A 72,089-nucleotide genomic window follows, 5' to 3' on the forward strand; every position below is an offset into this window, starting at 1 on the left:
TTAAACATCGGATATTACGCTCATATTTCTTCCTGAACGTTTTTTTCTATGTTTAGGGGGTGAAATAAGGAAGGGTAAACTCCCCATTTCTGGGTTTTACCATTCGATCAAGAGCCAAGCGTTTACCGACACAGTTCATTGTCACGGCAAGTCAGGAGCAGAGAACTGAATATTGCCAGTGTGATAAGAGCTACGGCGCCTCGCTATATTCACATTCAGAGGGGAAAACGTGAGAGAGAGAGAGAGAGAAACCGTGAGAAAGAAAACATTTTAGCTCAAATATTCTCCTGTTACTGTTCAACACCTCACCAGAAACGTTGAAAGTTTGGATGTAGATGAAATTATGATGACAGGCCTATTATACAAACACTTGTTCGCTACACGCGTTCACAAAGTGTACTTTAAAAGTACTTTACCATTTGTGTGTGGTAGCTAGCTTGCAGAGAAAAGATGATAGACTAAAAAACTAAAGTTTTATTCCAAAACGATTGTCAAGATACAGGGAGGGAAAAAGTGCAGAAACATGGGATAATAAAAAACTCTAGAGCATTTGGGATGGGATTAGATTCAGAGTCCTATAACCATTACAACATCCACCAGCAACAAACGCGTTGTTATGGTCCTTTCACCGCAAGAAGTCCGTTCAGGGTGTGGCAGAAGTTGGAATTCCCCCGAGTGCGACGTTGCCAGTTTGACCACCAATTATCGGATTATCACTCTCTCCCTACCTACCCCCATTCCACCTGTTTCTCTCCCTCTCTCTCTCTCTCTCTCTCTCTCTCTATGTATATATATATATATATATATATATATATATATATATATATATATATATATATGTATATATATATATATATATATATATATATATATATATATATATATATATATATATATATATATATATATATATGGGAGTTGTGGGACCTTCCATCCTGGGTGGGGGCTAGACAGGGAGTGACCCTGGGTCTCTCGCCGACCACGGCGTGGCACATGGGAAAAAAGCGCTGCTGCGTGTCATAGAATTCATTCAAATCGTTGTGATAATTCTAAAAATTGATACTCAGTGTACTATATAACTTCATTTACTATATACAGAATATAAAAAAACAATTTCAAATAGCACATAGATGGGAAATAAGAGAGAGAGAGAGGCATGTACTATGGTTGATTTGGCAGCATCGCTAGAGGTGATTCACCAGGTGGGCCCCACCCTGAACGGACTTCTTGCGGTGAAAGGACCATAGTACTGCATGGAATGTATCAATAGGTAAAAAACTCTGTATCTCCTCCCATCCCAAATGCATTCTTGTTTCTGTGTTTTCTTCATCTCTTCTTTCTGCATTTCTTCCATCCATTCATATTGATAATCTTATATTTTCTCTCTTTCTTGTGACCATAAATACATATTGATTGACTTTTCGTTGTCAAATTGGAGAAAGAAACACCGATGTGGGACTTAGTGTGTATTGACGTTTCGCCTCATGGCTTCCTCGGAATACAATTGCTGAATATACACCACATTTCCTGTATATATAACAGGAGGCAGTGGGGGTGTTAGGGGGGTAAGATATTGGCAAGGGTGGTGGGGGGGGGGCAGGTGGGTAAGGAAGGCGAGGTCAAGGGGAAAGGGATTACGGATCACGACACAAGTACGGAGAGAAACAAGGGACAGGTGAAGTGGGAAGTCCTTAGGGAGAGGGAAGTTATGTTGGGTAAGGAAATAGTCACACGGGGAAAGGGATTGCCGATCCCAGCACAGGTGTGTGTGTGTGTGTGTGTGTGTGTGTGTGTGTGTGTGTGTGTGTGTGTGTGTGTGTGTGTGTGTGTGTGTGTGTGTGTGTGTGTATGTGTGTGTGTGTGTATGTGTGTGTGTGTGTGTGTATGTATGTGTGTGTGTGTGTGTGTATGTATGTGTGACTAGTGTCCAAGTGTGTGTGTGTGTCTGTGTGTGTGTGTGTGTGTGTGTGTGTGTGTGTGTGTGTATGTGCGTGTGTGTGTGTGTGTGTGTGTATGTGCGCGTGTGTGTGTGTGTGTGTGTGGTGTGTGTGTGTGTGTGTGTGTGTGTGTGTGTGTGTGTGTGTGTGTGTGTGTGTGTGTGTGTGTGTGTGTGTGTGTGTGTGTGTGTGTGTGTGTGTGTGTGTGTGAGTGCACACACAAGTGTTGTATATATGGGCAAGAAGCTGGGTGAAGACAGGGGATGGGGATGGATAGGAAGGAAGGGGGGGGCGATGTTTTGAGTTTAGGGGTGGTGGTGTGGTTGTGCCTTCTGCTATATATACAGGAAATGTGGTGTGTATCAGCAGTTGTATTCTGAGGAAGCCATGAGGCGACACGTCAATACACACTAAGTCCCACATCGGTGTTTCTTTCTCTATAAATACATCAACCGAGAAACCACTTGGGGATAATAGGTTTAGTCAATTTTGTCTTTTTGTCCGTTTGCAAGATTATGGAATAATAATGAATGAAATAGCATCAAACTTGACACAGTGACTGAGGATCAACAAAGTCACAAGTATTAATTTGATGGACAATTTCATAAGTCGTAGGACAATACCGAATCCTCACATTTTTTTTTTCTGATTTTGTCAATACTTGTTCAAATGGTTGAGGGACAGAAATGGGTAAAGTTATTTAATTTTCATAATAGTCAGTCGGAGGTAAAGGTAACAGGACACTGACAATGTTTTGTATTGTACACAGATAGTTTTGATTCGATTTGGATGAAACTTTGGGGAAGCGTTTGTGGTTAGCCGTGGATGAATTTACTCAACCTCCAGAACAAGAGGTAAATGGTCAAGGTTATAGGGTAAGGTAAGCTTTAGCACTTCTTGACCCGACTGAAACCAAACTTGGTTGATAGGTTAAGGGTCAGGTGAGGATGAAGCAGGCTGATCTGGAGAATAATCGGTCGAAAATCAAAGGCTCAGAGAAAGGTCGATGGTTTGGCCTTGAGGCCCTTACACAGCCAGTGCACACTTGTGTCCGTGCAAATGACTAAGCATGGTGACGAATCACTCTATAAACAATTGATCAGAGTAGGGGAAGGTTTTCAGTTGGTCGGAACTACATGAAGACTTTATTTTTTATTTTTTTACTTTAGTACCGACTGCATTATATGGGGCTGAAACATGGCATATGGGTGTAGCAGAGAGGAAACGTTTGAATGTAATGGAGATGAGGTGTCTGAGGAGTATGTGTGGAGTGACGCGTATGGATCGAGTGCGGAATGATGAAGTGCGAAGGAGAACTGGAGTTGTTCGGGAGATGGCTGGTAGAGTTGAGCAGAGGGTGCTGCGATGGTTTGGGCATATGGAGAGAATGGATAATGAGCGATTGGTGAAAAAGATAACTAGATCTGATGTGAGAGGTGTAAGACTGAGAGGAAGACCACGAATAGGATGGATGGACAGTGTGAAGAGAGCGCTGGATGCGATAGGGATGTCTGTTGAGCAAGGAAGAGTGGCTGTGCGTGACAGAAATAAATGGAGAGAAATTGTGAATGAATAAGTGATGACGCAGCCCTGAGGGGATATTCTCCCGCATTTGGTCTGATCAGCTATTTCAGGTCAGGTGCGGGTAAGGGGGTGAGTCTGTTATGATGTGGCAGGGGTAAACCAGCTCTGCTGTCGGGCCCTGCTGCGGATGTCACTGATTGCATTGCGCAGTTGACCCTCGTGCAGTGTGGTGCGGTGAGGATCTGTCCGTTGTCCCCTTTGGGGCTAAGATGCGAATGAATGTGTTTGAATGGATGAGTAAATGGGGAGTGTGTCGTCCTGTCTCGGCTACCTCCCTTTCCTTGGGGGAAGCAGTCTAGGTATATAGATATAGATAGACTTTAGTCCAAAAACACAGTTACCCTCTGTCTGTGAGGACATGCCTTTGAATCGATCCTTTGGCGGTGGTGTTGAAGCTTCCAGTGCAGAAGTATGACAAATGTGGAAGGGAGTGAGTCGTGGAAGAGTGTAATGCTAGTTTGAAACGGAGCATAGTAGACAACTTTTCTGATGCAATGAGGCTCTTTATTTATGTTCTTCTTTCCCTACCGGTCAAACAGGTTGCAGGCTATAGGTTTGCGCGGTTCCGTCAGTACGTCAGTACATCAGTACGTTCGTCCTCAATTTCGTGTTCGCTTTGTAACTTCCACAAGCGTGGACAGATTTTGATAGAATTTCACGCAACTGTTCCCAACACCATGACGGTGTGTTGTGCGGAACAACCGGCCATCTACTCCCAAGGTCAGTTACATATGTATGGTTATCAGGTAGGGGACTTTGTATTGCATGGCAATACTTGGTTCACTTGTTCTCTCTCTCTCTCTCTCTCTCTCTCTCTCTCTCTCTCTCTCTCTCTCTCTCTCTCTCTCTCTCTCTCTCTCTCGTTACTTTTTTCAATATGTTCCTACTGGTATTGCATTCATCCTACAGTCCACCTATTATTACCCTTATCCCTTCAGCTTCGGTTTTGTCAAATGTGTTGGGTGTTTCTCGGGCACACTATGACCATATTTTCACCTCGTCGTCCTGCATTTATTCCAGCAGTCAGAGGCAACACATGCAATTAACAACGCGCGAACTGTTAATGCCCGGAAAAACTTATTGTTCCCCCAGGTTTTTGCGTAATCAAACGTTGCATGATTTGTGCGTGTACAGGGAAGAAAAATTGTATAATTCATATGTGTGCTGGGAGGAAAAAAAATGAAATGAATGTTATTAGACTAGCCCGCCTACATTTAGCACGAGGATCCCCGTCGTAACTCCCCGACTGATGATAAGGTCAAAGGATTTATGAGGAGGTTTTATTGTCGCCATTGTGGAGTGGTGTTCCTTGATGACAGCAGCAGAATGAGCCTGTATTTATACCACACCCGTGATTAACTGCTAAAATTACCAACTGCAGAGCCTACAGCACACACACACACACACACACACACACACACACACACACACACACACACACACACACACACACACACACACACACACACACACACACTCAGGACGTTACCACCCACTGTCTGCATTGCATTATATTCCATTACGTCTAGCATTGCCGAAGACTCCGGAGAAAGGAAAAGGTTATTGTAGTGAGGATAATCTGTTTGTATTTCCACTCGTATATCTCACAGCCCTTCCTCTTATTGCCCCATAAGAAGCATACGGACCAGAAAGCTAGGCTATTTAGTCCTGATATTTAAGGTAAGGGTAACAGGTACTCGACCCTTAGGAGAATTATGTGAGCAGTGAACCCCAGGCCCCAGCCCTGCTCTGAGAATGAACCCTGATAGACCATATCAGGTTAAAAGTATTAAGCTACTAAAACACCAAGGGCGTATATGTTGGTTATAGGGTTAGCAGCCAACATTTTAAGTAATTTTCTAGAGAAAATTATAGGAGATCACTGGCCAAGTCGGCAGGAGACAGGCCATCATTACATCGACCAAGTGAGTGATGGACGTCTCCAGGGACCGTAAATTAACAAATACGAGTAGTTCAGAAAACTCGTGCCCCCACCTCCCTCCCCCCCTTTAACCTTTAGTTTTGTGATTCCTAACCTCAGGTTGCTACCCCAAATGTGATTGCCTGGCTGTTGGCGGTGGGTAGGCAAGAGTCTCCAGTAATTGCCCTCATACTTTCTATTATAACCATTCCATACAGAGAAGTCTGTTTTGCCGAAACCAAGTGTACTCCAGGTCACCTTATACTTTACAACTGTCATATATCCACTAGTTTTTCAATGACTAAATCGGGTACAGTATTTATAGCGGTGCTTAGGAAAGGTATCTGTGACTAAAATCGTATTTGGTTTCAGTGTCATAACTTACCTCAAATGGAGACGAATGATTACGTAACCTGGAAATTATGATATGAATGTTAGGCAAGAGCACTCAGAGACCTCACTCCTCTACCAATGTTTTCAAGTTCAAGGTCAAAATTGAACCAGCTCTGACCGTAACTCCTTGCAAATTATTATGGTTATATATCAAGACTATAGGAAAAGCTTTCGACAAGAACACTTGTAGATTTAGTCCCATGTCCCTGTTTCATTCGCGATGTATAATTTTGTGTTTTCATGTTGTTAATACCTTAGCCTTGATCTATGGTCTCTTTCAGTCAACAAATTTTCAAGTTATTCCTCTGGTCGTCGCTAAGTATTATTTTATACTTGGCTTAATTCCAATAAATAGTCTTTTTTTTTTTTTAATCTTTTTTTTTGTGTGTTGAGCTACGCTTTTTGCTCAAAATATAATCACTTGCCCCTCCGATGGTCCTAAGCCATTATTTCAAATCTGGTGCAATTCCGTCCAACAGTGTTTCCATAATGTTACTACTTGAACTCGATTTATTTATACTTCATGTAACACTTTCCTTGAGATAGTGCAGCATGGGTATGATACTGTACTTACTTCAAAATCTGTAATCAGCAGCTATAGAAAAAGAAATCTTTCTGCCAAATGATGGGAAACTGTCTTACTTAACCATTTTTTATGTGTGTTCAATTAAGGATTGTTATTCTAGCTAAATCAGGACGAATTTATTGAACAGAGAAGTTCAGACGTTATCGAAGGGTTAACTTATCCCTTACCTTACCGTGAAGTCTTTCCTAAGTTAATTGTCTAGCAGTAGCCAGGGAGAAAACTTCAAAATGAAGGGGTTCATGACTAAATTATTGACTGTCTTTAATAAAAACTAACTCTCTTGACCCATTGATAACTAGCTGGGGTACCCGGCGTTGCCTGGGTATAATCCTATGATAGTGTATACCAGCAATGCCTGGAACCCTGGATGGCAAATACCTCGGTGGGAGAAGACCGCCGGGGTCCTATTTTAACCAATGAACCTATGCTCTTCCTTGAACCCATTTCCGCTGGGGTATATATTTCTTTTGGACCTATTCCCGTCATGGTCCTATTTTCCCACTACCCACCCAGCAACCAACCCTGCCTACCCACCACATCCGGCCTGCCCATCCACCAATCTGTCCACCAATCCGACTCGTTGTGGCTAATAATAATACGGCTGTATTAAAAAGATACGGCGATTGGCAACCATGTTTCCAGCATGTTCACCTGATTATTTCTAATAAGTTTAATCTTCGCCAACAGAGGCGTCACTTTACTAACTATAATGTGCTGTACACATCTAAATTCGTCGAGAAATTAACACCTGTTAGAGCTGTTTAGAGAGGCCTCTATGCATAACCCTCGATTTCCATAGAGGACAGACTGAGAGACTGACAGATAAACTTCCTCTTTTAAATACGGTATATACGAATTAGTTAATTTGAACCGCCTTCATTAGTTCTAATTATATGATTCATCAGTTAATCTGAATTATGTTCTCTGTGCCCAACCTTCATATTTACTCGTGAGTGTCTGCTCGCCCTGAATGCGCTGCTCGCCTGGCATGCTCTGCTCCGACGTTCCGAAAATCGTTGTTAGAGGCATCGAAAAATGTGTAGTACCGATTTACATCAACAGAAGAACACACACGCAAAAGAAAAAAATAAAATAAAATGAAATAAAAAATAAAAATAACTTTTTTGCGTTTTAGCAACGTTTCACAAATCCCAGCAACTAATGTACATATCTAAATTCGCCGTAAAACGTTAGATTTGTTAAAACTGTTTAGAGAGATCTATATGAAGCTCCCTCTATATCTAAAGAGCACAAAAAGACAGGCATTCTCATATATATATATATATATATATATATATATATATATATATATATATATATATATATATGTATATATATATGTATATATTCATCCAATCCTACGTTGCCCCATGAGGAGCGTAGCAGCTCGGGGCTAGGCAAGTTGGTCCTGACATTTACGATGAGAGTGACCAGCCTCACTCATCCCTGAGTGGCATTGCATGAGCAATAAACCCCAAACATCCCTTGGATATAAACCTTCACCGGCTCAATCCGACTGGAGTGCAATAATTACCCACTAAACCACCAGGCGCCAAAATTTGGCTATATGGTTACCACTCAGCGTAGTAAATGGTTTCCTAGTGTACAGAAAATAAATTGGCTTGTCACTCAGTGTACAGTCACCCACAAGCAGGAGGAGGAGGAAAGAATGAGGGAAAGAAAGACAGAAGAGGGAGTGTAAAGTCAACCGTAGGCAGAAGGATGAGGAAAGAATGAAGGAAAGACAGAAGAGGATGGAAGGAAAGAAGGATGGAGGAGAGGAAAGGGCAGACACCCGAGAGCAGCACTACATCGAGTGAGTGGATGGTGAGTGCCCCCACCTACCAATATATATATATATATATATATATATATATATATATATATATATATATAGATAGATAGATAGATAGATAGATAGATAGATAGATATATATATATATATATATATATATATATATATATATATATATATATATATATATATATATATATATATATATATAGAAGGATAAAGTAACGTTAATCAGAAGAAGGTAAAAGCTTGCCCTAGAACTAAAATGTTAAATCGGATGTTCATACTGAGTGGAAGGAGACTTTCCTTACGCGCACTGTCGAATTTTACTGCATGGAGCTGGGTATCACAAATTTTAAAGCAACTACCTCTCGTGAATGAAATCAGTTTTTACATGAAGAACAAGATCCATGGAAATACTGTCCACTTTTCTACTATGTCCACTTCCAAAAACAAATCTAGGTTAGGTCAAGGAATGATTCTTTACTTTGCATATCTCAACCCTGATTGGACGAACTGGATGCTTAAGTGGTGAGATAGAGGTGGGATCGGTAAAAGAAAGGACTGTCTTTTCTTTCCTTATTCTTTCTTTTTCAAAACTACTCTTCGACACTGCGATGAAGAACAGTATTTCAAGTTTGTTCCTGCTGCCTTCAGACAGCTACATTTAGATTAGGAGAGACTTCTCCAGCAGGAAGACTGATATACAAACTTCATATACTCGTTTATGTCAAGAAGTTTTCTTAAGCTCAGTAAAGCCTTATGGAGTGAGGGAAAAATATTACTGCGCGTCCTCGGATGGAAGAGGTTAACCTGAAATGAGGAGAGAAAGGGGGGATGTGGAGCGTGTGAGAGAGGTTGTAACGACACAGCTGTGGATATCCGTGGAATAATATTGACAATACTGTACCCTAACTTGAACTATCAAATTGTTTCGTTATTGTTATGGACTTTAACTTGGTATTATGGCCAAACATGTCCCATGTTCATCAACGCACCTCACCATTGCCAGCTATGACAAACTGTATTATGAAACTGGCGAGATTAATCAATATATTATCTAGTGTACAAGGACGAATTTATGTTATGCTTACTGTCGCTGGAAGATATCATTAATTTTATAAGTCTCTTCAAACTGAAAACTTCATATAAGTATTTTGTTGATGACGATGAATATGGCAGAAATAAAAATTAAACATATAAAACTCTTGATGAAGGCGTTGTAACTACAAGAGGAGGAAAGCTGATTAGAAACGATGAGAGGCTAGAGAACTTTTGTAGTTTGGAATGTTGTTCTGGAAAACAGTAATTGCAAAAAGGTTTAGTGTAGACAGATGGAAGCTTCCCAACGTTTAACTGCTTCCTTACAGTTTCACGTTGCCGTAGAGGAATCAGATACTATATTTCTACACTACAATCATCCGTTTAGTGACATGAGTAGTGAAATTCATGGATGGCTTCAGGAAAAAATAATATCTTTTATATTTCTAACATTTTTAGATTAACTTAATGATGCAGTAAAACGCGAAAATCATCAATGTTCTCATAATACGTAACTACGTTACAACAGTGTACAGTATATTATTCTGTGGGCTTTTTCAGCGGGAATTTTTACTTAGTGAAAAAATTACAAAGATCACTCACAAGGGATGAGGATATGGCACACCTAATACATGACTTGCCTCATATCTCTGATTGTGGCAAGTGTAATATCTTTACTGGATCAAAAATTCGTTTTTTTCATCGTCAGATTCGTCAGAGTCTTCTGCAGGAGTGTCCTATAATAATTAACAAAGTCCAACTCAATCCTCCATCATCTTTGAACATACTTTGGGTTTCATTCTCTCGAGATTTATCTTGGAAAGATCGTGTTGCCTCTCTTGTTAAATCTACTTCTAAGAGATTAGGTGTGCTATGTCGACTCCGTGCCTTCTTAATCCCTGCACAGTCGTTGACTTCATACACGGATTTTATTTGGCCCTGTGTAGAGTACAGCTCTCTTGTGTGAGGAGGCTCCCCACATACAGCTCTTCTCAACAAGGTGGAGTCAGAGTCTTTTCGTCTCATTAGCTCTCATTCTCTCACAGACTCCCTTCAACCTCTGTCTCTTCGCCGCACTGTTGCATCTTTATCTCTTTTCTATTGCTAGTTCAATGGTCACTGCTCCTCTGAACTGTCTGCTTGCATCCCTTCACTACTACGGCGGGCGCATAGCGACCACCTGGCAGCAAATTCTCATCCATTTTCTGTCCAGCTTTCTAGTGCAAGAGTTAACCGTTACTCCCAGCCCTTCATGTATGCAACAGGTCAGTTAGAGAACTGTCTTCCTCTGTCTGTATTTTCTACTACCTATGGCCTCCAGCCTTTTAAAAACAGTGTGTCCAGGCATCTCGAAAAGAACGAATCTTGAATTTGGCTTTTTTTGTCTTGTTTTTATTTTTCCTTGGAGGACAAAATCTTGCAGTTTTCTAGCCTTTGGTTCCTGTTCCTTGCTTAAAAAAGAGTACAACACCAACGACTACTAAATGGTATTGAACAACCATTTAAATTTGCCCTGTGACCATGATCTTCAATCTGATTCACGGAACAATCGAATTACTTTCGTCCTTGTCTCGCCCTTAACCCATCCACCAAGTAACTGGTCCAGATTAGATCAAAGCAAAGTGGACATGGTCCTGTAACATTGACATCTGACGTTTCCCTGTGACCTTGACCTACGCCTAATTATTCTCAAAATCGAATTTCGTCATCCTTCTCGTACCTGTTATCCTTACGTACCTTGAAACCTTCTCCAAAGAGTGGTCTGAAGAGAATAAAAACTGTTGAAGTTGAACTTACCCTGTGACCTTTACCTTTGACCTACTGTTCTTAAAAAATATAGGTCATCCCTTTGGATGATCCCCAACCTTTACACCAAGTTCGGTTCACATCAGATTGAAACTGTTTTAGTAGTTTTGTTCACACACAGACACAAGGGGCAAATGCTGACCTTGCCCTGTGTCTTTGACCTTTGATTGTTCTCAAACTGGAGGCACAACAATCTTGCCTTACTCTCGGTCTGTCGCAGAATTTGGTCGAAGTTGGATAAAAACTATATAAACTGACTATGCTAGGTCAATTTTGCCTAGTTCTGTACCGTTGACCACTGACATGTTTTATTGAAAACAGTAGATGAACGCTTTGACTAACCGTCAACCTTTCAATCATGTTTGGATGAAAACTGTTTGAGTTATTTATTTGCACACACACACACACACACACACACACACACACACACACACACACACACACACACACACACACACACACACACACACACACACACACACACAGAGTCGAGTATAACATAGTTCCCATTCTAGCTTCGCTGTCACGGGTGTAATATGCAGCAGGAGAATAATTATCCACTACACGTCTGCCAGAATAAGCACGGTCTTACAGTATTCCATACCTTATAATCTAACACACGTCTGAATGACTTGCAGTATATGAATTTATTCCAGTCTCTCACTGTGTTCGCCAGTATGTGTGCTGGTGAAAGCAGCTTATTGCGTGATGTACGTGATGTACACAGAAAGAACGCATCTCATTATCCGCTTATGAGGCAAGCGTACTAATACCATCAGTATAATACTGTCGAAGCTTGTGGCGCGTGGAAATAATTGTCAGATATACACCCACGTCCCTAGCGATCACCACAGTAGCTCTCACCACCGCTCCGAGCTAATGCCTTTACAGATGTAGTTCAGGGGTATTATATCATGGCTATTATGAGAGAATGTAATATCAGTGTCACCTATAAGGCCCTGGTGTATTAATCCAGATTTATTATGAGAGAATGTTGGATGTTTTTCCTAAGGATCGTAAGTATAATAAAAGAATGATCGATGTTCTATGTGAAACGTATAAATGTAATAATTCAACACTAGTATAAGAAAATTATGGATTTTTGTATAAAGTATTAATGTAACATCTTTGTGTTTATGATACAATAAGAGGATGATGATTTTTTTTTTCTAATAGGGCCTACTTAATGATATTATCTACATTTATCAAATGTATTAAACAAGAGGACGATGGATGGTCAGCTACACTTGCTCATGTGTATGTATGTGTTCTGTAAGTCAAGTTTACCATATCAAGGTTATTACAATAGGGGAAAGGATGTTTCCTGTAAAGTTTAAGAGTGTTAGATATATCAGAAGTACTGGAAAACGCTAATAGTTTTTTTTTGTTTATTGTTTCTTTTAGTTCGTATACTTCATATCAACATCCTGACCCTATCTGCAGCTTCCCATTGTTGCATGAGGCCGGTAGATCGAGAAATATTAACAAGAAATAGAAAAGTAGTAGACATGTATCACACGAAAGAATAAATTCTACTTGAAACAAAAGCCTTTCTCCACGACAGGATTTGTGTTATGTCACTAGCAGGGGTACCAGGTGTTGCCCTATGATCATGCATACCGGCATTGCCTGGGACCCTGGATGGCTACACCCCCTGTGGGAGAAGATCCCTGGGGTCCCAATTTACCAAATGAACCTATGTTCCATCATGGATCCATTTTCCCAGGGATACAATGCCCATGGACTTATTCCCACCATGGACTTATTTTCCCATTACCCACCCACCCACAACCCTGCCCATTCACCCCACCCACCCTGCCCGCCCCACCAATCCGTCCACCTGTCTGACCCGCTGTAGCTAATAATGACATGGTTGTTGATGTAAAAAAAAAAAACTCTACGATAACGGGCAACAATGTTTCCGCCATGTTGACCTAATTAACTCTAAATAGCTCTGAACACGACCATCAGGGGCACCACTTTAGCAACTGCACTGTACACATCTAAATTCGTTGTAAAAAGTTACACCTATATGCATCTCCTTTGCTTTCCAAAAAGGACAGAAAGGCAAACTTTCTATGTTATACTTAACGAATATGACAAAATGTGTTTAAAACATAAAATCGGTCCAGCCCTTCCGGGCTGCGTGCGCGACCACATCCTTCCCTACCTTCTCCGCGTGAAAACATAAAGGATAACCTCACCAAAGGACACTATGCTACTCACTTTTTACTTATTACCCTACATGCTCACTGGAAGGTAGAAATTTAATACACTTCTAACCCATCCACTGCAGTATGACTCGGCAACATTGGTAAGATGACTGAGTTTCCGTGGACAGAACTCGTGCAGCAGAGAGAGAGAGAGAGAGAGAGAGAGAGAGAGACTGAACTGAAGAATTGATTGTGGGAAATTGTAAATTTTAATGAAGCTAAGCCTAATCCCCAGCACTACGATCAAGAAGAAAAATTAGATTTTGTTTATCGGTTGGCCAAGGGTAATTAATGTCAACGATCCAGTATTACCAAACCCCAGTCTTCCCCCAGAAGGCTACTCGCAGCAAGAGTATGGCATTAACGTCCCCCATTACCCTGCTGGGGGAAATAAAGAGGACAAAAACCGAATGTAGCAGCCTGACTCGCACTACAATTGCCTCCTGGGAACCTTACAACAACTACCTACACAACCACCTCAGTCAAAATTAGCACAGAAGCCACAAATACTGCAACATTCGCGATAACCACTTCAACCACAATCACCAAAATTACCAAAATTACGACCCTAACCACACCTACCACAATACAAACCTGCCAATAACAACCACAACCATGACAGTTACCATAACAGCCACAATATCGACCCTAGCCGCTGCTACCACAATCTGAACTACCACAGTATCTCCACTTGCGGCAGTAATCACCTCAGATATAACTACCATAAAAACAACACCTGCATAAACTATTAGAATAACAGTTTCAACCACCACTACCACAGTAATAACAACCATAACTAGAAAGCACTCTGAAAGCGATTTCCTCCATCAATGCCATTCCCTTAAAAAAGGAGCCGTATCCTGAGCCGGATCCACCCCCAAATGTAATCAATTCTTCCTTGGTCCATGCCCCACCTTTCCACAACTGTTTGTTGAAATTCACCGAGAACGTTTGGGGATATTTGTGCGGGATACTCCGGATCTGGATCCGGCCCAAAATCTAATAATTTCTTCCATGGCCCATGGCCCACCCTTCCACAAAACTTCATCAATATTCGTTCATAACTTTTTTTTTTACTAATCCTGCTAACGGACAGGCAGACAAACCAACAAACCAACGCGGGCTAAAACATAACCTCTTTGGTGGAGGTAAAAATCACATCCACAACCAAAGGGGCACTCAGTGGAGCGCATCTCTCTGACAAGGGCAACGTAATTTCCAAACCACTTTTCACAGTGGGTTACGTTTTCTCATCATTGATTAGGGTTTCGCAAAAAAAAAGTGTTTTTCGGATCCAGAATCTGTAATTCGATCCGGATCGGTCCCAAAAGTTAAACGATTGTTCCCTGGGACGTGGGCTATGTACCCACTAAGTTTGGTTCATATCTCTTGTTTAGTTTTTGAGTAACCCTGATAAAAGACAAACAAACTAGCAAACATCGTTCCCAAAAGTTAATAATTGTTCCCTGGTACATGGGCTATCCATCCACCATATTTAGTCCAAATCTCTCTTTAGTTTTTGAGTAATCCTGCTAACAGGCAAACACACACACGGGTGAAAACATACTCTCCTTGTCGGGGGGAATAAACACCTGACATACAATTACCAAAGTAATGACACTACCATAATTACAACATCGACCACCATTCCCAACCCAGGCACAATGTCTATCTCAACCACAACAACCACAGTAACCACAACTGTCTTAATAACGATTAACGACATCTGTCAGAAAAACCATAACATCCTCCTCAACCACAGCCAACACACAATAACCACCTTATCTACAAGAACTGCTATATCTACATCAACCACAACCACCACAATATCTGTAACTAATAATAACCAAATCATTCACAAGTATCATATCAACCACTACTACCACAACTACCATTTGCTTTAGTGTTCTACAACTTGAATCTTCCAAATTCTCCACGCTGCCCTTACGGCTGTATTGTCAGTTTCTGACTAAATATGTCAGTGCTGTATACATATCCTCTGACTCTTATGTCTGTCAAAAATTCCTTGACTATTTAACTTATAAAGTGCAACACATTCCCTCCATTTCTACTTTCTCAGAAAACGTCACTCTAGGCAAGTTAAATAATCACCACCACCTTTGGCTCTCCTCTCCTTTCACGGAAACACTAGGTGAACAAGTCTGCATCGTCTGTTTCCTATAGGGTCTAGAGACTCTTGTACTGCACCTTACTGATATCGATAACCATCGTGGAGAGAGCCCTAACGTTTTTTCTCATTCTTACATCTCATAATTCATCTCACTTTGTCAATCTTTTTTTCTTCTATGGGCTCCTCAAACCATACTCTTATTTTCGTAACGTATCTTAATGTTCCAATAAGGTATGTAAACCCTCCTTAAAAGTGGAATCTATCTTTTTCTGCTATGGGCTCCTCATACCACACTCTTATTTTCTTAAGATATCCTGTCACTCCTGTAAGGCATGTAAACCCTCCTGAGACGTGGAGTCTGTAGCTTTACCACGCTTCAGGCACAATTTATTTTACTTTCGTGGAGTGATTATTGCATCCGTGGCCGAGAATCATCCAGTTCCCATGCATTACGTTGGTAATTGCTTTGGGCAGGAAAGCCTGAATTCCTCATATTCTTCGCCTAACACTGAACATCTCTGGTTTAATATGATTGTTTTAATCCTGTCTACAGCATGGTGACTTTAAAAGGTACTGGCACCATGTGACATCTGAATTACATGTCTTAATATCAAGCCTCCCTGAAATCGTGAGAAAGTTGTTTTGTGAGTTGTTATAAAAATTTATAATCTTCTTTCAGTCTTACTGGCATCTTGTTAAAATACCTCTCCTGTAACGTTACTTCTCCCTGTTTTCAGTTGTCGTGGATCTGTTGCTGTTTCTTCCTCTGACATAATTATAAGAACTTTTCGTCAGACCTTTTCCTCGTATTCTACTCTGAATGAATTCGTTGTTGATTATCTTTACCTACCTCTGAGTTCCTTATGTCTATAATCAGTGTCTCTTAAAAAAAAAAAAAAAAAAAAAAAAAAGTACTTTCCTCCCTTTCTGGCATCAGCACGAACAAGACATATGTACTGTCCTAATGGGATCCTTACTGTTTTTCTAAAAACTGTACTTCCATGTTGCACCCTACATGGGCAAACACTTTTTCGCTTTTCCACCAACTTTTCTCTCATTCATTCCATCCCAAGGAAGGGTGACCCTTCTCAAGCCTATAACTGTCGCCCTATTGCTTTAATCTCTCGCATTCATAAGTATTTGAGTCAGTTCCCAAAAAGAAGAGTCTGAAACACCCTTCCACTTGTAACATTGTTTCTGAATAACAGAGTTGCACCATTGGTGATCTTACATTTCTTTTAGGTTCTTGGTCGCCTTTTCTTAGAGACCTTGGTGAAGTCCTTGACATTGCAATTGTCTTACCAAAGGCTTTGGATCAAGTCTGGTGCACTTCTTATTTCCAAACTCTCCTCGTTATTGTTTCTGTCCTTCTACCTGTGTTTTCATCTCTAGCTTCCTTCCTTCCCCCTCTGTAACTGCTGTTGTGGACGGTATTCTTTGAAAGATAATAATAGTGATGTTTCTCAGGGTACTGGCCTATCATTAGTTCACTTCCATTTTGGGAAGACGGTGGCTCAGTCGGTTGAGAGGTGGCCTGCAGTCCTACCGGACCCATGTTTAAATCCCGCTGGGGCAGGGAACAGTTTAAGGATTTGAATTTCATTAAAATCAGACTTTACTGATCTACCACAAGACCCGCCGACATGTCGTAATACTACCCTCGCTAATACCAGTACACCAGTCCTGTGTCAGACAGCCCTAGCATGTATTCAATATGGACGGTGGGTGTTAGCGCCGAAGTGGTGACATATAGAGGTGTATGGTATGCAGGAGGACTACTGGGCCTTGGAAGCAGGCTGTGAAGCCTATGCCCAGAGTCGGTCACATAAAAAAAATATATATATATTAATTACTGATGTGTCCTGCACATCTAGCTCAACTAACTCATTTACTTGATGACTCCATCCTTCAGTTATCCACTCATGTCTCAGTGTTCATCAGAGTAATTACATCAACAATTACGGATGAGACTTTGGTACACTTATTTTTATTATTTGCTAATATGTTTCAAATTAGGGTAAAAGAAATTTCGTTATTTTTAATGTGTACAAACTCCATTTCTCCATTTTTAAACCCCCGAAACTCCCACAAGAATATCTCATAACAGACAGTAGTAAATAGATTGGCCCTTGATGATCTCTCAAGATCCCAGGTGTTTAACTTTTTTCTGGGATATCATAGAAAGTTCACTTTACTTCCCTGCAGAATCTGCATCTCAGAGATTTGCTGTGTTAAACAGACCTCGTACTTTCATTGCCCATGTGCCAGTACATGTAGAGTGCTACTGTCACGTGAGAGGACACTCATCACATACAGCTCTTCTGAACTGGTTGATAGCAGTGCGTTTTGGTCTCATCATCTCCTCTTACTGACTCCCTTCATCCTCGCTTTCTTCATTGCAAGTGCTCTATCTATTCCTCAGCTATCGCTGTTTCAGCAGTAACACCCATCAGGCAACGCACTCTCATCAATTTTCTTTCCAGCTCTACAGTGAAAGAATTGAATGATAATCTTAATTCGTCATGAAACATATGGTCACTTCTTCTTAATATGTATTTTGCTATGCTTATCATACTTCATTTTCATGAGCGCAGTATGGCCAGCCACCTAGAAATTAACCCAATAAATCCTGTGACGTATTATTTATTTCGTTATTGTAATCTCTAGACCATTGTACTCAGTACAGAAGAGACATTTTTAAATAACGGGGTTAGATATATTCATTATTAACTTCAGCACTCCAAACACGCTCTAGTAAGCTTATCAATATCGCTTGTTTGCGTCAAACATGAACTAATAAATTACGTCATCGAACAGAGGGAAGTAACAGATCGTGGTGGGCCTTTTTTTCCTCAGTTATTCCTGGGATGAGATTCTCTGTTCAAGGGTTCCAGCCTCTGGCTAATTATTATTATATATATTTTTTGCATTATAAAAAACTATTGCATGACCACCCGTAGCCACACTTCCTGCCCTCAACCACAACTACAACAGCACCAACCACAACCATAATAACTGCCGCGGCTACAACTGCAACGAAAGCCACCTTACCCAGAAATGCCACAGCAACCACAACTAGCATAACAATAGCAAACAAACATTACTATCAAAATAACATAACTATCGAAACAGGCAAAACTCTCATAGTTATTACAACTACCAGAACAACCACAATAACGACAGCTTTCACGATCAGCACGTTAACCAACATTACCACACAAACCACCACTACCTATAACCACGTAATCCAGAAATACCATAATAACCGTATCTACTTAATAATTACCTAAACCAGATAGGCAAAACACACACGGCAAAACACACACACACACACACACACACACACACACACACACACACACACACACACACACACACACACACACACACACACACACACACACACACACACACACACACACCACTAATCTCAATCATAACTATGAAAACAGCCACAACTACCACAATATCTTCAAATACCACAAAAACCACAACCCCCACAATAAACAAAAGTATCACAATACGCACAATAAACAAAATATCACAACAGTCACAAATACAAAAATAACAACAATTACCCCAATGACCAATTCAACCACAACTACAACAGTAAAAATAACCTCAGCCTTGAGTTTTTACCCTCTCCGCCTCTCTCTCTCTCTCTCTCTCTCTCTCTCTCTCTCTCTCTCTCTCTCTCTCTCTCTCTCTCGTTATACTTACATACATACATAAACGCATATATATATATATATATATATATATATGTATATATATATATATATTGATAAATATATATAGATATATAGATCTATATATATATCTATATATATATATTTATATATATTTATTTATATATATAGAGAAATATATATATATATATATATATATATATGTGTGTGTGTGTGTGTGTGTGTGTGTGTGTCAGCAGCAGCAGCAGCCGCCATTTGAGTGTCCACTGCAGGACCGGCCTATCCCAACCGAAGTGGGGACGATACAGCCAATATATCTCTACCAAGTGGCTTAGGCTGTCTGGTAGAGATTGTATGTAGAGTGAGAAGTGCTTGTAAGTGTGACTGTAGTGTTGGAGTGGCTAGGATGTGTGTGTAGTCTGTGAACCAAGTGTAAGCCGACTGGGTGCAAGCATACTTTATAGTATGCGACACTGGTTCAGCCACAGTACCCCTTATGTCCGCCAAAGCAGTACATGGCCAGCAGAAAGCTCCCAAAGTTTATTACCCTTGCGGGCCCCTAATCCTCGTTCTCCCATGTACGAGAACGCACACTCTACCACAGAGGCTAATAAAATAGATAGATAGATGGATAGATAGATAGATAGGTAGATAGATAGATAGATAGATAGTCATCATCATCAGCCATTGCAAGTCTGCTGCTGAACAAGGCCTCCTCTACCCTTCTCCACGAAATCCTTGACTAAGCCAATCTCTGCCACTTTTTGCATCCAAGCTCCTCTATGGTCTCATCTCTTCACCTCCTGTCAGACCTTTCTCTGCTACCCTTACAGTCTCTTGGGGTCCAGTCAGTCAGCCTCTTTTTCAGTCGGTTATCCCATTATTCTTGTTATATATCCTGCCCATCTCCATTTCTGTTCTTTTACAAGCTCTATAATGTCTTTGACTTTAGTCTGCTCTTATAACCAAGTTGATCTCTGCCTGTCCATCAAAGATATTACCAACACTGACCTTTCCATTGCTCTTAGAGTACGGATAAATTTGTTTTCCATTGATTTGATCAGTTTCCAGGTCTCACAACCGTTCTTCAAACTGGGATTATATATTTTCGTTATATAATTGTCATTTCATACATATTGGCATGCTACTTTTCATGATGTCTCTTTGTTTATCGAAAGCTTTCCTGCCAATTGTAATGCATCTTTTATTTCGCAATCATGGTCTTCCGTTAGTACAAGTATTTGGCCAAAGTAATTGTACTCGTCGACTTCTTCGCTTATTCTTATATATATATATATATAGAGATAGATAGATAGATAGATAGATATAGTGTGTGTGTGTGTGTGTGTGTGTGTGTGTGTGTGTGTGTGTGTGTGTGTGTGTGTGTGAATCAGGTAATATAAGTGACAAGGTTTCAATAAGTTCACTCTTTAAATTCTCCATTTCAGTGGTGGCTTAAATTCCTAATCGAACAGAAGCTTCCTGTTATATTTCTCTGTCAACAGGTGATTCCCTTTGATTATAGTGCGTAAAGGAGGAGTGCGACAGATATGCACAATATGTGAAGCAAATGCAGCGGAATACAAGGCGAACTTTTGGCCTCGACTGTGTTACCCAAAGAACCAAGCAAACCACAACTACTATAATACCCACCGTCAGCCTCGATAACCGCAGATATAACCTGAACCACAGCTGCCACACGCACCAACCACAACCACAACCAAAACTTTCATCACATTCCCACAGTGGAAGTTGTAGTCGCCGTCCACGTTAATACATGCACGAGGACCTACATTAAAATATACTGTCCAGGAATACAGGCAATAATGACTGGCCGTGTGGGTGTATCGTGCGTGATGAAAGTACGTTTGTTTTACTACTTGCAGAATGGGGTGAACACTGTGTGTGTGTGTATGTGTGTGTGTGTGTGTGTGTGTGTGTGTGTGTGTGTGTGTGTGTGTGTGTGTGTGTGTGTGTGACAGGAAGAGGGCCCTTGATTTGAAAGTTGCGGGTTTAATAGTAGTAGTAGTAGTAGTAGTAATAATAATAATAATAATAGTAATAATAATAATAATGCTAACAAAATAGTAATGTTAATAATATTAATTATTATTACAGTTATTATTATTATTATTATTATTATTATTTATTTATTATTATTATTATTATTATTATTATTATTATTATTATTATTATTATTATTATTATTATCATTATTATTATTATTTTCTTTGCTCTGTTTTTCTCAGCAGCCAGTGACTGAATATGCCTCCAAATCCTTAAACTAAGAGGGAGGGTCGACAGACTGACCCTGGCTGCTCATGAGATGCCCCGACACACTACCAAGCTTGAGTGAGTTGTAGGCACAAAGAGACAGGTCGCTTTATGTTTACCCCGCTGAGTCTTGACCTTGGATTTGGGGCTGAGTGCTCTATTAAACCGCGCCACGTCTGTGTGTGTGTGTGTGTGTGTGTGTGTGTGTGTGTGTGTGTGTGTGTGTGTGTGTTAAGGCCTGAAGGTAAAAGCTATTTCGGGGCTTACCACCAAATCTGAAGGAGGATCAGTACAAAGGAAGAGGTAGTTTGTGAGGAAGCAAATATTTTTGTTGAAGGAAGTAGTGTTGGGGCTTAAACCAATCTGCGTGAGCATTATTTTAGGGGAAAGGGACACTCACAAACTTGTAACTGTGTGACTGAGAAGGAAAGCACTCAAACATTCCCCAAGACTGCCCCATGCATGCGTCATTTTATATCCAGGTCCCAATTTTTGGTTCTAGGTGGCTAACAGACCAGATCAAGTGAGATCCTAGCCAAAGGCACCGTGGTCGGCCCGGGAATCGGATCCAGGACCTCTGGGTTACGATGCTAGTCTGCTTCTTATTATAGCATTGCCACCCTCAAATCCCTCAGATTACGGTGAAGACTTTTCTTTTAATTACATTCATCTCTATGCATTGCAAGTATTCTCCAAACTAGGGGAATTATGAATTAACCCATTCTCTGCTAGACTGCTCTCCTGAATTAGAATAAACAAGTCAGATAACAGCAGGAATAAAACAGAATTGTCCCCCTGCGTGAAGGAAATGAAGGGAGTGTGGGATGGAGTGGAACTGCATGACTGAAGGGAGGAAAGCAAATATGCGTAGAAGGTGAAGAGCAGTCTGACCCCTTGATTATGCAATAAGCAACTGCGAAACTCTTTATCGTGTTTAAGGAGTAAGAATGGTTGTCCCTGCTCCCTTCACTGGAAACGAGTTATTTTAAGTTGAACAGAATCGTCTGATGATTACTAGAATAAAACTTATCAGCATGCTATTATAGTACTGAGAGGTTTATCCAAACTTTTTGCTAATGTATTTGAAAATGTGGAGCAAATTCTATCCATATATTTAAATTATGTTCACTGTTAAGATACAACAATTTCGGTCCGACCTGAGCCCTCTTCCCGTACGATGGGCCCCAAAATGCTGTGTCTCCACAGTGAAAAATAACTTTGGTATGTGGATATAGTTTCTTCCATTGTTTCTGAGCATTTCATTTACAGAGGTCTCCCATGAACTAAATAAACCGATCGGAGTCCAGCGAAAACAAAATACAAAAGCCTCCACACTGCCAAAGGGGCCTAGTGATAAGTAGGCGGTGCTTAAACTTAACAGGTGTGGTGGCGTTGTGAAACTGTGAGGAGGGTGAGGGGGAGAGGCTTTTGTGTAAGGACTCAGTGATGGTCTGGAGGGGAGGCAGCGGTGATGACAGGGAGAGAGCAAGAGGTAATGGCAGAGAGGGAACAGGGTAGTGAAGGGCCAGACAAAAAGACACGGTAAAGGTGAGGGGGAGCCGGCTGGGTAAAAGGTAAAGGCAGGAGTGGCTCGGTGATTGCGGAGGCAGCCATACGAGAGAGAGAGAGAGAGAGAGAGAGAGAGAGAGAGAGAGGAGGGGGAGGCAAAAGGGAAGGGGAGAGAAGTAGTTGGCGAGTTGAAAGAGGTAGTCATGGAGGAATGAGAAGAGGAGTTTGGAAATTGTAATTAGAGATTTGGACGAGCCGAGGAGGAGGGGATATGATGGTGATGCACCTGAAGGAAGACGAGGTGTGGATGGGGTGATAGAGTGAAATATAGAGGAGGTGAAGAGGAAACGCGAACAGGGAATGATAAAAGATATTTATACGGCATAAGAAAAACATTGATTACAATGGAAGAGGAAGTGGTATTAAGAAATATGGGTCAGATGTTTTTGTGAAAGAAAAACGTAAAATTAACACCCTCTTACTTGGGACAACTTGATTACTCTATTACAGTTGACTTGATTTGGTTTTATTCAGCCTCACAGTTGGTGTAAATAGTCATAGAGTTTTTCTTAAGCTAGTCATAATGAGAAAAATTCCAGTATTCTAATGCAGTTGTCGCCAGGTCATTTTATTATGCTGAGAGAAAGTAGTTGGAGCCTGAGAGTTTTAAGGGAAAAACTAATGAAATATACATGGAACGTAAGATGAAGATATGGTTGGGAAAATGTGAAATGATGAGACTGAAAAAGACGAAGTAACATGGAGATAATGGGTGGCCCTAGGATATAAAGAATTTATGATGATGAGCAAAGAAAGGGAAATATGTATAAATGTGTACGAAGAAACGTGTGAGGGAAGAGTAACGATATGAGAGAGAGAGAGAGAGAGAGAGAGAGAGAGAGAGAGAGAGAGAGAGAGAGAGCGAAAGTAATCTGAGGAAGAATGTTTAAGACTGCTATGCGCAAAAATAGCGATGAGCAAACGAGGAGACAGAAAGTTAATGAGATAAAAGTGAATCGGAAAAAAAATCACTGAGAAAAGGTAGGGCCAAGACTGGCAGAAGTGACATAAAGAAGTGTTGATGGGATGACGGTGTGAAAAGGTTGAGACGAAGACCAAACGAGGAAAGAAGACGAGGAAAAGAGATAAAACTTGTAATGCTGGAAAAGGGCAAAGTAAGAAACAGGAACAGCAAATGATGTGGGAGGATGAAGTAGTATTAAGGTTTACTTTTCTTTATATACTTATTCATATACATACTTGGTTGGCTAGTTTTTTGTTAGTCAGTTAGTTTAGTAATGATGTTGGTCACAGACTTCTCAGCGCGTTTCCTGAGACCAGCAGTCCTCCAGTGCTTCACACCCTTTCACTAACATCTAATGTTCTTATTGAATAATTGTTTTGGCTGCTTTACTGTGTGCTGGTGTGGAGTATTGTGTGAAAAATACCGTGATGAACAGCAAAGGAGGGAAAATATTAAAAAGTATGAGTCGAAACGGAGAAAACGGGTATGAGAAGGGTAAAAATGGGGTTGGATGGGGTGGAGGGAAAAAATATGGATGGGGATGAAGAACACATGAATAAGAACAAAATGTTAAATAAAAGGAGGATGGACAAAATAATTAGGTGAAAACGTAATTAACTTAAAGACAGACATGAAAGTATATAAAAGAAAGGATGAGACGATAATTTTTGGAATTAGATGAGAGAAATAAGAGGATAAAGATGGGAAAGGAGTAACGTGTTGTGGGTCGAACATGATAATACCAGAAGAGGAAGCGATATAATGAGTAATGGATGAGATGATGGTATGAGAAATTGACTGTGAAGAATCGAAGTGAGAAGGAAGAGGATATGAATGAGATGGAGAAGGGGAATAATGATAAGGCTCTCGTGAGACAGGAGGAGGTGAATATATGCAAGAGTGAGAATTGAATGATGCTGTAAAAACTGATGAACAGCAAATGGGAGAGAGAGAGAGAGAGAGAGAGAGACAGACAGACAGACAGACTGAAAGAAAGAATGAAAGGGATATAATTAGAGAAGATAATTAGAGAGAAAAAATGATGAGAAAGAAATAGGTAATGATAGGGAGGACTGATGAGATGATGGCTTAGAGTACGGAGAGAGAAATCAAAATTGAGTTGGGAATGGAGAAAAAGGGTACTCAAGGGAACGCTAAATTCTGAGACAGGAAGAGGAAGTGAAATAAAGAATTTTTCTGGGTAGATGGTGTGAGAAAGTGATGATGATGAGCATGTTAGGAGAAAGACGCACAGATAAAGGCGCAAATGGAAGAATAGGTGAAAGAAATGGTAGCGATCACAGGGAAGGAAGTCGTGATTTATTAAGAAAAAAAAACTGCAAAGGGATGATGGAGCGAACTGAATTATGGTGAAGAACAAGAGTAGAGAGTGGAAAAATGAAAAAAAAATTGGAACCTGGCAGACGAAGTGATATAAAGAAGTATGGATGAGCTGGTGGTGTGAAAGAAAAAGAATTATGATTATAGAACAAACGATGCACATAAGACGAAGTGAAAATGAAAACTGAGAAAACTGGAAGCGGAAAAGACTAGATGGGGCAAGGGAGTTAAAATACGATGAAGAGCAATCGAGGAGAGAAAATGGAGGAGAAAGATATGTAAAGAAATTAAAAAGGGAACGCAGAAAAGAAATATTGAAAAAGTAATGATGTGAAAAATATAGAAAAAAATATAGAATGGAGTAGGTGATTTTTTTTTTCTTTTAATGTAAAGAAAAAGGAACCAAGGGCTAGAAGTCGGCAAATTGTTCCCTCCATGAAAAGCAAATACAAGACAGTAGAGAATCAAATTCAAGATCCATTCATGTTGAGATCCCTGGACGCACTGCGTTTAAAGGACTACAGGTCATAGGCAGCGGGAAATACAGACAAAGGAAGACAGTTCCACAGCTGACCGGTTGCATACATGAAGGACTGGGAGTAACGGCTAACTTTTGCATTAGAGGGCTGGACAGAAAATGGATGAAAGTTTGCAGCTAGACGGGTGCTATGCACCCGCCGTCGTTGTGGGGGGATGCAAGCAGACAGTTTAAAGGAGCAGTGACCACTGAATTAGCGATAGAAAAGTGATAATGACGTAACATTTCGGAGAAGAGATAGAGTTTGAAGGGTGCCACTAAAAGGATGAGAGTTAATGAGACGAACAGCCTTTAGCTCCACCTTACTGAGAGTAGCCGTATGTGGGGAGCCTCATCCACACTTGAGAGTTGTATTCTGTGCAGGAGAGAATAAATCCCATGTATAACGTCAACAACTGTGCTGAGATAAAGAAGGCACGGAGTCGTCTTAGCACATGTAATCTCTTGGACGCAGATTTTACTAGAGAGGTAATATGATCTTTCCAGGAAAATCGCGAGAGAAAGACACCCCTAGTATGTTCGAAGATGATACAGGATTGAGTTGGGTATTGTTAAAAATTGGTGAATATTCCTGTGGTAGATTTTGAAGGGTCGAAAGATGAAAGAACTGAGATTTTGATGCATTAAAAAAAAAAGATTACTCTTACCCCAATCAGAAGAATGAGCCAAGTCAAACATTAAGTGTGCCATTGCCTCATCCCTTGTTTGTTGAAGTACAGTAACTACTGAGATGGTGGTAGAGTATAAGAAACGTGGTGAATAGAAGCAAGAAGGGAAGGAGAATGATGATTAAATGTAGAACAGAAAGAAAAATTGCGAACAGCTTATGACATAGAGGAAGGAAACGGTATTAAAGATATTAGGTTGGGACGTTAGTGTGGAACGAAGCGTGGTCAAGAGAAATGAGGAGAAAATATGACTAGTGATAAGGATGGGAACGAAGGCAACAAGTAGGCCAAAGCTAATGATGAGATAGGAAAAGAACGTGATAAAAAGGCGTGTGGACGACATGGTGGTGTCGAAAAAATTATGATGAAGAGCTGCAAGCAGGTAGAGAAAAAAGAATAAAGCTGGGAAGGAAGGAAAAAGGTGGGGCGAGGTAATGAGGTGGAGTCTGTGCACGTGTTCATGGCAGAGAAATTTGATAATGATGGCAAAGATATGGAAAAAGATATATCTGAAGTATTTCCTAATACCATTTTGTCGTGAACTGTTTTAATGGAAGAATTATGTCCTAACTCGTAGTGATTACTGTCTAACAGAACGTATACTCAAGTGATTGGGAAACTTTCAAATACAAGAAACCTTGGTGCATGGCATTTATTGGTTACTGAAAAGCATATGGTTCAGTTAAAATACTGCAATGACGAGAGCATTTCGAGGACAAGGTGTAGAAACTTATTTTAAAGATGTCATCGTCATTATCATGATGATTAGCAGCATCAGAGTCTGAATCAGTCCACAGCTGGACAAAGGTCTGTCCCATCTTTTGCCACTCTGACCTCTTAGCTGTTATCCTTTTCTGTCCAGTCCCAGCGAATCTCTAAGTCTCATCTCGCTCTCTTCTTTCTTTGTTTGCCGCTTTTTCTCACTATGTATCTGGGCTGCCATTCCGTTATCCAGGTTGTCCTTCCGTAATCCTTTCTACAAACGACGTGACTTGCCCATATCCATTTTTTCTTTTTTTTTTTTTTGACTGTGGTGATTATATCCCCACATTTGTTTTTTCTTTTATTCAGAAAACCATCATTTTATCTTCTTCATGTCATTCCTAACATAATTCTTTCAATTTTCCTCTGAGCATTGCTAAGTTTACTTTCTAATGATGTTTGACTCCATAAACAGGGGTGACGCACTGGTTTTATAACCGTCACTCTTGACATAGCGGCCATTATTTATCTTTCATGTTGATACTTATTATGTCCGAAGACTTCTATTTTGCCCCTAATCTTTGCTTGATTTCTCCGGCAGGAACTCTATTTCTTGTAACTAACTCATGTTTTTTATTTATTCCTCAACACAGCCTAATTTTCCATAAATTTTAACTGGCCAGGCTTGAACCATGCCTGTTAAAATTTTTTTTTTCCTTTATATTGTCAAGCATTCCTTCACACTTTCCCTGTTCAGATCGTCTATAATTTTTGTTAATAGTTCCTCCCTTGATTCACTGAAAATAACTATGTCGCCAGAAGATCTAAAACAGGTTAGATGTTTTTGCTGTTGCAAATTACCACTCATCTTAGTCAAAACTTCCGAAAACTTCATCCAGCAATGCTGTGAATGAGCTGATGGAATTGTATCCCCTTCCCCAACAACTCTTATTTGTAGTTTCTCGTTTTGCCTTCTAGTACCTTAACATAAGTTTCTTTTACAGCTTGTTGTACTACCAATTCAGCTGAATCAACCCCTGATTTTATCTCAGCTATTTTATTAACAACTTGAATATGATTTACTGTCGAATATCCTCTCTGAAATCCGACATGTTCTATTGGGTGGTTTGCTTCTAGTTTTATTTTAATTATTATTCTCTCTCTCTCTCTCTCTCTCTCTCTCTCTCTCTCTCTCTCTCTCTCTCTCTCTCTCTCTCATTGATTTCGCGTCTGACTCCTAAATTCTCGTGTCCATCAGCTTATTTCTGTGTGGCGGTGCGATGTCAGTCAGCGTCCCGTATATGGTCTCCGGGTTTGAATCAAATTTCAGCTGAACAATCGGAAACAAGGTATATATTCCAAGAGCAATTTACTTCTTTTAAACAAAGAAGACTAAAACCAAGATGTCCACCCGCGGCAAGGTGTTCCAGAAATAGCTTACTTTTTCTCAAGAACCACAAACTGGTCATAAGAATTCTACCATCTCTTGCCACTCTGACATATTAGCAGTTAGCCTGATCCATTCAGTACCAGCTAATGTTCTTGTCTCATCTCGCCTTTTTAATCTGTCTATCTCTTCCCAAGACCTCTGGGTTGCCAGACAGCCATCCTGGTTGTTCTTCTGTTATCCGTTCTTTGACGGACGTGACATGTCCACATGCATTTTTATTTTCACTGTTCTCTTATCAAAGAACTTTGCTTTTTATTTCACTGTGTCACCTTTAAAATAATACTTTCCATTCCTCTCAGATCGGAACCCAAGTTTACGTCCCTGGGATTTATTTAGATTCCAATTTTCAGACTCAGATATTTTAACAGGAAGAGCACATTCTTAAATGTGCTAAGCCGACTCTGTTCCTTTTTTACCCCTGCACAATTGTAGACTCTATACACGGGTTTTATCCGCCCCTGTGTAGAGTACAACTCGCTTGTGGGGAGGTTCTCCACATACAGCTCTTCTCAATAGGGTAGAGTCAAAGGCTTTTCGTCTCATTAATTCTCCTCCTCTTACTGGCTCCCTTCAACCTCTGTGTCTTTGCCGCACTGTTGCATCTTTATCTCTTTTCTGTCGCTGCTTCAATGGTCGCGGCTCCTCTGAAATGTCTGCATGCATTCCTCCACCTCTACGACGGGCGCGTAGCACCCGTCAGGCATCAAGTTCTCATCTCTTTTCTGTCCAACTCTCTAATGCAAGAGTTAACCATTACTCTCAGTCCTTCTTTTAGACAACAGGTCAACTCTGGAACTGTCTCCCTCTACCTGTATTTCCTGCTTCCTATGATCTCCAGTCTTTCAAACGCAGTGTGTCCAGGCATCTCGAAATGATCGGATCTTGAATTTGGCTCTCTTGTATTTTGTTCTTCTCTTGGAAGGGAAAGTTTTTGCGGGCTCATGGCCTTTGGTTCCTTCTTCCTAGCATAAAAAAAAAAAAGTTTTTATTTTTTAGTAGTGCAGTTGCTTATCATCAATTATGTACTTCACGTATTTTGCCCCCCCTCCCTCCAAAAAAAAAATCTTCCTATTCTTGGCATGAGTTGGTTTGCGTGAACTACCTGCCGTAGTTATATTTATTTCTAAACATACACTAGTTTTTCAACAGTCTTAGCTGGTCATGCCTGAACATGTCTGTTAAACAATTTTTCCCCTTGATATTATCAAGCATTATCAAGCATTCCTTTAGGGTCTTAGGCTCTCGGTGTTCAAACGGCTTTCATTCTTACTGCTTACCTTGAATCATTAAAATATATATATATATATATATATATATATATATATATATATATATATATATATATATATATATATATATATATATATATATATATATATATATATATATATATATATATATATATATATATATATATATATATATATATATATATATACATTATATATATATATATATATATATATATATATATATATATATATATATATATATATATATATATATGTCGTCGGAAACTGAAGATTGATCATTTCATATCAGTCTAAGTTTCTGAGGACGTCAAACCTTTGATAATATTTTATATCGTTGTATAAGTCTTGTTTCTATTGGTATTTTGAGACAATTATGCTGGTATTTTATGATGTCAGTAATTTTAAGGAATTTTAAAAAATTAATTTTCGAAAGCGTGAGCATGTTCTTCTCGCCCTGGTTCCGCTTTATGACAAAACACTTCTGTCTAAGTTTCACTGAAACTGGGGTATATCTACCTGTAGAGGTGGCTCAAAAGACAAACTTTTTAAATATCTTGAAAAATTCACCATTTTTCTGGTGTGATGTCTGTTTGCACTCTAACAGAAACGTTTTGTGTTTTTAACTATAAGATCTTCTGAAACTAACTTGTAGCAATTCATTTTCCCTCCTTAATTACAGTCTCTTTTCTTACTTAGTTTTCACAGAGAGAGCATAGTAACCAGAAGTGTATCATGGATCTGCTTGACCGGAAAGCCACAGCCGGATATAATTGGGGCCGGTTGCCCTCTGTGAAACAAGTACTAAAAGTATTTATGTTCCACCATGAGGAAGAGAAAAAGACAATTTCCAAAGCTGCAACAGAAACCATCTTTTATTGTGAGGGAAATCTGGAAAATAGCCAACCAGTATAGCGATCCAGTTTTGGAAAGGCATGCCTTGACAAATATTTGGAAGTAGCTTTTCAGCTCTATAGACTGTAGCAGGCGAAATCACAAACTCCCAGAAGTTATGACCAAGGCTTTGGGCAGCAGGAGCACATGAATTTGTTGCCTGGCACACTGAAAGATTGTTCCGGCCCCAGGCAGTAGTCAAGTTCTTGTCCCAGACAGCTTTCCGATTCTTGCTTGTTGCTGCATGACAACAGCAGAGAGATTTGGCTGGAGCCGGACTGACAAATTCATCATCGTCTGTGGAAGTCGCTGTCTCAGAGCTGGATTCCTCCAAAATGACTGTCGCCTCCAACTCTTTCTGTTTTCTCTGCAAGGCGTTTGAATCGCGTTTCCTCTTTCTCTCCTTGACCTGAGCCATTATAACGTTGATACCAGCCATTGAGGACGAGGCTCTGTCCTCGCACTGACTAATCAGAAATCGTTTATCTTCATCCGGAATGCCCATGCTCAGTGCCTCCGAGTGTTCCACATCGAATATCTCTTCCAGATCCGTTTTGAATACATCCCGCTACTGTCAGTGTCCTTATTCTTCTTCAACTTCACAAACTCCACATACAGTTTCTTGAGCTTCTTGATTTGCCAACCTTCATTAAGTTGTGGATGGTTGGCTATTTTCCAAATTTCCTTCACAATAAAAGATGGTTTCTGTTGCAGCTTTGGGAATTGTTTTTTTTTTTTTTCTCTTCCTCATGATGGAACATAAATACTTTTAGTACTTGTTTCACAGAGGGCAACCGGCCCCAATTATATCCAGCTGTGGCTTTCCGATCAAGCAGATCCATGATACACTTCTGGTTACAATGCTCTCTCTGTGAAAACAAAGTACGAAAAGATAATGTGATTAAGGAGGGAAAATGAATTGCTACAAGTTAGTTTCAGAACATTTTATACTGTAGTAAAAAACACAAAACTTTTCTGTTAGAGTGCACATAGACATCACATCAGAAAAACTGTGAATTTTTCAATTTATTAAAAAAAGAAGTTTCACTTTTGAGCCACCTCTACGGTAGATATACTCTAATTTCAGTGAATCTTAGACAGAAGTGTTATCCCATAAAGCAGAACTAGGGCGAGAAGAACTTTTCCAAGTCTTCTTAAATTATTTTGCTAACACCCTACATATATATATATATATATATGTTATATATATATATATATATATATATATATATATATATATATGTGTGTGTGTGTGTGTGTGTGTATGTATTAGCAGTTTATCATAAAACCAGGTACAAATTAGCCAAGAGAACAGGCCGGATTTCGGAGGGGATATTCGACGACAAAATTAATCATATTCAAATTATTAATAAAATGGCCTTAAAAATCAGCATAAAATAAACGGTTTTGTAAGTCATTTACTGATTATGAGATAGGACTTGATTCAGTTGAATTAGCAGTACAACAAGGTGTGAACGAAAATTATGTTAAAGTACTAGAAGACAGAACCAGAATCTACAAGTAAAAGGAATTGTTGGCCATGGGATGCAATTCCATCAGCTTCTTCACAGCATTGCTGGATGACGTTTTCGGAGATTTTGACTGAGATGAAAGGCAATTTGCAGCAGCAAAGAACATCCAACCAGTTTTCGTTCTGCTGCCGACATAGTTACTTTCATTGATTGGGGGGTGGGGGGGAACTATAAAGAAAAATGATGGATCCGAACACGGCGAATCTGAAGGAATGCTTGACAATCAGTATCATGAGGGCTAAAATTTAACAGATTATTATCATAACAGAATTTATCAGTATATTCTGTAGTCTTAACCTCTCAACACTGTTTAATCTACATAGGATAAACCTGTTTAAGTTGCCCATGCCATGTGACCCTGAACTTTCACCTGTTGTAATAGAATCTATCGGGCAGTCTTACGGGTTATCTTCAGCTTATCCATTCAGTTTAATCTAAATCACATTAAAACTGTTTATTCATTTTTTTACACAATGGCAGACGGGTTGAACAGTGACCTTGTTTATGATCTTGACCTTTGAATGATTGTCCTCAAAACTGAATCGCTTCGATCTGGGCTGACTCTTAATCCTTCCACCAACTTTGGTTCATATCAGATCAAAGGCGAGCTGACCTTGTCCTCTGACTTTTGCCTTTGACCTTTCTCTGTAACCTTGACTTTCGGCTGATTGTTTTGAAAAAAGAATTATTTTTCTTGCCTTATCCGCAACCCTTCTACAAAGTTTGGTTAAAATAAGATGAAATGTGTTTGAGTTATTTTGTTAACATACACACACTATCTGTCTATCTATTGCCAGACGCCTCAGTCCTTGCTCTGTGACTTTTATATGTGACAGATTCATCTCAAAACAGAATCACTTCATTCTTGCCTTGCCCTCATCACTTCCGTCAAGCTTGGACTAAAGTGAGTAAAACTGTTTAAGTTGATTATGCTTGGTCAGCGTTTGGCCTAGACCTGCAGACTTGGCCTTTCACTTATTATTCTCAAAATCAACAGGTTTGCTCATATCCTAACTCTTACCTGTTCAGATGAGTTTCATTAAAACAGGAGAATAAGTGTTTGAGCTATTTGTTCACACACACACACACACACACACACACACACACACACACACACACACACACACACACACACACACACACACACACACACACACACACACACACACACACACACACACATCAAAACAGCACTCGGCCTCGCTGCTCCAGGGCGTTTGTAAAAATAAATCGGGCCTAATCATTGCATTTTTTATGGTGGGGGGGGGGGGCTCATGCTGACAGGCCATTTAATGCCTCGAGAGAAAAAATGCCAGAATATACAAGGCTGCAGTAACGTAACCTGGATATATATTTCGTTATATACCTAGTGAAAAAGATTGCCATGGATGTCAGTACTGAAAACCAGTGTTGTAATGTCCAACAAGTCCCTATACAAAGTTGCCTGAATACAGTAGTTCTCTGGTGGCTACCATTTTTTGACTGGTTTTCCAGGGATGCCCTGGACCCTTGTGGGGTCATTCCAGAGACAGAGTGATTTAGATCCCCCATGAGGATGGAGCATACGAGGTGTGAGCGGTGGCGGCTTATTTTGCTAGTTATGTAATTCATAATTTTATTATAATAATGATATCGAGATAAATAACAACATAACAGTTGCTGTCAGTATTATTCCGACTAGCAGTCGCAACATTACAAAAGATGATGAAGTTCTGCGACATTGTTTATATTATAGCGATTTGATTTATTGCTTTCATGTGTTAACTTATTTCTTGAACGTTTTTAAGAACCCTGCAATATTTGGTAGAAAGACTGGTTAATATATAAGATAATGGTAATCTTAGCGTATGTTTGGTTGTAATCAAACTTGTCACAGTACCCTTGTAAACAACACGAGTTTATGGTTTTCCTCAAAAGCGAAGAAGTCTGAGTAACAGTATGTTAATTTGATATCTAGGCAACTGCTATATATTAAGTACCGAAGACAATGTAAGTTGTACTTGCCGTAAATACTTAACTCTTTCAGTACAATAACATTATTTTATTCTTGTTACTACTAGGTCGTCTATGGTTTGATCACATTGTTACAAACCGCAGAAAATATTAGAAATTTCTGTGGAGTAGGAGGCAGCAAGTAAGTTACCAGCTCGCGTGTGTGTGTGTGTGTGTGTGTGTGTGTGTGTGTGTGTGTGTGTGTGTGTGTGTGTGTGTGTGTGTGTGTGTGTGTGTGTGTGTGTGACAGACTAAGATGTGACAGCATCTTCTAAGGTACATATAATTATATTATTTCCTGAGCTGTTGTGTAAGCTGACGTCTATTATCTGCAGTTATGCTTGTCTTGTTTTCGTATAAATCAGAATTACCGTGGAATAACGGCAGTGATGATATTTTGCAAAGAGTGACTAAAAAAAAAAAATCGCCGGGTGTCCCTTTATTGTTATACCTCGCCCCTCACTCCCCTTCCCGCCTCGGCCAGAGACTCAGTGGTCGTAATCCCGTGGGATTAGGAGCCTTTCCATCTCTTTGTTAGCTCGTTATTCTGTATACTGCTCCTAAATGTTCTCTTGAGTGTTATGTATATCAGTTTAATCCACATGAAGGGAAACATTTACTTTAAGCCTCCGCACTTGAAAATGTGGAATTTGGGCGAGCGAGCAAGCTTGCTGAGGATGTTATTATAGCTTTTCAGTGGTGTATTGTACGATGGTACGCTTTATCTTTAATAATCTCCGTGATAATTCAGTTTTGATTCCCAGTTTCGAGCGTTTTGGCATTTTCCAGTTTTATGGCGGCGAATATTGAGAGAAGATACTTTATTCCCCTTTGTTACTCTCCCATTAGCTTTCCAATGATGAACATAGATCCGCTGTAGCTTTAATGGGTACCGAGATAATTGAACTTTGACTCTCAATCTGGTGCTTTGCTTTTTTCCCCAGCTATATGGTGGCTATTATTATGAAATGTCACTTTAGTAACACTTATCACTTCTTCATCAGCTTACTAATGTGTAAAAACGCTGTAGTTTTCATTGTCATTGAGATAACTGAATTTTGGTGCTTTGCTGCACTGGTTACTTCCGATATGCCTGGTAACTAACCACCAAACACCTAACCACGTGTAACAAAACATTCTCATTCGTTTGTGCGAGCATATTAACTTGCTAGATTCAGAACGAAACCAGTAAGGAACATTTGATACGAAGCCTCCTCAGTTCACGAGAATAAGGTCCCGAGTTGCACAGGCTTTACCTCATGCCCGGATTCTCGCCGCCTTAGGGGATTTCTCGCACCCCTTCTTTACCAGTTTGAGAACAAAATTACTAAGGTTCCCGAGTCGACAACAGTAGGCTACGATCATATGTGTGTGTGTGTGTGTGTGTGTCCGATTTGGGACCAGCAGTCCTCTAGTATGCCAAATACCTTTACATATCACCATTTCGACGCTTATACCCACCGTCCATATTGAATACAAACTAGAGCTGGCTTACTGAGGAGTGGTAGATTGGTAATAGCAGGTGTCCTTTTATATGTCGGTGGGTCGTGTGAAAGATCAGTAGTATGTTTTTTTTTTTTTTTTTTTTTTTTTTTTTTTTATCAAACTGTTCCTCGTCCCAGTCAGGGATCGAACTCGCAGAATTTCTGACAACAGACGACTTTCTCCAGTCATCCACCACCTGCCTGTTTACTTCAGTGCTTGCATGGGTTGTGTCCTCGTATGTAAAGGAAGCCTCCCTACATCAATTCCTTGGTGATTTATTTTGTATACTACACACTCATGATTATTCTCTTTATTTTATAGCTCTTTTATATCGACAAAGGTTGGCTTGAATTATATCCAAATGAATATAAACGCTCGGGTTGCTTGACTCACCATCAACTGAATAAGACTACCTAATGTTAACAAAAAATTAGGTAATCTCAGCTGAGCAATATTGGTTGGTGCTAAACCCAAATAGATCAACAGAACAGACGCGAAAATGGGAGAGTTAATGCAATAGAAAAAAAATTATTTGTTAACGATGAGGTGCATGAGTGACAACCAAGCCTATAGATCAAGGTATGGACCATACCCTGCTTGTGTGTGTGATTTCTGTGATTTTTTTTAAACATATTATAGACTTTATAAGGTGATAGTACAGTAGTAAGCGATTGTTGCTCTGCATCCCATCCATATTGCACCAGATTTCCACCAACGTTGCACGAGAATCATATAGAATCTACTTAGTTGTTCCATCAAATGTACAGTATATTACCGTCAAAGATGCACTCAGTGTTCATCAAATATGCTAGTATGAAGGTTTTATTGTTTTCTCGAAGCCATATGACTGAGCTGTTGTGGCGGCAAGTGGGTGGTTTTGCCGAGGGTTCTCCCCTTCATGCCTTGATAATTATTAGAGGTGGCTGTTGCCCGGCTTCGGATCGGGCATTCACGGCTTACTAATGGGTTCCTAATGTGTCGTGGGGCTCAAATGTATTGTGATGACTGCATAGTTCCTCTTACTGTACTGTCTGTCACGCGCTGATAGTGTGTCCGAGTCTGGTAGACCTGCTTCAGAGGTAAATCCTCAGGCATACGTAGGCAGATGGTGCCTACTATCCGTTCTCAGTGCTTGGAGGAACCACAGGCTATACTTTTCGTTTTCTGAATGAGGCGTGCCACCCTCACTTTCTAGAGCTAGTAGATTGTTTTCTCTCGATTTTTTACCATTTTTGATGTTACTTTTTTTTGGTGGGGGGGGGGGAAACAGATGTTGATTATGTTCTACTACGCACGTTATAACTTTTTTATCTGAGCCGTATGACCAAGTTGTCGCCCGCCAAGTTATTATTTATTAATTCAGATTCATTCCACCATGTTAAATGTGCACAGAATTTTCATGTGCTTCTCCATATTTCATTCAAACGTTCACTAAACTTAAAAGGCGCAACTCATTTGAGGCGCAGGTATTTACTTACAGGATGTTAAATTGTCTTATTTTTCACCTGTCTGTTTGTGTTAGAGACAGACAGACAGACAGACAGACAGAGGTATAGAGTATAAAGGTGCTGGACGATGAACGTATAGATGCGGTCAGTAACTCATTTGCACATTGATAATGGTTCAGGAACTACTGCTGCAAGATTTCAAGTTTTTATTATTATTATATCAGTGATGAATTATGGAAGATCTCTATAATCCTGGGCACAGCTTCCGGACGGCGTACAGAGGAGTACAAAGGAAAGCTAACAACAAAAGGCCAACTGGTGCTGTCGATACTGTTAGCTATAAAGTAGAGTAAAAGTAAGGCCCAAATCCCAGAACGAGGTTTGAGCCGGACTTGGAAGTCGGGCCTGAAACGGTCCAAAGCCTAGCCTCATGGGTTACTCAAGTCGTGTTCGGCCAGCCTGACTTCGCCATAACTGCTGAATCGAAGCTGGGCTCAGGTCGAGGCTTTGTGGCCAAACCTTCAACTATTTTCAGATAAGGAAGTCACATTGCCGACTTCTGAATAATGAATTTAGCAAATAAGGCGAGGTAAACCAAAACATATCTAAAGTTAGTTGTCATCGTCTCTATGAATTTTCCTTACCAAGGCTTGGTTAGGTCACAATTATTTTCAAATATTATACAAACATTACTGCCACGAGATTTTCAACCAGAGGTAAAGTTACCCCCGGGGGTAAGACATTAAATGACTGGGATAAATATATCACACCTGAAAATTAAGTAATTATTCTATAATACGCTATACCTGGCTATCTACATTTGATCTTCAAATCTTTGCTAGGCTTAAAGAATTTCAAAGAGTCGGTATGGATTTTTGGATGAAGCTCACAGATTCATTCCCACTTTTTACTCAGTGTGCCTTCAGAGTGCTTGTTATTTTTGTCACTACATATCGATGTGAAACATTCTTTACTTCAGTGACAATTAAGACAAAGCCAAGAACGTCCTGAAAGCCGGTAACCGCATGAGAGTAGTGTTGTCATCAACAGCTCAAATAAAATAATTGACTGGCTCAACGAATCAGCAATGTTCCTACTGGTAATGCTTCTGATATTTTTGTTTGATATTAATTTGTAATATGAATGGACTGTACAGTATATTTTCTTCCTTTATCAAAGTTTAGTTTTTGCAAAACCTTAATACTAAAGATGGTTTTTATCTTCTCTTTTTTCTGTGCCTTTATGCCGGCTATGCATTTTTTGTAAGGGGGTACGGGGGTAAATGGTTAAATATATCAAGCCGAAGGGGTAATTGACAGAGGAAGGGTTGAGAATCGCTGTTGTAGTCTGTATGATATTGCTTACTTTATTTTTGTTTAGTCAGTTAGAATAATTATTCGGAAATAAATAAATTTACTTGAATGTAACTAGAGAATGTAGTTCTAAGGTAGAGAAAAGCTCATAGTTTGATTTTCCATCACGGAAGGATAGTAGGCTACATAACTTGCAAATTTCTGTACAAGAATTGACCAACAGGCTAATAATTTATCGTTATCTCCGTAATGATGGGCAACCGTTGTGAGAATAACTAACATTTCAATATTTCCAATAAATAAAGCTAGTAGCGAAGCGCATACCATAGCACACTGGAAATCTTTGTTGGCCATCCTCTACTTTTGTAGCCCAGGTAATGACTGGAGTTATATTGTCCTGTTATTTCCTAGTTTCCTTTTCATGCATTTGGTAGAGTTTTCCAAAACTACACAGAATCCAAATAATACAGAACATATATTTGATAATATGAAGAACTGTGAAGAATAGCCCTAGTCGGGCCATTATGCATGTTTAAGGAGTTTGGCGCCAAAAATTGCACCAGCGGCCAGACACCATCTCGTCTGAGAGATGGATGGCGTACCGTAAGCAGTATCGTCGGGCCGGCAGGGGAAAAAAAAAAATTGTATAATTATTGGTCATCCAGTCATACTGGCATCGTCGGATCGAGTGCCCCGAAAAAAGACCCAGCACCGTGGCACCTTCGTAATCCCCCCAAACAAAATAAGGTATTATTATGGTAGGTTAACTTTAGGTTAGGCCTAAGTTGGTTAGGCATAGGTAAGCTTATATCAAAATTCTGCTTTTCTGGTGTTTTTTTTTTTTTTTTTCGTTTAGTAGGCTTGTTTCATCGATTCCCGCGCCAAGGCAAGATGTTGCCCAAGCATTTCTCGCTGAACTACAGTAGCTCAAACGTTGCTAATATGGCTGGATGACTAAGTGCATCTGAATACAAAACACGCATCCCGGTAGGCCTGCTTGAGCACCTGGGCTTGTCATTACAGAAGGATAAATGGATCACAGACTATGTGTGTTTGCAGTAAAGACAGAAATTGAGGATAGAGGCAGTCATTAATGAAGAAAGCATTGATGATGCTACCACTACCTCTGTGGGTTTGAAAGTGGCAGTTGTGCCAGCCGTATGATAGCAATATGCAAACATGGATATTGGAAGGCATTACCTGAAACATTTGTAAGTAATATCATGAAACGATTGAATTGTTCTTAAAATAAAATTTATATAAATATACACAGTGCTACCTATATAACATTTTTTGGGCAACCAAAGATTTTGTATGAATTTCAAATATTCTTGCTACCGATTACATACAACCAAAGTTTATTGTTGTACTACGGGTTGTTGACTGAGTATTCATATTTTAAAAGCGAATCTACTCATCAAAATCGTTCAGTAACAAGGCCGCAAGGCTGAAGTCCGAGTCAGCACATTCAAAGGAGGCTTGGACTTGAGAACATTGGCTTGGCATGTATGAGGCTCAAGTCTTGTTTCTGCGTGTTGGTTTTCGGTGGGCGAGTCTAAAGTCCCAAGTTCGGCGTATGCCTTGTTCTTGAATTCGGGCCTAAGGTTTCTGTAGGTGGCATTGTGTGTTCTCTCTCTCTCTCTCTCTCTCTCTCTCTCTCTCTTTCCTGGGAGTGATGTGACTCCTAAATGTTAAATAGACTGGCTTTCATTTATTCAATGCACAGCACAAAACTGTTATTTTGGAGACAGAACTACAGCGGATCTATGCATGACGTTAGAAAGCTTTTAATAGATGTTAGTTTAATGGGTTTCCTCAAAATCAGCCTGCACATCATGGGGAAAAAAGTACCAAACCTGTGTTATTTCGGAGACTGCAAAAACTACAGCGTGTCTTAGCACATCGTCTGAAAGCACATAAAAAGTAATAGGTGTAACTCCTCTTCTCAAAATTTGTCATGATATTGCTTGAATTAAAAAAAAAAAAAGGTGAAAAAGCACAACACCAAACAACACCAAAATTGCATAAAATTGGGGAAAAAATTTTACAGAGGATCTTTGAAAAGCTTACCAAAACGTAGTAGCTGCTATATAAGGAATTATTCTCAAACTACCACGATATTGCTGGAAACAACACAAAAACAAAAAGGGCCATTTATACACCAAAAACTGATATCTCTCAAAGTATTGAAAGCACAGCAGATCTAGGTACATCGCTGGAATGCTAATGAAAAACAATGCACGTTGCTTAAGTGGCTGTTCTCAAAACTCGCAGTTATATAGTTTCAAGATGCCAAACAGTGCCTAATTCAGCATCTAAACTGTGTTATCTCACATTTTATTAGACATTCAGTGGACTTACACGAGTCGTTGGAAAGCTTATGGAAGGCTAATAGATTTTCCTTACGTCTCCTTTCACAAAATTTTTCAAAATCAGCTGAAACGAGCCACAACGTGGCAAAATGAGCACAAAAATTTAGTTAAGTGTGTGATCTATAGTGTCATGGCAGAAAGTCCAAAATCCTTTAACTGATAGTATGAACATTATAAGATCGATTTCATGTTTGCTTTGATATCAGGCAATATTCTTCTTTTACCTAAATTAACATCATCAGTTTGCTCCCTCGTACACTTTCTACACTTTCAGTTGTGGACGCTTATAATCTCATAAAGTTTACACATTGTCAGTGTATTGTATATTATTTACATACTGTAGTTTAACAGCCAACAGAATATGCCACGGTAACACACAAGAGAATAAGAAGGCAGGAGATGCACGATAAAACCTTGAGGAAGATGTGCTGCGAAACCTCTTATGGCACCCAGCATACGGTCCTCAGGTATCTGTTGCATGAGTCAAAAACAGTGAGAGGGAAACAGAAAGAGAATGTTGACTGCAGCTCTATCCCTACCTCCTGCATGCCACCCTTTCCAATCCCATCTCGCCTCTACATGTCTCATATGTAGAGACAGGAGAGGGAGAGGGGACTTGTTTGTCACTGCTTACTTGCTCGTCTTTTCTGGTAAAGTATCTTTCCAGCTAGAGACTGTAGAAGTATAAACGTACCTGTTCTAGTATGGGAATGCTTAGTTACATACGGTTTTCTTAATTTTTGTACGAATCCTCCCACCCACTTACAGTCACATGTTAAATATCATTAACTTGGATACCCTGCCAGTGACAGTTTATAAATTAGGTAGAATGGTTTGAACAAAATCAAATCTACAGCAGATCAAGTCCAACTGTTAAATTTATTATGAATGGAGAACACATGTAACCTGGTGTATGGATGATGTTTAAAATCTGATTGTTTTTCCCTCCCCTCTTCATCGTCTGTAAAATATAAGAGAGAGAGAGAGAGAGAGAGAGAGAGAGAGAGAGAGAGAGAGAGAGAGAGACTCAGACCATCACTTAAATGATTTTACTTGTGCAGGAGGGCCCTTCAGCTCTGAAAGGTTCAGTGAAGGCCATATCTCACCCTCCAATGCTATTAGTCTATCCTTTGCATAATATAATTTTCAGTTGTGGGCAACAATAGTACCGTACAAGCATCGTACTACTGAAGTAAAGGGGTTAAGATGCTATGACTTGATACTGTCATAAACGGTAACACATGACTGCCTGTCCCACCTTGGCTTGTAATGGTGGCACCGATCATGCAGCACTGTTCCTTACCATATTATAGTGTCCCTGTTTTCATATTATTAATCCATTTTCATTTTTTTTTCCAAGTTCTACCCATTTAACTTTCTTATCTTGAGCACAACTCATGTAAACTAGACTAGCTAACGCCCAACGATTTTATTCAGCTGAGAACGACTCATAGCTGTTTGAGTGTTAGTTAATACTGTTGCCATTAACTTTTTCATGGCCGGCATAACTTTAGTTTGCACATCACCCTAAAGGCAGAAGATTTTATTCAAATGGTAGTGAGTATTAGAGCCTGAGGGTGTTATTGCTAAATATACAGCAATTAACAGACTGATCAGATGTAAGAATACAGAATTGCTGATTGAATGGACACTAGATCGATCCCGGCCTATATCAGGGAACAGTTTGAGGATTTAGATTTCGTAAAAATAAATAAAAAAATAAATAAAAATATCTTTGCCAACTTCAATCATCATCATCATCATCATCATCATCATCATCATCACTTTGTAAAATAAATAAATAAATAGCCTATAATTACCTCTCACCACCACAATCATCGTCATCGTTATCAGCCCTTGGCTGTTCATCTGGTATCTTTTTTTTCATCTGGTATCTTTTTTTTTTCTCTCTCTCTTTTACAGAAGATATAATGTGCAGACGAAGGAAAAACAAATCAATAAGAAAATAATCCGTACACTAGACTACAGATGTTCTCCATTCATAAAAAATCTGTAACAGTTGGACTTGAACAGCCGTAGATTGAAGTTTGGGGGAAAACCACTCTGGGGAAGAGGGTTCCAAAGAGATGCAGTTCTCTGAATAAAAGAATACTGATAGGCAGAAGTTCTGCAATATGGCAGTGTGACAATCCAGTCATGAGCCCCACCAGATGCCTGTGTAGTGCGGGGGAAGGCATGGAGAGGTGGCACAATGGATGCAAATTCGTCGTAGCATTTACGATAAAAGTATCCGTAAATTAATGCAAGGGAGGCAACATTCCTTCTTACTGGTAGGGGAGGTAGTTCATTTGTAATAGCAGGACTATTGCTACTGCAATTCTAACAGCTTTGTTCTGAATTTTTTCCCTTTGTTTTAATGCAACCTCTCCACATCCTGTCCACAAGGGCGAGCAATATTCCAGCTGAGAGTGCACATGACTCTTGTAAATGATAGCTAACTGCTCGTCAGTGAAGAATTTACGGATTCTGTGCAATAATGCAAGTTTCTTTGAAGCGGTTTTAATAAGTGATCTAACAGAGACTTTCAGCAGCGGGCATTGTTATGTGAAACACCGAGAATTTCAATACTTTTAGAGGTTGCAATATTGGTAGCATGGAAGGTAATATAAGAATCTGGCAATATCTGTCTATTGGTAAATTGTATATGTTTCGTTTTCCTAGCGTTAAATGAGAAAAGGGTAATTTTGTCCCCATTCAGTGATCTTAGATAAGTTGTGATTTATATAGACTGCTGCACTGAGTTGTGAGTTATAGTGTATTTAAACTTTATGAATGGGAGTTTAAGTGTGAATGAACTGTGAAGTGTTAACTCATCTGCATATGAGTGGAGGGGACTGTGGGTGACATATAATAGATCATTAATATGAAATAGGAATAGGGTTGGAGCCAGAACTGATCCTTGTGGCACACTGGCATTAATCGAGTGGAAATTGGAATATTCATTGTCTATTTCTACTGTCATCTTTCTGTCGCTGAAATATGAGGAAACCAGCGGAACAATAATCATAGACCATACCAAGGGAGTTTGGATAGTATGGAACGGCGCCACACTCTGTCAAAAGATTTAGAAATATCAAGGGCTATTGCATGGGTTTCTCCATGTTGGTTTTTTGAATGATGGATGGTATGAGTCAGGAGATTAAGTATATCAACAGTGGATCTTTCGTGGTGAAAACCATGCTATCTGTCACTAATTAAGTTATTGGATTAAAGATGTTTAACAATGTGTTCAGTAATTAGTTTCAAGTACTTTGTTAGATGTGATAGCTATTGGTCTGTAATGGGAGGGGTCAGAGGAATCTCTTTTCTTCGGAATTGGGTGACTAATGAGTTCTTTCCAAGAATTATGGAATGAAGAAATAAGTATGCATAGACTGAATAATTTAGCTAGAAGAGGAGCAAGTTCTGGGGAACATTTTTTCTAAACAATTGGGGGAAATCCATCTGGCCCTGGAGCTTTGCTGGTTGGTAATTTGTTTAGGTTGGATTTTACGTATCTAGGCTGTAACTTAAGTGGGGCAGTTTTTTGAGAGTCAGGTTCTAGTACAGGGACGTTCTGGCTGACATCCTCTGAAGTAGAGTTTCTGGCAGATTTTCTGGCAAGAATGTTCGCTTTACCACGCGGGTCATTTATACTGTTAACATTTAAAGATTTTACTGGGGGAATGGGTGATAACTTGTTCAAGTTATTACTGAAAGAACTAAGAGCTGACCAGACTATTCTATTGTCATTTGGAATAGTTTGGGTGCTTCACTGTGAAGAAAGTTTGATTTAGCAAGGTTTATCACTGCTTTTGCATGGTTTCTAGCAATTATACATTGACTGAGCGATTCAGATGTTCTGCTCGACAAGTGATGTGTCCTGCACACACACACACACACACACACACACACACACACACACACACACACACACACACACACACACACACACATATATATATATATATATATATATATATATATATATATATATATATATATATATATAATAATAGCTGTAGTTGTTCTATCCTTTACTTTTGTTCTATATCCAGGAAGCTGCTTCTTTTTCTTTTTTTTCTTTCTTTCTTTTCCCTCTCTCAGGAAACCCCGGTCAAAATCATTTCCATTCCTGTCTGAGCACACCTAACTTTACGTTCAAATGACATTGTTACATTCCACGTTTCCGATCTGGAAATAAAACAGGTAGGAGCCTGATTATACAACCGCTTCCCTTGGCTTAGTCGCAGTTGTTTATCCTTTATATGAATACTTAGTTGGGGAAGAGCCCTCCATCCCATTCTTATTTCTCGCTTGAATTCATTGCAATTGACTGGGTCTGCCTGAGCTGTCTGCCCTAATTATATGTATTCCTTAACACATTTTAGTTCTTCAACACCTATTTTATTAGAGAGGAGCGAATATGTTTTGTTAAACAATTTTTTCCCATAATTTTCAAGGCTGCATTCAGACTCTCCTTGTTTAGGACATCTATCATTTCCTGCGTTTCCTCCCTTACAAGTTTAATATGGCTCAGTTGCTTACCAATGAAGTTAATTCCTTTGTTATCCCAGTCTAAATTTCTGAAAACGTCCTTTAGGCAGGTAGCGAATAACTTGAGTGAAATTGTCCCCTTGCTTAACAACTAACTGCCTTTATTGGTATTTTCTAGATATTCTTATGGGGTTTAATGATGGCTGTGCCATCTTTAATAATACCTCCTAGTATTTTGGCATAAGCGTCTTCTGCACCTTATTCTCGATTTTCTCTGACTGCTACAGCTCTATCAACCTGCGCGTGGAGTGCTACCATGCAGTAGTAGTGAGCAAGCTTGAGAACTGCTTCGACCAAACAGGGTCACACTACATCCGTTCAACCTTGCTAGGAGGGCCGTCTAGCAGCAGCAGACTAAGAACACATCCCCTACGTCTCTCGAGACCTCCTTGTGTCAGAGCACCAGGCGGAAAGGACAGTAGCTCTTCGGGGGTGGGGAGGAGGAGAAGTGAGAGAATGCAGAAAAGGATGACAAGGCCACCTTATCCACCACCCCTCCCAAGACCTTCTTGAGCCAAAACCCTTGCTTGGAAAGGTAGTGATGGCCTTACGAAAGTGGGGACGAAGAAGGCACAGAGGAAGTCGACTAAGACACATCATCCCCTAGCTTTGCTGAGACACTCTTAAGGTACAGTCCCAACCAGAAAAGGTGGTAGTGGCTTTTCAGTGGCGATGGTAAGCCTGTTCATGGAGTGCTACCTTACAGCAGTGTGCAGGCTTGAGTGTTGCATCAACTAAGTAGCATCATACTAGAAAGGTCCATTAGCTGCAGCGAGAATTAATGCACTACCCCAGCAATTTGGGAAGCAAGACAGACCAACTCAGTGCCAGTCTCAGGCCAGAACAAATAGAGAAGTTTGGCGTTATGAAGGGCACCTAACCGTAAAAAAATAATAATAATAATAAAATAAAATAATAACCAAAAGCAAAACCAAAACACAGCTGTATGGGGAACCTTGGTCAAATACATTGACCCCATATGGATATGGGAATAGATGAAAGATAACGACTACAACTGTTTCAACTGAATCAAATTCTTCCGGATAATAAAAGATGCTATGAACATAAATTTCGTATTGTCACACCGACAGGTTCGTGGATACGTCAAGCACGACGTGTTAGCAAGCCAGAATGTTAATCAAAGCCTGCTCAGCACTTTAGGGTTTATTCCTTACAGAAAAACCAAGCTTTTCCCTTTGACGCTACCTCCAGCCTAACTCTCTCTCTGTCCGTCACTCACTGACTAATTGACTCTTGCTCACTAACTGACTGATTCAGAGGCGGGACGGTCCCTTTAAATACCCGCCGACTCCACCACAAAAACTCCACAGAATATTGAAAAGCCTAGGAAAGAACTCGCATTTTCTAGGACAATAATGCAATCAACCAATACACAATAACAATAATGCCAAGAACTAATTCCTAAGGCAAGAGAGAGAGGATAAAAAAAGGCATGTGGAAACCTCTAGAATGTTTCTCACATGTCCAGATATAAACCACTAACTTCATCCCACCGGCACAACGGCATATTCTGAAGTCTTCTCAGTCACCTGTATTTACCTGAATATGGTCAGTTGTCGAGTAATCACTTTTCTGGCTTATTTTATCTCAGGAAGGACTTTGTAGATTACTTAGTGCTTTTGTGAAAAGAATGAATACAACACAAAGAGGAGTCATTAGTCGATATATATATATATATATATATATATATATATATATATATATATATATATATATATATATATATATTTTTTTTTTTTTTTTTTTGGGGGGGGGGGGGCCTTTCATGTTACCCCCTTTTGCGAAGCAGAATAATGGATGCATTTTTCCAAGATCTGGATACAACTTTGACTTGTAAACATTTCATGAATAACTTTGAGAGTGCAACGTCACCCATATCCTTGGTAAAATCAATGGTGATCCTATCAAAGCCTCACACTCGTACCTTTCCCCTCTTCGTTCCTTTTGAAGAATTTTTGCTTCATCTACTGTATCATTGGGTATGCCAGTGTCCACTGGTTTTCCATCCTGGACTGACTTTTTAAGTAGCGCTATTGTAAATTTTTATTTTTTTTTTTTTTTTTTTTTTTTTTTTCGTTTTGCAACATTTTGATCACCTTATTTCTGGTGTTCCTTTCTGCTCCACTCAGTTTCTCAGAGCAAACATTTCATTTCTCTCATTACGAAGACTCCACTTGGTTGCCCTCAGGCTTCCTCCATTTCTTTTCTTTTTTTTTTTTTGGTTCATTTCTATTAGTACATGGGAGCGACCATCATCCACTCACTCAGTGCAGGGCTACAACAAGGTGACTCTCCACTGAGTGAAAAGCCAAATGATTTCCTGTAAACCAGTAAATCATTGAATACGCTGGGTGGTAACCATATAACCAACCCATACGTATTTCTTACGTGTTAACCAGTGGATTGGCGGAGAGATAGTGCCCCTCTTTATAAAACAACTAAATGAAAAAACAAAATGACTCGGACCCAGACGGACCTACAGGTGACAACCAAGGACCGGACAAGGGACACGATGAGGATAGCGACATGGAACATGAGGGGTGTAAATGTTATGGTGACAGAGAGAGATTGTCCAGGTGCAAAAGTGGACATGTGTGGATTGACTGAGACCAAATGGTAAGGTAAGACTACGAAAAAGTGGGAGTATGGACTGGGTAAATGTCCGGAATGAGAAAGCAAAGGAAAGTGTATGTACTGTTGTATACAAGAGATGGAAGGAGAATATAAAATGGTGTGGATCGGTTGGTTCACAGATTGTGTGGGTAAGGCTGAAAGTAGGAATACCAGTGCAGGTGACTGTGTGTGTGTATGCGCCAACAGGAGACTGTGCAAACAGAGTGAAGAAATAGTTCTGGGCAAAAATGGAAGAATGCACGGAAAAGTTTGAGAGAAGTGAGAGTGTTTTTATTGGAGATATTAATATAAAAGTAGGGAATGTGAATGTGGATAATGTACAATAACTGGTGAGTGGAGTATGCCTGCAGAAGTGGATGGGAATGGTAGTACTCTAGTGGACATTTGTACGGGGAGGAAGCTGGTAAAACCCCAGACCCCCTTTAGGTACAACATGATCCGCAGGTATACGTGGCGAGTGATGAGAAGAGTGGGCGGTGAACTGGACAAATGGAAGGCAATGAACGGCTATGTGTGTGTGTGGATGAGAGAGTGAGAAGATATGTGCTGAATGTGAGAGTATACAGAGGCTGAGGATGTGGACTTTCTAACCACCAATTAATAATGGTGAGAGCCAAGGTAAAAATACGCTGGATTAATGGAAAAAGAAAAGGGCAAGAGGAAGCAGTCCATACATAAAGGGTACAAAAATTGCAGGTGGATGATAAAGAGGCAGATTATAAGGGAGATGCAGATGAGCGATGAAGTATATTCGTAGCAGATGCGTGCGATGTATTCTCAGAATAAATCTGTGCAGCATGTGAGGTGGTGTGTAGAGTGAAGAGTAGACGAAAGGGGGTGCAAGGAACTGCATGGCAAAATGAAGACGTGTGTTAAGCTGTGCCACAAAAGAAGAAAGCATTCAGTGAGTGGATGGGAAGTAAAGGCATGAAGGAAGTTGATATTTGGAATAGAGTAGACTGTAGCACCAGTCGAACAGGGCAGTACTCCCGAGGTTGATGGCAAGCTGGTGACAGGGAGAGCTGGAGCTCCCGTTTCACCAGCCCTCAGGACTTGATCCTGACCATCTCCCTTTTCTGAACATTTTCAGTGCATTCATTTACACAGAGAGTAGGCCAGCATGCTCTCATGATACCTCTACCTTCAACTGTCTACACCACACTACATGCGCATAACATATCACACCTTCTATTCACATCTTTAGTAATGGCCGCTGCAATCTCACAATCAAATGAGGTGGTATCTCGGATTGCCACCACCGGCAGGGTAGGGCTGGAGGCACAGGGTCCTCCCGGTCGCTATCAAGCGACTGTGCCAGCAGCGACTGTTGCTATTTCCGGGAATGCTCGTCGGCGAAGAGGTGACGGTGCGGCCTTATTCTTTACCAACATCCGGCGGCCTTACCACAAACTTAAACTCAGTTCATTTTTTCCTTCAGTCCATATCCCCTTTGGCCCTTTTCCTCACAGAACCACAAATCTCACCATCTACCGATATATCTCCATTTTGTTTTCCGGTTACCATCTCCTTACAAACTTTCGAAACAAGGGCGGCACCTGTTGTTATATCAAATCCCAATATGCAGTTGATACTATTTTAAACTTCACTTCATCCAGTTTTGATTACTCATTATATAAATTGAATTGCCAAAACATTACCAAATATATCTGTGTAGTTTATCGTTCCCCCAATGCTTCTTCGGAACCCAGTGTATTTGATTCCATATCCACTCAATTGAGTAACCTTGACCTTACCCTTGGCAATGAAATTACCATTTTGGGTGATTTTAACATACACAATGTTGAATGGTTATTGCATTCTGCCCGGACTGACGACGCTGGTCTAGAATCACGAGCTGTTTGCGGAATCGTTTAATCTCACCCAGTTGGTAAAGCAACCAACCAGAATACCTGATAATCCTGATCATAATGCCCATCTCTTGGATTTATTCTTGACAAATAATCCAGATCAATACAGGATAGAGGTACTGTCACCACTTGGATCCTCTGACCACAATCTCATCAAAGCCTCATTAGTTAACCCTCCTACACCTCCCCATTCCGAACCTGTCAGGGTGACCCGATGGCACTTTGACAGGGCAGACTGGGATGGATTTAGAAATTATCTTGCTGATGTTCCATGGCAGTCTTTCTTCTCTAGTGATCCCAATTCTACCCAGTCCCACATTTGTGACTTAATACTAGCTGGTATGGATTTATTCATACCAAGTCAACAATTCACTAAAAGATCAAACTCTCCAAAATGGTTTGATGGCAATTGTGCCAGAGCAACAGCCCAAAAGTCATTAGCATATAACTCTTACTTAAAATCAAAAACACCTGAATCACTCTCCCAATTTAAAATTGCTAGAAATCATGCAAAAGCTGTATTAAATCTATCTAAATCAAACTTTCTTCAAAAAGCAAGCATCAAAACTACTTAACAACCCTAATGACAATAGATTATTCTGGTCAACTCTTAATTCTTTCAATAATAACTTTAACAAGTCATCTTCCATTCCCCCACTAAAATCTTCAGATGGCAATATTACAAATGACCCACGTGGGAAAGCAGATATCTTTGCTAGTACCTTTGCAAGAAACTCTACAATAGATGATACCAGCCAGAATGTCTCAGTACTGGAACTTGATTCTCCCGAAATTGCCCCACTTAAAATACAGACAAGATTTGTAAAATCCATCCTAGACAATTTACCTACCAACAAAGCTCCAGGTCCAGATGGAATTCGCCAATTGTTTTGAAAAGTGTTCCCTGAACTTGCCTCTGTCCTAGCTAAATTATTCAGACTATGCATACGTACTTCTTTATTCCCAAATTCATGGAAAGAAGCCAATATCCACCCAGTTCCGAAGAAAGGAAGTTCGTCTGACCCCTCCAATTACAGACCAATAGCTATCACATCTTCTCTTGGTAAGGTATTTGAAACTTTAATTAATAAGCATATTGTTAAACATCTTGAATCCAACAACATAATTAATGATAGACAATACGGTTTTCGCCACGAAAGATCCACCATTGACATACTCAATCTCTTAACTCATACCATCCATCAATCAATTGATCTTTTTGGAGAAACTCATGCAGTAGCTCTTGATATCTCTAAAGCTTTCGACAGAGTATGGCACCGTTCCCTGCTGTCCAAACTCCCTTGCTATGGACTAACGTCTTTTGTTCCTTTGATTTCTTCTTATCTTAGTGACAGGAAAATAAGAGTAAAAGTAGATGATGTATATTCGAATTTCCACTCAATTAACGCCGGCGTGCCGCAGGGATCAGTTCTGGCGCCAACCCTATTTCTGGTTCATATTAATGATCTCTTATCTGTCACTCACAATCCCATTCACTCATATGCAGATGACTCAACACTACATAGTTCATTCACACTCAGACATCCATTTACAAAGTCTAATATCTCTACCTCTCAGCTCAATACAGCCATCTCCATAAATCAAGATCTATCTACAATCAGTGAATGGGGACAAAACAACCTTGTCTCTTTTAATGCTAGTAAAACTAAATATATACAGTTTACTAATAGACAGATATTGCCAGATTCGTACATTACCTTCAGTGCTACTAATGTTCCCATCTCCAAAAGTATTGAAATTCTTGGTGTCTCACTTAACAGTGCCCTCAGCTGGACCTCTCATGTCAGATCACTTGCTAAAACCGCCTCAAAGAAACTTGGATTATTGTACAGAGTCCGTAACTTCTTCGCCGATGAGCAGTTAGCTATAATTTATAAGAGTCATGTGCGCTCTCAGCTTGAATATTGCTCACCCTTGTGGAATGGTTGTGGAGAGGTTGCATTAAGACAACTAGACAAAATTCAGAATAAAGCTGTTAGAATCATTAACAACCCTGCCATTACATATAAACTACCTCCCCTGCAAGTAAGAAGGAATGTTGCCTCCCTTGCATTATTTTACAGATATTTTTTTGGCAAATGCTCAGATGAAGTTGCGTCCATGGTGCCACCTCTCCATGCCTTCCCTCGTGCTACACGGGCATCTGGTAGCGCTCATGACTGGAATGTCACTCAACCATATTGCAGAACTTCTGCCTATCTGAATTCTTTCATTCCCCGAACTGCATCTCTCTGGAACTCGCTTCCCCAGAGTTGTTTTCCTCCAAATTTCAACCTACAACTGTTCAAGTCTAACTGTTACAGACATTTTATGAACAGAGGACACCAGTAATCTGGTGTATGGATTATTTTTTTTCTCCATTTGTTTTTCCTTCCTCCGTTCTGTTATTTAAAAAAAAAAAAAAAAAAAAAAAAAAATGTAGAGAAGAGAAGAGAGATAAAAAAAAATTAGTAAGAGAGAGGAAGAAGACAGTGGATGAGGAGTTTCGAAGGAATTTGAGTTTAAAGTAAAAGGAAAGTAAATAATGTTGTGGAAGGAGGTTAAGTGAGCAAGACAGGGTGATAAAGAAGGTAATAGGGGACTGAAAGATCAAAATGGCAGATTGCTTGTGGAGTAAAAAGAAAAAGTGAGCACAAGGAGATAACACTTTAAGAAATTGTTAAACATAAAGAAAAAGAAGCGGTGCCAAAGTACGGCAAACCCGTCCCCGGCAAACATTTTAGAACTGACATATAAACACAACTGGATATCTAGTCAAAGATGCCACTCATCAGATATGGAGTAAATCGGATGAAATTGACGATTTTATGCCCATTTGAAATTTTAGGCATGACCCACCTAAAAATGACCCCCTTACCGCTAAGTGGGGAGTGACTTCTCTAATGTAATGAGGCATGTTATAGGATGCAGATTTAAAAGATGCACCTTTAGGTTTTGGTTTCATGTCGATATGACGAATTTGAGAGAGGTGAAGTCAGTGAATGGACAGCGAGGTTGGATGGTGAGGAATTGGAAAATGTGAGTACGTTTAAGTACTTGGGTAGTGTGATGAGTAAGGATGGAGGTTTGGAGGGTGAAGTGCTTGAAAGGGTACAGCAGGGAAGAAAGGTTGCTGGTTCTTTGAAAGCAGTGATAAGAAACAGGGAAGTGAGCATGGAAGTGAAAAAGTTATTACATGACAGTATTATGATACCAACTCTAACGTATGGAAGTGAAGCTTGGACGTTGTTGGAAGGACACAAGTCAAGAGTGAGAGCAGTGGAAATTAGCTATTGAAGAGGAGCCTGTGGAGTCACATGGAGAGACAGGCTGACGAATGAGGATATAAAGGAGCGTTGTGGTGTGGATGTGGATGTGATAGGAAGCGTTATAAGGAACACACTGAGGTGGTTTGGCCATGTGGAGAGGATGGAGGGTGAATGACTGACGAAGAGAGTGTATGTGAGTGAGGTGGAGGGGGGAAGAGGGAGGGGGAGGCCGAGGATGAGATGGAGGGATGGGGTGGAGAGGTATATGAGAGAGGAGGGTGTGAGTTGGGAGCGGGGCAGTGAAATGGCGGGGGACAGGGCGACTTGGAGGCGATTTGTTTGTGGCCACCCCAAACGGGATTGAGGCGTCTGGCAATAGATAGGTAGATAGATATGGCGAACAAACTATTTTTGACCCATATTATTATTTTTTTTTTTTGATTACATTTTTTGGCCCTACAGCCTGGGCCTGGGCCCAATTTGGCCCAAAATTTTGTCATGTGATCAGAAGGTCGTAGCCCATCATCCCTGTAATTTTAATCAAAATTACTGCTGCAGTTTTCGCATAAAGTTGTTAACAGACTGACAGACCAAAAGATATAAACAAACAAACAGACAAATCGAGTGAAAACAAACCCCGTCCCCGAGCACCTCTGGGGCAGAGATAGATAATGAAGTAAATCTAGCATAAGTGGCTGGGGAAACGCTGGGAGAAGGAGGGAGATAAGAGATGAAGACATCGGTAGGATGGAAATAATGGAAGCAATGTCGAAAGTCAAAATGGAGAAATTCCCAAGAATTGATGTAGTGTGTGATGAATGCTAAAGCACGGGGTAGAGATTAAAGTAGACTGGATAGAAAGATGTGCAGATTGGCCTGTGAGGAAGGTAAGAGTCCCAAAGGAATGGAAGTCAGATACAATTATTCCCCTGTATAAAGGACTAGGAAAAAAACAAGTGTGTGGTAATCACAGAGGCATTGGTCTCCATAGTGTAAGAGAAAAGTACATTTTTTTTTTTTTATGCATGAAATAAGGAACTAAAGGCCAAGAGCCCACAAACAGTTCTTTCCAAGAAAAAAAAAAAACATGCAAAAGAGAGCCAAATTCAAGATCCGTTCATTTCGAGAGGCCTGGACACACTGCATTTGAAAGACTGGAGATCACAGGAAGTAGTAAATACAGACAGAGGGAGACAGTTCCAGAGTTGACCTGTTGCATTATTGAAGAACTGGGAGTAACGGTTAACTCTTGCATTAGAGAGTTGGACATAAAAGGGAGGAGAGTTTGCTTCTGCTAGCCGGGTGCTACACACCCATCACAGATGTGGAGGGATGCAGGCGTACAGTTCAGAGAAGCAGTGACCATTGAAGTAGCGATGGAAAAGAGATAAGGATGCAACAGTACAGCGAAGAGACAGAGGTTGAAGGGAGCCAGTAAGAGGAGGAGAGTTAATGAGAAGAAAAGCCTTTGACTCCACCCGATTGAGAAGAGCTGTATGTGGGGAGCCTCCTCACACATGAGAGTTGTACTCTACACAGGGGCGAATAAAACCCGTGCATAATGTCAACAACTGTGCATAGGTAAAGAAGGAACGGAGTCGGCTTAGCACATCTAATTTCTTGGAAGCAGATTTTACAAGAGATGCAATATGATCTTTCCAAGATAAGTCCCGAGTGAATGAAACCCCAAGCATGTTTAACTATGATGCAGTATTAAGATGGATATTGTTAAACATTAGTGGGTACTCCTGTGGAAGATTGTGTCGGGTTGATGGGTGTAAAAACTGAGAATTTGATGCATTAAAAACAACAAGATTATTTTTACCCCAGTCAGAGATACGAGCCAAGTCAGACATTAGGTGTGCCATAGCCTCATCCCTTGTTTGTTGAAGTAACTTCTGAGATGGACGTTGCTGGAACCGAATGGAAAGGTGAAGGATAGAATCATCAGGATACGTGTGGTTAGGGTTAGATGTACAGCTTAGAAGGTCATTGATGAATAAAAGGAAGAGAGTTGGTGATAAGACAGAGCCCTGAGGAACACCACTGTTCATAGATTCCTGCGCCTGGCGGGATAGCATGATACTTATTGGTAGAGTTAGGAAAATTAAAGAGGAATTAGTTGGAGATGAAAGGGGAGGTTTCAGGAAGGGAAGAGTTGTGTAAATAAGATATTCATCCTAAGGTGTTTAGTGGAAATGTTTCTAGAGAAGGAAGAGAAGTTGTATGCCGCCTTCATGGACTTGGAGAAATCATATGACAGAGTGGATAGAGAAGGAATGAGGAAAATATTTAAAGTATGTCGAGCAAATGGGAAGCTGTTTAATGTCGTGAAGAATTTGTATGAGGGCACTACTGTAGCAGTAACTGTGGGTGGTGAACTGAATGAATTTTTCTATCTGCATGTTGGATTGAAATAGGGATGTGTCATGTCTCCAGGGTTATTTAATTTGTATATGGATGGAGTTATAAAAGAGATACAAAACAGGGGAGTGGATGTTGGAGTGGCCCTAATGAGAGGGGGCAGTGTCTGGAATCTTTTTCTGTTGATTGCAGATGATACTGTAGTGTTATGTGAAGACAAAAGGGAACTGCAAGACTTGGTGGATGAGTTTGGCCGAGTATGTAAAAAACGGAATCTAAAGTTGAATGTAGGGAAGAGTGAAGTTCTGGTATTCGAGAGAAACCAAGTCATTGAATGCACAGTGGGGCTGGACAGTGAAGAAATGGAAAATATGAGTGTAGTTAAATACTTGGATCGTGTGATGAGTAAGCGCGAAAGTTTGGAGGATGAAGTGCTTGACAGGGTAAAGCTGGGAAGCATGGTTACTGGGTTATTGAAAGTAGAGATAAGATATAGGGAAACAAGCACGAAAGTAAAAAGTCCCTGCACAACAGCACTGGGATCCCCACTCTACTATGTAGAAGCGAAGCAGTAAGTATTAGTTATCTGAGAGGAGCTTATGGAATTAAACGGAGAGAGTGACTAATACATAAGGAAGTAAAAGAGCGTTTTGGTGTGGATGTGGATGCGATAAAAAGCATTAAGAGAAATACATTTATGTAGTTTGGTCATGTGGAGAGGATGAAGAATGAGAGAGTAACTAGGAGAGTGTATATGGGTTAGGTCCATGGGGACAGAGGGAGGGGGAGAACGACGATGTGATGGAAGGGTGGAGTAGAGAGGTATGTGAGAGACGGGGGTTGAAGCTTGGGGGAAGGCAGCGAAATGACAGGAGACAGGGCGACGTGGAGGCAATTAATTTGTTCGTGGCCACTCCTCACTGGATTAAGGCGTCTAACTATAGGTTGATGGATAGTAGAATTTTCCACTGTCTGTATTTTCCTTCCTGTTAATAGTTTTCTTTAGTTTACCTCCATCACTGTCCTTTTCTTTAGAAGCTCCCTTTGTATACTCTGAGAGTTTGCTGTTGCTGTCTTTGGAGTACATAGGAAGTAGCCTACAGACAACAGGAGTCCTGTTGACCCATGACAAAGTTATATGATGGGAAAAATGCTGGTACCACTAAGATCTACCCAACGTGTACGAGAAAAGGATCGAAGAAAGGAAGGCATGGCTCAACCCACTTCACCATTCGGTAAAGCCGGAAGGAAAATCTATCTATCTATCTATTGCCAGACGCCTTAATCCTATACGGGGTTGCCACAAACAAATCGCCTCCATGTCGCCCTTTCCCCCGCCATTTCACTGCCCTGCTCCCAGCTCACACCCCCCCTCCCTCATATACCTCTCCATTCTATCCCTCCATCTCATACTTGGCCTCCCCCTCCCTCTCTCCCGCTCCATCTCACCCACATACACTCTCCTCGTCAGTCTCTCACTCTCCATCCTCTCCACATCGCCAAACCACCTCACTGTGTTTCTCCTAACGCTTCCTATCACATCCACATCCAGAACACAACGCTCCTTCACATCCTCATTTGTCAGTCTGTCTCTCCATGTGACTCCACATGCTCCTCTCAAATAATGACAGCGAAAAAAAGAAAAAAAAACATACATGTTAGAATGAGTCAATATGGGATTTTCATAGCAAAGGCAGAAGATGAAGTACTGTGCACTATGCAATATCTATTCTACAGATCTGTAGACCAGTAAAAGAAAGAGCCTACACAATCGTCGAATGTCCTCATTATTTAGCAAACGTCTCCCGGTCGTCACCATACACTTCAACTTGGAAATAAACAAGACTCAATTTGTTATAACCTATGATCTCAAGATATTTGTCTAGCCGAATTTTAAACTTACCAATAGTTTTTTAACTAACTGCTGATGATGGTAGCCTATTTTACGCAAAAATTAAAATAGTTTTCCGTACAATAGTGTTGCATCTCTTGTTTTTTGCTTTCATTGCAATGTTTCAGTTCACAGTATCATTCTGTATTTCGAATAAATTATCATATCTAACATCGTCACATTTGTTAAGAATTTTTAATAATTTTATATGAAGTCCCATACGTCCTCGCTTTTTTTTTTTAGCATATGCTTCTTTTTTTTTTGTCGAACATGTAAGGTAAATATCGCAGCGATGGGATCCTTTTCGTGGCTCTGCGTTGCACACTTTCGAGTCTGTCTTCGTTCATAATAAGATTTGGTGACCATTGCTGCACACAGTATTCAATGTTTGGTCTAACTAATGACGAATAAAGCTTAGACTTTGCATTGGGCGCTTTATGATCAAAGATTCATTCCTATGAAGCCGAACATTTGGTGGCTTTGCTGCTGGCTGCTATTCATTGGAGCTTTTGAGGTCACTGATAATAACTCCTATATCTTTCTCGTCCTTTGCTTTCGTCAGCGGGGCATTGAACATGCGATATTCATATTTAATGCATTTGTGGCCGAAGTGCAATGCATTACATTTATCAGTATTAATCTGCCATTTTCACTCTAGTTTATTAACTTTTCCAGGTCGTTTTGTATAGATTCAAAATATACGTTTGTAATTACTTTGCCTCCAATTTTCGTGTCATTAGCAAACTTCCCTACCTTAGAAACGAGTTCATTTTCTAGATCATTGCTATATACAGCGAATAGAACTGGTCCTAGAACTGACCCTTCAGTAAGTCCAGTTGTTACTTTTACTCATTCTGATGGTTCGCCAGTTATCACTACATGCTGCTAGCGATTCGTAAACCAACCACCACTCCATGAACATAATTTGTTAGAAAAGCCGTGGGCTTCTAGTTTTTCTAGTAGTCTTAGGCTGGCGACCTTAAAAACGCTTTCCGGAAATCTAAGTAGATGACATTCGATGGTAACTTTTGCATTCCAGTTATTGAATACGCTTGAAAAAAATCAGATTTGTGAGGTATGACCTAGAGTAACGCAACCCGCGCTGATTATCTGTTATAAGATTATGCTTATCAGGAAACACGGCAGTTTTAAATCCTTTTTACAAAATTTGGCGCAGCACTGAAATTAGGCTTATTGGTCAGTAGCCTAATTTGTGGCGCGTTTTTCACCGCCCTTTTAAGAGATAGGTAATATATTAGCGAGTTTCTATTCATTAGGTACTCGGCATTCAATCAATAATTTATTGAACATTTTAGTAATAGGAAAGGCTAACTGTAAGATTCACGTCGTATGCAAGATATCTTTTCTGTGCCAGTTGACTTATTCGGATTGATTTTCTGGAGATAATTTAACACTCCGTGTCCTGTCACTTCGTTGTTGATAACTGATCATCATTTCCTGAGAAAACCGATTGTAGGATGGAAATTTTATGCTATTATCTTTTCTGAAAACACTGTGAAAAGAGTCGTTCGGTACTATTGCTATCTTTCGGTTATAATGATTGAGATCACTTTCCGAGTACTGTAGTGAGCTTATGCTATCTTTTACATTTGTCTTACTTCTCACATGATGAAAAAAATAACTGAAAGTTTGATTTTGCTCCACGAGAAAGTTTTGCCCCATAGTGACTTTTAGTTTTCCGAATAATTTCCGTACATTGCCACTGTAATTAAAGATACTGTATTCGGTACCGTCATTGTAATTTTCTGTAAGTTTATACTTTCTTATATGCTCTTCTCTTCCGACCCATGATATCTTTAGTATTATTCGACATCCAGGCCAGTATGCCAACGTGGCCATTTCTTCGAGTATTTTTCGGTATATTTCATCCTCTGATAGACATCAGTTGATCTGTGAATGTTTCCCACATTTCTTTGACGTTATTAACTTGTAGTTAAAATTGTAAATTTCCTTTCCCATATTGTCGAAGTTAGCTTTTTCAACGCTATTAAGTAAAACGCTGTTTATCCTGGTCATTCAGTTCATGCTAGCCTCAGATCTAATATGATCGCTGTTACAAAAATTTTCACCATTACACAAATTTATTAGGTCACTCTCTCTTACTAGGCAAGGTCGATTTTATCACCACTCGTCGGTGTATTCACTGCTTGACCTAACGAAAAGAGACTCTTCATAGACGTGCGGCGAAACTGTACATCAGCAGATGCATCAGCTGGTATGTCAGATCAACTAAATTTTTCAAGTTGAACAGCTTTGTATTTCAAAGGAAATGCCTCCTTATAACAGAAATTGAAAATCGTTAAAGTCAGTTTATGCATCAGCTGACTCAACTACTGACATGCTAAATCAACTAAAAATTTCAAGCTGAGCAGCTTTGTATTTGATAAGAAAATCGCTCACAGTTCTCCAAGAGCACATATTCGAACTTTCCTTGGAAAAGAGAGAGAGAAATAAAAATCCCCGAAGTGTACCACTTATAGACCGGTTGGTTTCACTGTAGGTAAAAATTCATCGTCTAACACCTCTAATATCCTGGTTCCCTCTTGGCTGCACACAAATACTTCCAGTCAATTTTGGATTATTGAGGTTCTCCCAAATAATGCCATCTGTGTGTTCTATTTCTGTTTTTATATCGCTGTACAATAATTTGTCGTTTTCCTCGTCTTACTTGTGTGGTCTGCCAACTAAACCGAAAAGAATGACCTTATTACTCTTTGTGAAAGATACGACCCACAAAGAATCGTTGGTTTCAGCATCAAACATACTCATCTGTACTGCATTTTTGTAATTATTAATATACATTTTGAGGTTCTCTACCTCCTACTTCAGGAACTATTTCGTTTGCTATTCTCGTTTAGTGTTCATACATTTGATTTGTCCGTACTTATTTCATCCATCAAATGTGAGTATTTATTCTGATTTAGCAAGCTAAATTCTGCTGCCTTCTCTTTTACTGCTACAGGGTTTGGCTGTTTCCTTCAGATTATTCTTTCTCTGTCTCTTTTGAGATGAAATGTTACTTGATTTCTCACTATTCCATGATTACATCCTGCATTCGCTCTGTTCATTGCGGTTGAGGTTTTCATTTTACTGATATGTGCTTTGTAAGAGAAGGCGAAATATATTCCTTTTTTTTTACCATTAGGTCCATTCCAAGTACGCATCCTACTCTGTTTCTTTCGAAAAGAGCTTTTTCATCACCCTAGGTCTTCCTATTAAGAAAATTCCACAAGCATTTCACCTCCTGCACCCTGAATACCCATTCAAAAATGCACTGCTGGAATCTCACATACCATTTTCTTGCCTACTTTTGTGTCTTTTGTTTAGTTGTATTATCGGGACTGCTACTTTTTCATTTATTCCATAGAATTGCCCCGTGTTGCCACTGAAGTATTTATTGACCAAAAGTCCTACACCATGTCCCATCTTTTCATGTTTACCTCTGTTGTACAGTTTGTGACCATCAGACAGCTCTGTGAGTGCCTCACCTGATCTCTTGACCTCTCTAAGACCTATCATATCCCAGTAATATTTACATTTTTCTTTTGTTCAATAAAAGCTAAGCAAACTTCACAAGCGAGTTTGGATGGTGTATGTGGCAAGATTCAGTTTTCAAAGGCAGTTAGCTTTCCACAAGATCCGTCAAAAAGTTATTTATAAAGCCCTCATCAAAATTATCACATCAGTCATGAATCATGGATGCCGAGCATATTTTCTGTATGAATGTATTGTATTAGTGTCATAGTGGTCAGTGCCAGTGTCATGTCATCTGGTGATCCCGAGACTGTTGGGCTTCAGATATCGGAGTACCTAGTCTATGTCCAGAGTCGGTTACATAAAATAAGAACTATTTTCTGACTGCAGTTTAAATGGTGTTGCAAAATAATGTACGCTAGCACTTGTACACTGGTCCTGATGCTCTATATTTTTAGGACGATAATGCTTTTTGCTAAAACTGAATTAAGTTTTGTTCATTAACACCTGCTGTCAATTATAAAAAGAAACAAGATAGGTGGATTTTTGTTATATTAAAATTAATCATACTGCATCAGCTGCATTTTTATTAATATTTTATTATACCCTGCTTGTTATTAGTTGGATACTGCATCTCTTGTAGCCTACTGGCGTGTGGTGCGAGGCTGTACCGTTACTGGCACTAATCTGGATAAATAAAATACTTCATACAATATCAAAGGTGAAAATGCCTTGAACAGAACTATTCCTATTTTGTTGAGAGTGGAGGTGATGTTGATTCGTCAGTGAAATGAGCCAGCTTCCTCGTCACGAAGACAAATTACTTTTAGCATTGGCAGTTTTGATACATGACGCATATTGTGAGCCTTCATATTCTCTGTGCATAGTGCTCCTCCCTCACAGACTCAGTAAATAAAGAATACGTAGCTTATATATCTATACCTATATCTATCTATATATCTATCGAGCCACTTAGCTATATTTATCTACCTATCTATCTAGCTATCTATCTTTATCCACCAATCTATCTATATATCTTTATCTACCTATCTGTCTATTTGTCTATATATAATAGATTGATAGATGGATAGACAGATAAATATGTTTGGAATACGTGAGTACCCAATGATTACTTGGAAACAGAATGTTATGAATTAAACTTGAATATATACAAGAACTTTTACCATTAACAAACATATTTCAAAACTGCTGTTCTTCATACCTATAAGTTGTGTGTGTGTGTGTGTGTGTGTGTGTGTGTGTGTGTGTGTGTGTGTGTGTGTGTGTGTTCTTACCTAATTGAATCTCAACAGGAATGAGTTAAGCTCGTACTGTCCCGTGTATTAAATGTGTGTGTGTGTGTGTGTGTGTGTGTGTGTGTGTGTTACTCCCCTAATTCAGGAGCATAAAGTGATACTTCCTAGCGAGTCACTTCACTGAGATATGTGATGCAAGTTTTTGTCAGTCAACACTACCAGTTTTGTGATAACATGTAATACGAATATATTGTAGTATATACAAACTTGGTGTTTACTGATCAGCTGCAGTAGTATTACGAGAACATACGGTTCTGATTTTATGAAATACATCAAAAGTTGATTTATATCACTCACCTGTAAAAGTTTTACAGAAGCTTGAGCTATTAATACTCTGAAACCTATACATAACAGATGTATATCAAGCTGTTTATTGCCAGTCCTTGGGGGCTTAGGACATAAAAAGGAAGAAAAAATATTTTAATATTTTAAGAGGATCTTAAGGTATTAAAAGTATCACAATTTAAGAATCTGCGTGAATATGATCCAGATCTCAGGGAAACATCGTCTAGCATCCAGGTCGTCACAAAAAGAATTGCTCGAGCTGCCCTAGGGGCTTTAGTCAGGCTCAGTTCTCTCCTGGTGACAACAAGTCACTCGGAGACTAATGCGTTAGTAGGCCGGTCCCTACCGCTAGCAGGGTCTGGCAACTAAAACAGTTTTACGACCACCTGAGGTACAAAACATCCTGAAACGCATAAGCAGGTTTTCATAAGGAAGACCCGCTACACCACACACATACGTGATGGAATTCCTACAGTTGACTCCAGAACCACCAGATACTCTCGTTCAGTAGTGGCACAAGTTAAGAAGAAAAAGAAACAAGAATATGGAAAATGAAATAAGAAAAAAAATCAGGTACAGGAGAACTAATGGCATGTCGTCTAGCATAAACAACCACTTCGCCTCACATAAACGCACTCACTTCATTTCATTAACCCTCTTATTCTCAGTATGGTCACACACACCGCAACTCAGCCAGGAGACAGGGCGTGTGTGCTGGGCATTCCCCAGGCCCTGTCTTCCCCCTAACCTTTATTCAAGACAACCACCACCAACCGGGCTACAGCAAGGCCCGGTCTCCTCGAACTGAGGAATCATCAACAACAACGAATCAGTATAGTTCTATTATTCTATGCATGAATTGCCATCTAACGTCAAGTGATTTTATTCATCTACAAGCATGTCAATGAAGCCTCACTATTATTACGTGGATCTTCAATTCATTGTCATGGTCGGGAGAAATTGCAGCTGACGCCAGACGAACTTATTCAGCTAAGCATAATTCATACGAACCTGTGAGTGTTCATATCATGGTTCTAGAAAACCTGTAATGTTACAAGCAGTAGTACGATAGTGCTTTGAACAGAATCATCTATTGAGAGCAATATGTGTTGCCCTGTACCACTGTGAAGTAATAAACAGACACAAAACGACAAACACAATATATATATATATATATATATATATATATATATATATATATATATATATATATATATATATATATATATATATATATATAACTCAGATCAATAAAAAAATATAAAAGACAGAAATGTGCTCTCTCTCTCTCATATATATATATATATATATATATATATATATATATATATATATATATCATCATCATCAGCCGTTGAGGTCCACTGCAGGACCGGCCTATCCCTACCGAAGCAGGGACGATACTGCCAATGTATCTCTACCCAGTGGCTTAGGCTGTCTGGTAGAGACTGTGTAGGGTGAGAAGTGCTTGTGTGTGTGATTGTAGTATCGTAGTGGCTTTGGATGTGTGTGTAGTCTGTGAACCAAGTGTAATCGGCCCGCCTTAAACTAACTGGGTGCAAGCATACTAGTATGCTACACTGGTTCAACCACAGCACCCCTTATGCCCGCCAAAGTAGCAAGTGGCTTGGCGAACGCTTCCCGAAGTTTTTACAACTCTCGCGGGAGGTGAACCCGCGTTCACCAGCGTGCGATACGCACACTTTACCACTGTACCACAGAGGCATATATATATATATATATATATATATATATATATATATATATATATATATATATATATATATATAAACTCGTATGGGTATATGCCATCCTGTGCACACCACATATATGAACGCAAACTGACATAACTGTACACATCTTTCACTCTTCATTTAACTGTCTACAGCCAGAAATCTTAATCCTGGAATGGGTGGCCTTAAAATAATCTCCTCCATACCACCCTATTATCTGGCATCAGGCTGCCCTTTCTCCAGCTCACATCCCCCATTCTTATATATCTCTCCATCCGATCCTTTCATCTCATCAACAATCATCTTCCATTTACTCCCGACGCTTCACGCATATACAGTGCCCTAGTCAGCTTTTCTGTCTCCATTCTCTCCACATGAACAGATCATTTCAGTGTATGTTTAATGTTTTCTAAACATATCAGCAGCAACATCACATCGCTTCTTCATTTTCTCATTTGTCTGTAAGCAGTGGCGTATCCAGGATTTTTGCCTGGAGGGGCAAACACTTGGAATATTTCCCCCAAATATCTGTCACCCCAAATTCTCCTAGATTTGATGTTTTGTCATCAGAAATAAATTTACATTATTACTGTCGCATTTGTTGCGCTATCTTAAAAAGAAACTATCTTTTCCCCACATATTCACAGCTTTCTTGGAGCAACATTATATAAGTAAATAGCTAATAATCCTTTCAAAGGAGAGTATGTAAAAACAGTACATAATGCTACCGGAGGTCTCATTAGAGAGCCAAAGGAAACACCAGCAATAATTTAGAAGGCACTGGATTTGCCACAGCAAAGACATCTTGTCACTAGTATCATTGGTCATCTGATCATGGTCAGTCTCGTAGATGGTATTATTATCGATATATGCATGCTAACTTCCGTCCATTCCACCTTAAAACTTTTTTTTTTCTCGGTACCACAAATTTCTTGTGCACTTTTAGTACTGAAAAAAAGCACTGTCACACTATGCTCTTAGCGCATCATTTACCTGGTGTCTTTTTCTCTCACTACATCTAAGGAAATACAGCTATTTTGTGTCATAACCTACGAAATTATGATGAAATATACCACGTATCGGCACAGCACCCACCATACGAGAGGCAATGGCGTCCATACTCCCTGTTTATATTCGGAAGTAAACCTGTATTTTGATTGGCTGCTGGAAGAAAAATGGCGGAATGGATAGGCCAATGAAAACTCGCGATCTGGCGTGTGTCCCGAACACACACTTTCCCACATTCGTGATAATATCGCTATTTTTCTGTTTTCCTCTGCGGTTCTCTCTCTCTCTCTCTCTCTCTCTCTCTCTCTGTGGGAGCGCGGTAGCTCAGTGGTAGGGTGTCGGGCTCGTAATCGTGAGGTTGCGAATTCGCGCCCCACCCAGTGGCTGCTGTGATGGAAGGGGTAGCGCTCCTGTGACGCTAGTAGGGCTATATGATCTGATGAGGACTAGCTGGGGGATTATTCCCCCCCCCTTCTCTCTCTCTCTCCACCTTGCACATATGTGTAAATTACAATTCGCTGCCGCACCCTCCCCCAGTCTGGTATTGTTTTGTACTACTTATGTGGTGGTAGCCTAAATTCTGTTTTCCACTACTTATTTTTTTAGTTTGATTCTCATTGGCTCAAGCATCAGGGGTGGTGCATACGTCAAGACCGACCTAAGTAAATACATCTGGTGGGATTAACTTCTCTTAATCCTTGACTCCTCTCTTAATCCTTGACTCAGTGACAACTCGACCTTTCCTGCTCAGCAGGGAATGATTTTCACATCATTCCATTAAGAAAAAAAAAAAAAACGGCGTAAAGCTATTCATTCTGAAAATTCTCACCTAGAAAAGTGGGGAGGAACAAAAGATACTCTGTTCCCCAAGCTCCAAAAAGTGGGGGGGACACGTCCCCCTGTCTCCCACTCAAACGAGGCCCCTGGCACATATATTTATATCTGCTTACCTTCTAAAATGTAGTCTGAGGTGATCAAAATGGCTTCATGCGGTCTTCCAAAATTCTGCTTGTCTCAGCTGTTTGTAACAATAATTGTGCAGTGTTGTTTTGCAACTGGCTACAGGGTGAGAGGATGTGGCTGAGGGGACAGCAAGGCCATTTTACACCTCATCAGGATTCAAGCGCAAAACATCATTAGAGCTCTAATATTAACCACATAATCTAAGGTGACGGGAAATTGTTAAGTTATAACTGGTCATTTTTTTCTCAGGGGCTTTATAATATTTAGTCTAGTTTTCAATTTCAAAGGAAGTTATTGTTCCCACATATCTATTTTAGAAAACAGATAATGTTGTTTAATATACTAGTGGTAAAATTAAGAAAAAAGTATACTGTCATACAAGAACTATGCCAAAAATCCCTTTCAGCATTTCCCCCAAATTTCCCAGGGGGGGCAAACTGCCCCTCCCCCCTGCCGCCCCCAGTGGCTACGTGTATGTCTGTATGTCTGTCCACGTAACTCACATGCTCCCCTCAAGTAACTCATTTCCACTACTTTCACTCTTGTGTCCTTGAACAGTGTCCAAGCTTCATTTTCATATGTTAGAGTGAAGATCACAATACCGTCGGCAGCAACTTTTTTTCTTTCATACAGGCGCCCACCATCCACCCGCTCAATGCACGGGTACTCCAGGGTGACTTTACGTTGAAGAACAAGCCAAATGATTTCCTGTAAGCCAGGAAATCATTTGATACAATGGGTGTTCACCATATAACAAACCCATATATGTTCCCTACGTGTCAAAAAGTGGGATCGCGGAGGGTTAGTGCCCCTCCCCTAAAAACAACTAACAAAAAAGACGAACAAAATGCTCCGGACCCGGACGGATCTACAGGTGACAATCAAGGATTGGGAAAGGGACACAATGAGAATGGCAACATGGAATGTGAGAGCAGGTGCTTGAGGTAGTAAAAGTGAACATATGTGGAGTGACTGAGACCATATGATAGGTGAGAATATGAGAAAGTGGAGTATGGTATATGTGCGGGAGTAGACGAGAATGAGGAAGCAAAGAAGGGTGTTTGTATTGTAGTGAACAAGAGATAGGAGAATAAAAGAGAGTATGTATCAGTCGTCTCACAGATTGTGTGGGTAAGACTGAAAGTTTGAACAAAAGAGTGAGCATTTGTATGTGTACAGTATATGCGCCCACGGAAGACAGGTGCAAGCTGGCTGAAGGAAGAGTACTCGGCAAATACAAATGCATGCACTGAAAAGTCTGAGAGAAGTGAGAGTGTTTTTCATTGGAGATAAGAATGGAAAAGTACGGAATGTGAAAGTGGATGAGAATGATAGTTCTCTGGTGAACATTTGTGCGGAGAGGGGATTGACCCTCTTTATGCACAAAATAATCCACGGGTATACATGATCAGTGATGAGGCTGGTGGGTGGTGAGCTGAATGAACGGCAGGCAATGATTGAGTACGTGTGTGTGGAAGAGAGAATGAGACGACTTGTGCTAGATGCGAGAACATACAAATGTTATGGATGTGGACTCTTTAACCGCCACTTACAAGTGGTAAGAGTCATGGTACTGCGTAAATGCGCTGGATGAATAAAGGGAGAAAAGACCAGAAGGAAGCAGTCCATACAAAGAGGGTAGAAAGGTTGCAGGAGGAAGAAAAAAAGGCACAATATAAAAGAGAAATGGAGGGGCAATTGGTTAAATATGATCTGGAGCAGATGAGGGAGATGGAAGGTATGTGCAAGGTTTTCAAAGAAGAAATCTGTGCAGCATGTGAGGTTGTGTATTGGGTGAAGAGAAGACGAAAAGGGGATGCAAGGAACCGCAATGTGGAAAGAAGAGGCGAGACAAGCTGTAGCGCAAACGAAGAAAGCATACAGTGAGTGGATGGGAAACAGGCATGGAGGAAGCTGAGAGTTGAAATAGAGAGCTATATACAGAGAAGAGGAGAGAGGTGAAAAAATTATTAAGAGAAAGTGAGTGGATGAGAAGCTTGGGATGAATCTGAGTGCAAAGTGTAAGGAAATTTTTTGAAAGAATGTTAAGAGAGTAAGATAGGATGATAAAGATGGTAAAAGGGGAGTGAAAGATAAAGATGGTGCCAACAATTTAAGGAATTGATAAACAAAGAGAACGAAAGTAACGCTAGTATATGTGGAATGGCAGATTGCTAGTGGAAAAGGGAGAAAAAGTGATCAGAAGGAGAGAACGCTTTAAGGAACTATTCTACAGAGAGAATGAAATCAACAAGGGGGATGAGAAGCAAGGAATAGATCAGCAGGATGGATGCAGTGGAAGCAATGAAGAAAATCGAAAATAGGGAAATCCCCAGGAAATGATGGAATGTTTGGTGAAATGCCGAAGCACAGGGGAGGCACAGTAGTAGACTGGATATGGAAGATGTGCAGACTGGCCTGGGATGAAGGTAGAGTCCCAGTGGATTGAGTCAGGTATTATTATTCTCCTGTAGAAAGAAAAAGGAGAAAAATGTGTGGTAATCGCAGAGGCATTTGTCTTAATAGTGTAATGGGAATAGTATATGGTAGGATGCTTGTTTGCAGAGTAAGGGAAATGACAGAGGAATTTGTTCGAGAAGAAAGGGGAGGTTTCAGGAAGGGAAGAGGCTGTGCAGATCAGATATTCATCCTAAGGTGTTTAGTGGAAATCTTTCTAGAGAAGGGAAGGACGTTATATGCTGTCTTCATGGATCTGGAGAAAGCATGTGACAGAGTGGATATAGAAGGAATGTTGAAAATATTAAAAATGTATGAAGTTAATGGGAAGCTGCTGAATGGCGTGAAAAATACGAATGAGGGCGCTTGGGCAATAGTCAGTGTGGATGGTGAAATGGGTGATTTTTCTATCTGAATGTCCGACTGAAACGGATGTATCATGTCTCCATGGTTGTTTTCTGTATATGGATGGAGTTATAAAAGAGATAGAAGCCAAGGCAGTGGATGTTAGATTGGACCTAATGAGAGTGGGCAGCATTTGGAAAATTCCTGCTCTGTTGTTTGCAACTGATATTGTACTGTGAAGTGAAGACAAAAGGGAACTGCAATACTTGGTGAATAAGTTTGGGAAAGTGTGTAATTAACAGAATTTAAGGGTGGATGTTGGGAAGAGTAAAGTTGTGGTCTTTGAGAAAAATGAAGTATGTGAATGCTCAATGAGGCTGAATAATGAGGAAATGGGAAATGAAAGTGTATTTAAGTACTTGCGTCGTGCGATGAGTAAGATGCTGGTTCACTGAAAGCAGTGATAAGAGATAGGGAAGTGAGCATGGAAATAAGAATGTCACTGCATGTCAGTATTGTGATCCCCACTCTAACGTTGGGACGCAAAGCTTGGACCTTGTTGGAAGGACACAAATCTAAAGGATAGAGCAGTGGAAATGAGTTATTTGAGAGGAGTTTGTGGAGTTACATGGAGACACAGACTGACAAATGTACTGTAGATGCTCAGCCAGGTTAAGTGTACTAGGAGTTGAGCAATGACAGACAAATTGAGGAACTCGGGTTGTATAACTCATCCAGCAACGTTTTGTCAATTTATTGATCACAGGTACAGTTCATGCTACTCCCTTGGTATCTAGTTTATTTCTGAACTGTTAGTAAGCCGCTGGGAGAAAACCAAAGGGTGATCATGCACTTCCTGCTGAACTTTGAAATACTCTGATCTGTTCAGAACAGGAACTCTCACAGTAATTATGGTTGGTGGAGGATTAGTGCCCCTCCCTGTAAAACAATTAACTCTAAGCCCTTGGCCACCCCGTCTGGGATACATGGCGTCTGGCAATGAATGAATGAAAAAATTGTTGCAACTGTACCATGCTATAGCTAAATATTTAAGCATATACTGTACATCATACAAATCAAGGCCACACACTGATACAAGTTACAGTTCCCCCCTGGGACAGACAAGATGTCTCTTGACATGCTGTTTATGTAGAGATTACTAAAAGATAATTAAAATACTAAAATACCATTGATAATATATGTGGAAAATGTGAAAATGATATAATAGTATGTGAAGTAGGTGGCTACTATACTAAAAATAAAAGTATATTCGTTAATAAGGAGATATACAAGCTAAATCAGAGCAGTACATGAGGAATTCAATTTAAAAGGATAAAAATGTAATCAGTGTGCTCACAGAAGGAGAATGGCAATTAGCTCAGTCAATAGTATTGTGGGCAAAGAGTTAATATTTATAAACTGGGTCACGACCAAGAATTGAGAATATAAATAGATTATCATAAGATGGTTATATGATTGGAAAAAATATTGGCAGATTATAGTGATGAAAAATAAAATTACATTAATACCCTGTTTAACAACTGGTTATACCGCTGTCATAATAACTAGATAATAAGGAAAACACCCTGTGGTCAGGGTGAAAGGATGGACACGGATCACTGAGGGTAAAGTCGAAGCCAAATGCATCAGGCAAGCAGGCAGGTGCAGTGGTCTCCATTCCGGGTCGACGCAACAGTCTCGTCATTTCAAACGTCACACTTCTCATGCCCCTCTGGGTGAGGCGGGCTGACGGGATAACTGCATTAAACTTGAAAAAAGCAGTAATAAATTTGGCACCCTGCAGGAAGAGAAGCAGGGTTCTAGACTGATACGGTGGCTGAATCGGTAGAGAGGCGGCCTGCAGTCCTGATGGACCCAGGTTCGAATCCCGGCTGGGGCAGGGAACAGTTTAAGGATTTGAATTTCAAAGCAGACTTTCCTGATCTACCAGATGACCCGCCGACATGTCATAAAAGTACCCCCGCTAATACCAGTACACCAGTCCTGTATGAGACAGCCCTAGCATGTATTCAATATGGACGGTGTGTGTTAGCGCCGAAGTTGTGACATGTAGAGAGGTGTTTGGTATGAAGGAGGACTACTGGGCCTTGAGAGCAGGCTGTGAAACCTATGCCCGGAGTCGGATACATTAAAAAAAAAAAAAAAAATGTAGATGCTCAGTCAGATTAAGTGCAGTAGGAGTTGTGTGTTGACAGACAATCACAGGAACTCTGGTTGTGAAACTCCACCAGCGACGTCTTTACAATATACTGATCATAGGTACAGTACGTCCTACTCCCTTGGTGACTAGTTTACTTCTGAACTGTTACTAAACCACTGGAAGAGAACCAAGAGGTGATTACATGTTAGCATGTGACAGGAGCTTATTGCTGAGCTTGCAAATACTGTAATCTGTTCACAAAAGGAGATTTCGCAGCAAGTATCTGTGCATTGTGCAACTGTATCATACAAGAGCTTATAAGTATATGCATCATAATAAAAATCAAAATCATACAATAAAACACATTACACGTTGCGTAGAGGAGCGTTATGGTGTGGATATGGATGTGATAAAAAGTATTAGGAGAAATACAGTGAGGTGGTTTGGCCATGTGAAGAGGATGAAGAGTGAGAGACTAGGTAGGGGAATGTATGTGATTTGATATGTAGGGGGTAAGGGGAAGGGGAGGCTGAGAATGAGATGGAGGGATGGAGTGGAGTGGTACATGAGAAAAGGGGGTCTAAATGGGGAAGAGAGCAGCGATATGGAAGGGGATAGGGCGACAAGAAAACGATTTGTCTGTGGCCAGCCCTTATGAGATTAAGGAGTCTGGCTATTGATAGATACTGTAGATAGAGAGATTGATTGTTTTCTTTACACGTTATTGCTACACTCAGGGAACAAGCAGCCTTTCTCCCCTGTAGTACTCATTCATGCTCTTCATCCTACAAACTCCCACTCTTGCTCATCACACCACCTAAATATATGAAGGCA

This window comes from Coenobita brevimanus, chromosome 70 (genome assembly GCF_032717465.1).
Source record: "Coenobita brevimanus isolate Jiangsu-jjx chromosome 70, ASM3271746v2, whole genome shotgun sequence".
Lineage (NCBI taxonomy): Eukaryota > Metazoa > Arthropoda > Malacostraca > Decapoda > Coenobitidae > Coenobita > Coenobita brevimanus.